The following is a 72,089-nucleotide window of genomic DNA, read 5'->3' as shown; positions in this document are numbered from 1 at the left end:
TCATTGGATAAAAATAAAAGAGACGGCTAGCTAAAAAAGAAAGTGAAAATGAGTCTAAAACAGAAGCAAAACGATCTTAACCAGAAAATGTAAAAAAGGAAAATGAAGACAAAATTTGAATAGGCTTAATGCAAGATTAAAATTTATTTTCAATTGTATGAAAAGTCAGCTTAAATTAATAAAAGTGGACTGCAGTAAAGTTTATTTAACTCTGCGTGGCGTGAGAAAAGTGCAGTGTAGAGAACGAGTTGCAGTCAAGTATTTTTTGAACCACTGCTTGCCTCTACCGCCTGTCTCAAAAGTGAGGATTTCATACAATACTGAATATAAAGATGTTGTTTTATTGCAGATCATAATCATTGAATAGGTATTTGTTACTTGGTAATCACAGGTGGTGAATTAGAATGCTTAAAAATATGTTTTCCATTGCAATATCCTGTTTAGCCGTTTTTTCTGTTGGAGGAAACCAAACAATTCCTATTTATTAATTACATAAGAAAAATAGTTATAACATATTAGAGAATTGAATTGGGAGTTAAGTTTCCGAACTCGTTGAGCTTGTATGTTGAGGTATGGCTCTGTTTATATTGATAAATCTGAAGATATTAAAAGGGGAGGCAAAAAGTAGCCAGGGGTCGCTGTATTAATATCTCTAGATACTATGCCTAGAAATACCTAAAAGTATTTTGATATCCTAAAATAATGTCCTCATTGTAATGTAATACAATTCAAATCTGATGTAATATTTCCTAGTACATGTAGTGAACATTTAAAGTTACAACCAAGAATAATCTTTGAAGAGAAGAGTTCTGTATAAAGGAGACGAAATTTTTCTACTCTTGTTTTCTATTGGACAAGACATGTATTTAACCTTCTCTAACAGTAGTACTGGGATGCTGAAACTGGAGCCAACCACTTACCCATCTGGCATAATTTTATAACTGCCTGAATAAACAAGTAACTGGGAAAGGAACAGCACAAAATGTTACAGGAAGCCTACATAAGAAATACGACAGCGTTTCGTAGTGATCAGGGCACATAATGGCCCAAAATAAGAAAGTCAGAACGTCTTGTGGGTGTTGAATAAGTAAACAGCTCTTTAAGTATAAATAATAGCAAAGAGGTGAAATCTCTGTTAATAGGTAATGTTTAAATGCTATGATAATGAAATGTTTGTCATAGAGAAGGCATTTTTAATGAATGTGACAAATTTTTTCATTGGAATCATCTGCCAATCATTCTTTGAGCATTAGAGGTATATGCACATAGAGAGCCTAACACCCAATTTACAGATACCCACAGATCTATCAGATCAAATATTAGGTATCCCTTATCTATGATAGATAATGCTGTACTATAATTATCAATTATCATTGTATAATCTATGGAATGGAAACACCTATTTCCATTCCATCTGGTAGCTAAGAAGCTGAACAATTAGATAATTTAAACGATGAATAGCACATAACTCCCAAATATTAAAAAAAAAACAATGGAATATCGAGACTCTTCTTGTGTCAGCAGTCCTGGTAAAGGTTGCAGTCAACCACAAAAATAGAGATCAGACTTGAACCGTATGTACTTTATAAAAATACACTGTTACAGTAGTAGCTAGAGTAACTTTAGTGATCAGTTTGTCGTTTGCTCTGATTTCAAAATATGACTGGCAGTACCGAGCGGCTTCACTGAAAATGTAAACATTAGGTGCGCATGTCTGAAAATACTTCAAATAGCATGAAACGTTAAAAATTTCAAATTTCTGATTTTGGAATGGGCCGGAAGATGAAAATAGATGTACAAATGCAAATAAGATGACATAATGTTTTGTTGTCATCTGGCTTGCTACCACAGCCATGTACATGCACTATTATGATGATAGTCTAAAAATATATTCGACAATTAACTAGTTAGATGATAAAGAGAAGACAACTGAATAATAGAAAGCAATGAAATTCTGAAACTAAGACAAAAGCTAATATGTTTTTCTTTTATCTTATCAGGCTTTAGGAGTCTGAAAATCTGCCACCAAGTTTAAAATTAGTGATGAGTGAAGACTGAGACAGCGAAACCGCAATTACTAAAGAACCCTTAAATACCGTTTGACAAGACGTATTTTGGCATCCAGTTTAACTTGAGGTTTCAGCAGAATCGCTTAGGTATTGTAACTTGCATCTATTAAAGAACATAGCTTGGTCAGTTATAAATGTGTGTACAATGTCAACAGCTTGGAAAAAGCTTTAGCTTTTTGGGATGTCATACTAAAAAATAATGATTGGCAAAGGGGTGACTGAGATGAAAACTAGTGTTTGAGTGTAATGAGTGAGTCGGAAACTCACAAATTGATTCCTTAGTGGCAGACATGCAAGGTCTAATCCAAGAGTTTTGTGATGAGTTCATCATGGTAGAGAGGAAGTATTTGAGTGAGATGTACCTTCTGTACCTTCCAGAATGTAATTCTGAAAGAGTGTCCATCTATAAATCTCAAAGTTTGTCGTCAGTTCAGTTATAATGATTAAAATGTTGAAATGAAAAATGTGCATCGCAAATAATTTGATTTCCAAACCTCTCTGTCAGCAGACCAGGATTCTAATTCCCTACACCACGATAGCCAAGTTTGCGATGACTGGTAGCATTTTCATTACATCGGTTAAAACAATCAAGTTTGAAGATATCGGAGTCATTAATTAGGTGGTTAATAATAGTTATATACACATAAGGTGACTATTATTAAGTCATCTGCAAACACAGCAATTGTCATAGTAAAGATAAGCTTACCTTTATTGGCTTACCCGGTAAGTTAATCAAATTCATTCCGTAATCATTTTATTACAGGTGAATTACTGCAGGACATTTGGCTTGTATATACAAATGTGAGAGTCCATTATCCGGTTATATACAGTAGATAAAAGTTTACCGGCCACAATTTGCTTCACAGAAGGGGATCTTGGTGCACTTCCTGTTCTAGAAGCCCTGAGCTCACCCATTACACTAAATCTCAGCTGACCCTGGCAAACAATACTAGTAAAGGTATTCATTACAGCGGTTATAATGTGAATAACGACACTGCGTCACACGTTGGGTTCTCGACCTCACAAGGTAAACGCATGTCAACGTAGGAGTAATAAAAGCAGAGTATGAACAGTTCCAGGTAATATAGTGTAAAGGTAATGTAGTAAGTAAAATAATGTAGGAAATGTAATGCCGGTGGTTATGTAAAGGACATTCATCTAGTACTACATATATATATTCATATATATATGTATATATATATAAATATATATATATATGTATATATATATATATAAATATATATATATATATAGTATATGTATGTGGTTTACACTGTAGAAAAAGGTGCTCAATAATCGAGTCAATTAGAGCTGTGTATGATTTTCAAGATCCTGGAGAGTGAGTTTCCACCAAAACACAAACTACACAATTTTCAAGATCCTGGAGAGTGAATTTCCACAAGAACACAAACTACACAAAATCTTCAACAAAAACTCTGTAAAACTAAGTTATAGCTGCACTTCAAACATCAACCACATAATTAGCGGGCACAATAAACAAGCACTATCGCAACCACCCAACATCGATAGGAAATGCACTTGCAAAAATCGGGAAAATTGCCCTTTAAATGGAGAATGCCTATCAAACTGCATAGTATATCAGGCAACGGTAGAGTGTGGAGAACGCAATGCGCAAAAGACACAAACATATGTAGGCCTCACTGAAACAACTTTTAAAACAAGATTAGCCAACCACAAAACATCTTTTAAATATCCTACTAAAAGGCTACAAACAGAATTGAGTAAATACATATGGGACTTAAAAGACAGGAACATTCATTGTAATATAACCTGGAAGATCATCAAAAGAGCGGCGTCATACAACACATCAACAAAATCTTGCCAATTATGTCTATGGGAAAAGTACTGCATCATATTCGAACCGAAGTTAGCCAGCCTTAACACTAGAAGTGAGCTGATATCCACATGCCGGCACGCTATAAAACACCTAATTAGCTCAATAACATAATTTGACAACATATTTGCAGTATACTATATATATATATCACACAATAGTATTAAGCCCTCAGCTTTATAAAGTAATTTTATAGCTTGTACATTATGCATTTTAGTCATTTTAGCTGAAGATTGCAACGCGATTGCATAAAACTAATAGTAGTAATGATTTTAACCTGTAGTTTTTAATAAACTTCATACACAGCTCTAATTGACTCGATTATTGAGCACTTTATTTTACAGTGTAAACTAAATATGCTATATATATACGAGTTTAATAGAATTTTAATAAAATAAATCTTTTGGCCATTTTTAAAAGAAGATTAACAACTGAACAACTGAATAAATAAATCAAATTTTTACTAAAAATGTCAAAACTATTATGACTAAAGATGAGAGTGAAATGAAAAAGTGAAAGGGGACGGACTGTGTGAAATATTTTAGTATTTCATTGAATCTTTAAAATTTTACTGTTTGTTGGCTACAATTAGTCTGTTTCTGCTTACAGGTACAAAATTTGTGACACACTTCAATCGATCCATCTATATTACCATTAGATGTTTTGACATGCATACATTGCTAATAATGTATTTCTTCAGAGCTTCGGCCAAGATACATCATTTATGTTTTCATGTTATGATACAAATCTCAAGATTAACTAATTTAGTAAGTTAAAATACCATTGTATATGATATAACAATTGGAGTTCAGTTCAATATGATAATTCAAAATATTCCTTAATATTAAAGTTTTTATCAGTTTTTTGGGTTTTTGTATTAGTTCAGTTTGATTAATCATCATGAGTTTCTGTTTAGTTCACAGTGACAATAAGGTAACATTTTTATGATTTATTATTGCTTCTAAACTATTAAAATTGTAATTTAGCCTTCGAATTGAAATGCTTTGCTCGCACCTTATTGCAGAAGAAAAATCATAAGAAACCTGTTATAAAATAGCCATCTTTTTTACAGGCAGTGGAAAGAAGAAAGAGAGAAGGGGTATTACAAAAATCATACTATCGTATTGACTGTTCTAACTGTACACATCTTTTAAAAGGTGAAGGTAGGCAAATACTGAGGCCTACTGTAGCCCTTTATATAGCAAAAATCGACTGCTGTAAAATATTATGTAAAGACCTTTTAACCTCTCCATTGAACTTGCTACAAACATGTGGATTACCAACCTTAATGATCGCATTTGCCCAAACACATATTTGCGCTAATTCAGCGGAGAGGTTAAAAGTTCATTGCATAATCTTAGACTGCAGCTGCTATATATTGAATTTTGGTAAATAAAGATCTGCAATGAACTTCCATTTCTGCCCGACAGCGATTTTTTTTTTTTTCAAAGTCATATAATAGTGGATGTTTTGAGTTGTAAACCTTCCTGTTACTAGGTTATTTGAGGTATAATTTCTGTTGAGTGTAATCGAAGAGTAATTTTGATGTTTTGAAGCTTGTAATATGGTCTTATTTCTTGCTTCTTCCCACCACCACTCGCAATGCAAGCATTACTAGTGATATGAACCTGCTTGTAATTTCTTTTCTCTCATGATGCTCAGTACCACCTTTGCTCATGAAGTGATGGGCACTGTTTTGTGAAGCTAGAAAAAGCTATGATTTATATTATGAAAATTTTGAATATGCAAAATTGCACACAAGCAAAACGTTTGCACTACTTCAATAATTTCATATACAGATCTTTACGCAAAACTTCAACACTCCAAACTAAGTTGTTATTGGAAACAGCTTTCCTTAATTACTAATACAGTGGGTTCCCACACTCTTACTCACTCGCTAAGAGCGGTAATGGTGGAAAAATCCAATCATAGTAATGGTAATGAGAGATTGGAGGCACTTACGTTGACACTGTTGTGTTGATTATTGATAGTATTGGATTATTCTACCAAGTAATGATACAACTGTTAGGGAGTAGCTCAAATTTTTTTATTGAACGCAGACATACTGCTAGATTGTTAGTAGGCCTACTAACTTCTCAGATTAGGGCTATCCCCGATAAACGACTGTTTAACAAATGTTTTGTTGATTACCGTAATCAAGACCCTACAAAAGACCTTCTTAGATGAGATAATTTAAGACTATACTCTGAGAAAGGGAATCCCTAACATATACGAAGAGGGTTTTCCCAAAACCTTATGTTTATTTAAGAAAAAGAAAAATATATAATAAGTTGCATTATAGACTAAACTTATAAAAATATAAAAGTAATTTATAGAGACTTAGAATATAGTCACCCCCTTTGTTCTTCAAAAGTTGACTTTTCCACTTAATCTGCTGACACATCTGTCTGCCATGATGAAGCTGTATTGAAAGAGTGAGGTATATGGGTAAATATATCTCCTTATATATGAATTATATGTTTCAACTCTTCAGTTTTGATTTTTTAAATTTTGGGGGTTCCTGGCTACCTCCTGTTGTATTCCGTCAGTGGAGATTTCCACATGTGTAATCTCCAATTATAATGTTAGGTCTGGTATAGATTGGTGTCAGATATGGAGCTAGCTATTGCATGACGCAAGTTATCATAGCCTGTGTTAAGATTGTAATCTTTTGGTGATTATCAGAGATTTCTTTATGCCAAGTTCTCATTGTCTTGGTAGTACAATGGTAGGTTGAAACTGGAAATACGTTTGTAATGGTCATCATCTCATCTACTGAATTTGCAGATGCTACATCCATGAGAATATGTTATATAACTTGCAATGGTGCTGTGACTTGTTATTCTCTTTATGTCTATTTAAAAATAGCTGATATCAGATATAACATCCTTCCCGGCTTTAAGAACATTGTCCTCAATGTAGTAAGTTCTGAGGTGGTTGACGCGTAGCTGTCGTGGCGTGAGAACAAGAGGGTTTCTGAAGAAAGAATAGTTTAAAAAAATATAATAGGTTAAAAGAGTTTTAAAATAATAATAGTGAAAACACAAAAGTTAGCTAAATGTCTTGGTAATACAGTACATTAAGTTGTCGTGAGGCATTCGTCCTATATATACATATTGTTCTGTCGGTGTTTCTAGAATAATGTTAATCTCCTCCCGTTGGTAAGGGATGTATTCTCATACTGTAGATACTTGGTGAGGTGAAGTGAAGTGATCTTATTCGCCTCATAACAGAAAAGAATAAAATTTAGCCATAAGAGTAATAAGCAGCGACAAACATAAAACTCTGAAATCCTAATAAAAAAATTGTTAGTTTGCCGTGCAGTTTAGCCAAGAGTCAATTATTGTTTCAGAGTCAATTGTTACTGTATTGCAGTTTGTGTTGTACCTCATTTGGTAAAGTAAATAGGTCCTCTCATTTGTCGGTATGCATGGGTAGTTGACAGCGGGCTGTGGTTGTTGGTTTAATGGTTAACAAACAAACAAAAACTAAATCTTGAAATAGAAACCTCAAAAATTATAAACATCAATTTGCATGTCTTGACAGAAATTTTAAAAAACTTGACAGTATTTATTAAATGAATGATTTAATCTGCAAGTTTAGTTTTCTGGTACTACCTAATAGTTTATTTAAAACACACACATAAATATTTTGGCTAGCCTATCTTCAACTTTAAAAAAATTTGGAAAGTCACAAGTAAAATATAAAAAAAGTTATAATAAAGTGATAATTTTTTTGCTATGTGCCGAGTGACTTACAACAAAGGAACTATCCTAAAAACTTGAAAACCGAATTTTTATTACATTAGACTGAGGCATGTCATTAGCTTTCAATGTGGCAGAGCGTTTTTTTAAAGAGGAAATCAATAGTAAAATTGCCAGTTACAATCAACTAGTCACTTCTAATAATAAATATACGGCACATTACCTGTAAAAGAATACAAGTTTCTGAACAAGAGGTTACTGTAAGATGAAAGTCAATAATCTGTCGGAGCGTAGCATTTTACTTTTTTTTAATATAATTATCATTAATTCATAAGTAGCTCTTCACTTTTTTTTGACATTTTTACCAATCTTTAGAGAAAGTAATAAAAAGAATTTTTAAATTTGTGTCGATTTCCATTGTTTGTTCTTCTGTTTGGATTTTTTTTACTTTTATTAACTAATCTCCACATTTGTCAAATGTTTTTTTATAATTAAGAAACCATTGGGAGTCTGGGATTATCTGCAGGAACTCCATAACATGAATTTATCAAATAATAGGCCCAAAGGTAATGCAGTTCAAGTTATATTCAAAGCGAGAAAGGGGTTAGAGGAGTGACTGAGATGGGAAAGGAGGGGATTGTATCTCTCAGTAATGTGTATCAGTTAGGTCTAAAGAAGAATGAATGTAAATGAATCTAGAAAGTTTTGAATGTATTGCAGTAAAAGACAAGTTTAGGGTTAATAGGGAAAGGCTTAATAAAAGAATAGGCATTATCAAAGGTTAGGTAGGTTAGGTATGCAAAATACACAGCAATTTTTGTTATGAAGAAAGGTATGTGCAAATGAATTGTGATAGTATTGAGTGAAAAGTGATTAACAAAGATTCAGCTTAATAGTGAAGTATTGTTGAGGGTCAGATGAGTCTGTAAGACAAGTTAATGGAAGTAGATATGTATGGAAGTTTAAGTCAAGTCTGTTCATAAGTGGTGTTAGATTAAAAAGTCTAGTAAATTAGTGTAAAACAGGTGAAGTCACTTCAGTGATTAAGTAAGTTGTCATCAGTCATAAGTAGTGTTAGGTTGGTAACTAGTTAGTAAAGCACATGCAGAATTCTATAGTATCCTTCCGTTTCTGGTTGGGGTACATTAGCAGTAAGTCATAGTCACCAGTCAGTTATCCAGCGATAGTAATAGGTACAAGAAGTACTATTGAGATGTTATTTCCTTCTTTTTAGGATTGGAAAACGTTATAAGGTAATATTTTTTCATTTCAATTGAACTATATGTGATTGTCAGTCAAAAATTTTGATAATATTTTTAGAGTTGTCATCTCGGTATCTTCTAACAAAACTGAGAAGGCAAGTCTTAATATTGGAAAAAAATTATCAAAAGATTGCACTCATGTTTGTTTGTTTGTTTGTTTGTAAACTTTTGTTAGGGTTAGGTCAAAAGGTTAGGTTTTTGTAGCCGTGGTAAGTTATTTTAACTGAGGTTTTAAATGATCGTGTTTGAAAGTTTAAATTGAGAAGAAAAGCTATGTGAAGAAAAGCAAATGATGGAAAGCAAGTAGTAGAATCATTAAATATTTAAGGTTTTAAACATATTTACTGTAATGAAAAAAAGAAAGTTCTTTTTTTCAACAATTATAACTGTATAGAGCATATATGTATACACACAATCAATCGACGCACGCATATAGCCTACTAGTTAAGGAGTAAAAGCTACTAGCTTGTTTTGCGTTATACTGACTCATTCTGATTTATTCGTTCAAAACTGTCATTCCTGGTTAATCACTGTTTCATAGCCACATGCTTACAGCAAATAGAAAGTAATTATTAGACTGGGTTCAGATTATGTTTAAGCCTGATTACTAGCTTTAGTTCAAAGCCACTGTGCTCATCAAGCAGTGCATACACTGAAATCTTCACAAATCATCAATCACTTCAGTCAATCACCTACATACACTGCTCCGCATACTTTCACAGATGGATAAACATTCTTTCTCATACACACATATCACACTCGTTTTCTTAAGCATAAATGTAATTATTATAACATTATTTTGTTCATTACAAATTTTTCATCATTGTGTTTGTATTAGTAGTTAGTACATTTTCTTTTTAGTCAAGAGAGTATATTTTTAAAATACCAGTGAGATGGCGCTCTTGATCTATATTACTTTCTAAAAACTCATTTTAAACTATTTTAAATGTTTTATTATACTGAAATAGTAGTTGAAAGTTTAGTAACTTATTAATGGGTTTAAATTATCTATGGAAAAATAGTGTTTTTTTAAATCTATTTTGGTTTTAATATGTGATTGTAAAAGCTTTAAAGAATGGTACAGAAGTATGTGCACTGCACTGAGTTTAACTGAAAAATTTATGGTTACGATTTCATTGTTTTTAAAGAAGTAATTGATTGTTTTTTTAATTTTGAAAACGTACCAATCTGCAACTTAAATTTTCCATTCAAAAATTATCTTTATTTTAAAGCTTTTCTCTGAGAGTCCTTCATCAACATTATCTTTTCTGTTTGAAAGTTTCCTTATAGTTAATAATGTCCATGGGTTTATATTATTGTACATCAAAGTATACCGGTTTTTTTAGCAAAGTTCTTTTGAAAATGATAAAAAAATGGTTTTGGAATCTGAACATTTAATAAACAAGTAAAGTTTTGGTTGTTTTTAAAAAAAACTAAAGTAACTGTTTTTTATCAAAAGTCAATAAGTATTTGAATTTTATTAATGGAAAAAGTGTAACTTTTATCATTTGCTGTCACTTGGAAGCGAAACATTGAGACGATTAATAGTCAAAACAGTTATATAATTACAAAAGTTACCCAAAGCTGGCTTTTTTTTAAGAAAGTATTATTTGTGATTAAGTTAAAACAGTCTCATGCAAAAAAACTTTCTGGGCAAATGACTTTTTAACCAAACAAAAGTGTTCTACTTCACAAGTTAAATTTAATATAAAACCGAAAGTTAGTAACAAAGTTATTATAATTTACAATACTCAATTGGAAACAGACTTTGTTGAGAAAATTCTTTTTAATCTCAACTGAGTAACAAATATTTATTTGTGGTTTTACTCTGTTATAACTTAAAGCTCAATATTTTAGTTTCAGCTATACGGGCAGTATGTAAGTTATTTATTAATAACTGAGATCAAGCCACACAGCTGTGGCATGGCAGATTAGCTATCCGGATTAGCTGAACTGTCATGACAAGCTGAGCATGACCTGAAGCTAACGCAAATGTTCAGAAGAATTAATGTTTTCACCTTACTTATTTTCAACATATTTGACTCACCAATATGCAATTTAATTAGGAAATTTGTTTTCCAATGATTTTGTAGTAAGAGTGTCTGGTACATTATCAAGCAGGTAAAGTGAATCCTTAATTTTTGTTAATTCTCTAATTTTTAAGTAATAAAGTTGTTGCTATTTAACAAAAAGAACATCAGATGGCTGTTCAATTGAAAAATTTTGTAAATATTTTTATTTTAAACTCAAAAATGAAACATATTATTTTATGGTTTTAAATAGAAAATTGTCGAGTTTTAAGTTTTAGAGTTAAGAAAATGTGATTTAAACTAACAAAGTGTTTACTAATCGGAAGTATTTGGAGCAATTAAGTTTTACTTTTAATCAAAAGCTGCTTTTGCAAAAATTTAACATAGCTATTTGCTAAAATTTAAAGTGATTATAGACAAAACTTTTTGTTTTATCAATTAAGCTAAAAAATTTATTTAAAGGTTTATTTTAAATTTGAACTACAGTATTTTGTAAATGTTGCATTTTTTGAAGCCTTGTACTATAAAAAAAAGTTTACAAACTCTACTTTAGATCAATGTGAATTTTAGACCCGATTTAGCTGAGTCTTGCCAAGTATGATAGCGTCTGGTTCTGTCGACAGTGACAAGAGGAACACATCATTTTGAGGCAGACGTTCACTGTTTTCTTTCTTACATACTAATGATTGCACATTATTAAGTCATTCAAAAGAGGTGTCTAGTAGGAAAATATTTCTGTGTCTAACAAAAATATGTTTACAAAGATGTGGCATTGCATGCATTTTTTACCCTTATCTAGTACATATGGAATGAAATGCAAAGTTTTATCAGCTTTGTGGTTTCCAGTGGGCCATGCTGGGTACCAGAGCTAATTAATGTTCCTGCTGATATATGAAATTACGCCGTAATGCATTTCTCTGACCAGCATGCGTGTAAAAGTTGATATGATTTTGAGTCTCAGAATGGCATAGTCATTTAGAAATCATGAGCTAAATGAATGCAACCAAGTAAGGTACTCAACTTTTGTAGGAACCGAGTTCCGTGTAGCTTTGTATGAGGATGCTCTCAATATCGAAATGAATTAATCTTAGAAATGGCCACTTTGTTTTTAATATTTTCTGGGCTATATGCTAGCCAATAATACATTAGTTAACAGGTAAGAAGGAAAGGCGAGCAAATTTCTTAAGCCATAAGGTTGCTCCCAAAGTTTTGAGAGAAAGTCAGCAGGTGAGGGTTTTGTTTCTCGATCCTATTATGGGTAAGGTTGGTAATTAATGGTATTATACTGATAATTAGAGGTGTAGACAATGAGTGGTATATGATACTGTAGAAATTACCATAAAAGTTAATATATAATAATACGGGTTTAGATGCATATAGGTAAGTTATACGTGTTCATGAGAATAAGATGTTGGTACTTGCAACAAGACATAGAAGTAAAGGAGTTTTTTTTTAATTAAAATACTTTGGGATTATTTGTTAAGCATTCGGATATATATTTCGAGAATACCTAAGTGAAGTTAATCGGACATTGGACTATTGTTGTGTGCAGTTCATTGTGTACTGGCTATTTTTCCAAGATTGTAAAAGAACTTATGGGTTGTTTGTGTAGGTAATGTACAGTTTATCACGGGTCCATCATTCTGCATTGTCTCAGAGTAATCAATTTTATATATTGCTACAAAAATAGGTATTTACACTTACATGTATTTATTTTTTTTAAATAGCAAGCCTTTTATATACACATATATATAGGAGTTTCTCATAAATAGGAAACTGTCATCAAGCCTCAGCTAGCATAGCATGATAAAATCCACCCACAACTGACAATTAGGTATTATCAGTCTGCCCAGTAAGCAAGATAGACAGCCTTTATTATGATAAACTTTCTATGGCATTCAAGTGGTTGCTAGCGTACACTGTAATAATGGTAGACATTTCACCAAGTTTAATTTCAATGAGATTCTATTAAATTGCAAAAGAAGGCTTATAAATTTCTTTTATTTAGTTTTAGTTGCAAAACTTAATTAGTTTTAATTAACCCAATTAACGAAATTTGCTAGAATGAAAAGCTATACTTTAGAACTTCCTTTTTTTAACATATTTTTCTTTCACATGTTTAAGCTGCAGGACTGAACATATTAATAGGTTTTGGAGTAACCAATTGGTAAACAAATGGTACTTATTAACAGATCAAAATAATACTGTGATTAGTGTTATTACTATACCTCTTACAGTAGTATATCATTAGGAGCGCTAGGTAGTAATACTAATATAGTATTTTCTACATTTAGTGTCAAGGGCGAGTGTACATATGTATCAATATGTGAAATATATATTCTTAACATAATTAGTTTGTTTTGTTAAAAAACCATTTTTTACAAGTATAATTAGTAATTAGATTAAGAATAGGCCATGGCGTGGTAGACATTTCATCGACTGTCGTAAGGAATTTACTAAGTCTGCTGATTACTCAAGCAAATAGATTTTTTATTCAATCAACTGTTAGTAAGAATCTAATCTATACGTTTTTATGCTATAATAGCAAATGTACAAGAGATTATCATTTTGTGAGCGATAGGTATTATGTGTGGTCCTCAACCAACTACAAAAAAATGAAAATAATTCTTTTTTTGTTATTCATTATTTCTGGAATTGTGCACAAGAATATTTTCATGTAGACCTAAAATGGTTTAGAATATTAGTTACAGGTTTGGCAGTCACTTAACCTATACTAGATTTTTGTTGTTGTGGTTTTGCTTTGTTCACTGTCAGTTTCTTATTAATGAGCTCAATATTTAATCCCGTTAGGATAAAAAGTAATTATGTGCAAATAAATTGTTTAATAATAATATAGTATATTTAAATGTATATAGAAGTTCAAGTCAATTTGGTACTCAAATGAGAAGTCATCTAATCTACTACCTGGGCAATATAGGTCGTGAGTACGGTATAGGGTTGTAACTGTACTTTTTTACAAAAGCCTAATACTAATTAAAGCTACCGGTGCACTTTTGTGTGTGTGGGGCACGCCTAGAGAACTCGATCGCTCTTAACTACTTTCCAGCTAGCTATATTCTGCCATTAAAGAAATTCAACATTTTTCTGTCTCAATTTAATGGCGGGAGAAATGGGCAGGAATAAATTTCAATAATCAATTAGTTTCAATAATAATGACACATGTCCTTCCTTGTCTTTACAAAAAAATTTTCCACAGATTCAAATTATCTATCAACAATCCATAAACGCTTTGCTAAAAAATTTGGTGAGATTTGTTCAAAAACCCTGTGTGTTGATTATTGATAGTATTGGATTATCCTATCAATCATTCTTACAACTATTAGGAAGTAGCTCGACTTTATTATCGAATGCAGATGCAGTGCTAAGTTGTTAGTACTAACTCTCAGATAGGCCTAATTCTGATTACCCTAGGACACTTATGTATTCACCTCATCTAACTTTCGCGTTTTCGTGGAGTCATCCTCTCGCGAAAATTTCATGTGTGAAACTAAACTATCATAATGAATGAGCGGAGACGCGAAATTAAATAGCTTTATTCATTGATAGTCCAAGAGACAAATGGCAGCAAGTGATCAAATCGCATTATCGACCTCGCTCACGCCATTCTACCTGCGGTTCACAATTACAAACTAGTTCCAAATTTAATTTTTTTTCTTATCGGTGAACTGAACCTGATGAATCTAATTATGTTTGTTCCACTGCATTTATTTTCACATCACTATATTTTCGCACTCATCAGAGCTGCGAAATTAAGTTGCAGCGAAATTTTACTCTGTATGCTACTCACGAAACTAAATACTAGCAAATTATAAGTGCCCTAGGGTAATGACTGTTTAATCAAGCTGTCTTGTTGATCAAGATTTTTATAATTGACCTTCCTAGATGTGAGAATCTAAGACTATACTCGGAAAAAAGGAATCCCTAAGGTATGTGAAAGGAATTTTTTCCCAAACCTTAAGTTTATTATACAAACAAGAAAATATATAATAAGTTACCCTTCAGGCTAAATTATAAGAGTATTGTGGAGGACTGAGATTGTATACCGATTATTTACACTTACTCGTATTATATTCTTATTAGCACTTGCCTGACTGTATCGAATTGCCTGAACTTCCTTTCCTATTATGTAATATTATATTTATTCTATGTGTGCAATCTTATTATAACCAGGGCATATCTTTGTGATGTAAGTAGACTGGTGGGCGGAGTTTAGACCGCTATATAAGCCAGTGCACAAGTTGCACTGGCGTGCTTGATACCACTGGACTTTGTGTATACATGTTCATAGCTATCGAAATATAACTATTAAACTCACAGAACTGCTTATATTAACGCTTGCCTAGTTGGCTCAACAGTTGCAGAAGCAGGCTCATTCTAAGCATTAGACGGAACTGCCAGGGTGCCTCTATAAGGCTAGGAATTGATCCACAGTTTTATCTAGATTTGATCAGGTATGCCATGGCATAAGAAATCAAGTCCTATAGCAAACTGCTAGTGGGTCGAGACTAGCATGATATAAGGACCTAGAGGGCAGGATTGATTTCAGAGTAAGCCTGATGACCAGGTACTTATCATGAACTGACTTGACTATCTTCGGGCGCGTCAAGCAGGCCTCAGACAAGGCATACCAGGAAGTCAGGTTACGTCTCTACTTGTTACTGAAGTAAAGCTGACTCAGCTACTGGAGTGAGTTCCTTTACATTAGTGGCAGTAGTGGGATGAACTGAACTCACAACAAGGCAACTAACAGGGACTAGAGAAGACGCAAGTATGGCCAGACGTACTCGCAGCGTGGGACGACCTAGAGCTTTCCAAGCAGAGAGACTAGGAGGTCTAGAGCGACTGAAAGGCGTTTTGGAAAGGATACTTACCAACCAGAGAAACCAAAGACCACCTGCATACAGAGAAACATTCAGAGCCCCAGAGTACGACGGGAGCAGCAATGTAGAGGCCTTCATCAGACAATTCAACGATGTAGCCGTTGCAAATGACTGGGGGCAGGATCCGCGCTGCTACACATCTGAGAAAGACTGCGAGCGCAGGCTAAGGAATGTGGGCATGGGCAGACCATACACGCAGTGTTTAACAACCTCCGAGCCAGGTTTGGAATGACGCATAAAGAAGCTAGGACCAAACTACATGGCCTGAGGAAAGACCAACACGCCACGCTGTTTGAGCACACCACTCAAATAGAGAAACTGACCAACATGGCATTCGAAGAGTTGTCGGACCGCATGAAAGAAAAGATGGCCGTAGACACTTTCTGTGGGTGGCTGGGTAATGTATACCTACAGAGACATCTGCTCGTGGTACCTACCTCTACGCTAGAGGCAGCTGTGAGAGCAGGGAACGAATTTCTGCAGATATGACCCAATATAGCTCCTCACCAAATCCAACCCTTTAGATCGGACGTCAGGGCAGTTCAGCCGGATGAGACGGGTCAGGCAGAAGGAGAGCAGGCCTTTGGAGAGCCGGCCGTGGTGGCCAGGACCACACCGGATACTATTGAGATGCTGTTGACCACGATAACAGATCTAACCAAAGAGGTGGCCAAACTGAAGCTACACATCAATCAGCCACACCGCATTCCAGGAAATGGGACCAAGGGAAAGGAAGTGGCTAGATGCTGGGAATGAAACCAAGAAGGCCACCGGAAGAGAAGCTGTCCACAGAGGCGAACAAATCATGGAGCACCTCAAAGGCAGAACTAGGGAAACGCCTACTGCCCGCAGCAGTAGGTCTACCCACTGGCTGCAATAGGGCACCAGGATTCAAAAAACGCAAAAGACCTAGAAAGACAGGCCGAAGGAAGCCAGAGGCTTCCTCTGAAGGTTGGCAGCAGGTTGGCAGAAGGTTGGCAGCATCTGTTTAGATCGGCTGCCCCGGCCCAGAGTACCCCGGTAGAGACGATTACTGTCTACAACCTCTACTAAATTCTATGGGATCTGGACGAGAGGGAAGAGGAATGTGAGGTGAGCTCCCGGGACTCACCACAGGTGGCCAAACAGGCACAGCGGCAGTACCTCCACCAGATCCAGAAGCAGGCCGGAGGACGAAGGGTCTCTAGACATGCCGGAATTCTGGAGAAACCATCCAGAAGACAAGAGAGACCACCAGCTGAACAAAATAAAACAAAGAGGCCATGAAAGAAGGGAGGTTCAACCAGAGCCGATCACCCTGACAGGTCTGGACAGCAAAGATCAAGACAGAGAGCAGATTCAGTAGCAGCTGAAGCTCTCGAGAGACCGGGGCAATACAGATTGCAAAGGGAAAGCATTCGGCACTGGTTGAGCACCTCTAGAAACTTGGACAAGTTAGGTCAGAGAAAGATGGTCCAGCAGGCGCTGATCTTTTCAAGAGATTTTGGCAGAGAAGATCGAAAATGAGAGCTGACTCGGCGAAAGCTGAGGCTCTTAAGAGATCTGTACCAACCGGATCGGGATTGAAAGAGGATCCAGCAATGGCTGAGCATCTCTAGAGACCAGGATATTACAGATCCAGAGGTAAGGAGGGCTTAAACAGAGCTGACCCTCCCAGGGGATCTGCGTCAGAGAAGGCCCAGGCTAACTCATGCGTAGGCCCAGGCCAACGCATGAGTCCGGTGTCGGGTCCGACAGGCCGGTACGGAGAGAACACGATACCAGCTACTCTTGAGGAAAGCCTGGCAAACCAGCTTGAGGAGAGCCCACCACCGGACAGGCCTCGGGGACGTCCAGGGAAAAGAAACCAGGAAGGGGCGTATAACGCCGCCACAGAAGAGGAAGGGTTACCAAGGATTGGGCCTTCGAAAAACCACATATGTCGAGTTACTTTCTACCAGGAAAGGTGGAAAGGCAGAACTTGCTGTTTCTCATAGACACCGGCTGTAACACTAACCTGCTATCCAAGAAGGTGTTCGACAGGATGCCGAGGAGGGTAAAGATGCAGCTCGAAGAGAATGACCAGTATGGGCTCATGGTAGATGGTAGCAAACTCCAGTTTTATGGACTGATAAGACTATCAGGAAAGATTAGAGACGTACCTATTAAAGAAAGCTTCATTGTGAGCCAGATCAGCAAAGATGCTATTCTGGGAATGCCTTTTCTGATATCCCACAACTGTAATATTGAATTTGGCCGACCAGTCATCTCCCTAGAAGATAGGAAGCATACTTGTATGGACAAGCATGGTAGACTGATGGTGTCCAAAGTTTACACTTGGAAGAAGGTCACTATCCCCCTTTATCAGAAGTAAGAGTGGCAGGAAGGATCTCCGCAAGGAATTATGTACCGGTGGGTATGACAGAAGGCTCTGACTCACGCATACCCATAGCCTTTAGCCTGAATCAACCCGGAGAAAGGGGTGACATCGCCATACGATGCCTGAATCCAGAAAATCAACCTGTAGAGTTGAGTGTCGGGCACGTCATCAGCTCGTATATGGCTGTCGAGGAAGGGGATGTGCAGACAGAACTCTGGTCCGGGCCGGAACGCGAGAGCCTCAACGAGCCAGGAGTTGGGTGTGTGGCTATGCAAACGAGGGAAACCGTCCCGGAACACCTGGTCGAGTTGTAAAATCAGGCCATTCCGAAATGCCTGCATGACAGAGAGAGGCAGAGCTTGGCGTGTCTGTTAACCCGATATCCGGATGTGTTCAGCAAATACGATGGCGACGTGGGAAGGACAGACCCAGTAGAACACAGCATACCTCAGATAGAAGGCCTCAGGCTGGTCAGACAACCTCCTCACAGGCTGGGTCTCCTCAAAGAGTCGAAGGCAGATAAGCAGGTGCAAGAACTGCTGGAGAAGGGACTGATCAAGGCTCCAATGGAGCGTGGAGTTCTCTGGTTCTCATGGTAAGAAAGAAGAATGGCGGATGGAGATTCTGCATCGACTATCGACAGCTGAATGCCATCACCCAACAAGATGCATACCCCATTCCAAGGATTGACGAGAGCCTAGACGCCCTGGTGGGAGTCGGTTCTTTAGTACGCTAGATCTAACCAGTGGGTACTGGCAAATACCGTTAGATCAAGAAGCCCAGGAAATATCTGCTTTCGCCACGAGTAGCGGATCATGGAAGTGGAGAGTACTGCCCTTTGGGCTGACGTCAGCCTCTGCCACTTTCCAGAGACTGATGGAGTCTGTACTTCAGGGGCGCTATTGGAAAACCCTCCTGCTGCACTTAGGCGTCATAATAGTCATAGCTCCCAACTTCAAGACCAATCCGGCCCGCTTAGAGGAGGAATTTCAGAGACTAATCGCCGCCCAGCTGAAATTGAAACCCTCTAAATGCGAGCTCCTTCAGGAGAGAGTACAGTACCTTGGTCATGTGGTGAGCCCAGAAAGAGTGTCCACGGACCCAAAGAAAGTAAAGGCAGTTGCTGAATGGCAGTTTCCTCAGAATGTAAAAGATCTGCAGGCTTTCCTGGGGACTATGGGGTATTACAGGCAATACCTGAAAAATCATGTCACCGACGCTAAACCACTCACGCTCCTGACCAGGAACGAAAAGCCATGGAGGTGGAGAGACAGAACAGCAGGCATTCGAGACCCTCCGACAAGGCCTGATCTCGGCACCCGTGTTGGGATATCCTGACCCAAAGAATAAGTATATTCTGGATACCAACGCCAGCACCGTGAGAGTGGGGGCTGTCCTGTCTCAGAACCAGAAAGGTGGAGAGACTGTGGTGACCTACTACAGCAAGACACTCAGCCCAGCGGAGAAAAACTATTGCGTGAGGCGTAGGGAGCTCCTAGCAGTGGTAAAGGCCGTCAAACACTTTCGCCCTTACTTGTACGAACAGCAGTTCATGCTTCGCACGAACCACGCTTCCCTGAGGTGGTTGTGCAGGAGAATGGAGCCTTCAGCACAAGTGGCTCGATGGCTAGAAATTTTGTCAGAGTTTACTTACCAACTAGAGCATCGGCCAGGGGTCAAGCGTGGGAATGCCGACGGCCTAAGTAGACAGGTCTGCTCGAACGACTGTCGACAATGTGCTTGGATAGAAGAACGAGATGGAGGCCCTAGCAAACAAGCGTTGCGGGCAGTGGAATCGGACACAGTAGTGACCATTAAGTTACCGGGGAATCAAAACTTCCGTCAGTTAATACAGAGTCAAGTACAAGGAATGCAAGCAGTGGCTAGGATGTACTGGGCAATACAAAACGATCAAGAACTGTCAAAAGAGGAGTTAACCCTGGAGTGTAATGAGCTCAGGATATTACATAGAAGACGAAAGGCTATGAGGTTGTTGGCAAACGGTGTGCTAGAGGTCAGGCTATCAGCAAACGGCCATCCCAGATGGTGTACCCTATGCCCCAGAGCAGACCGGAACCGGGTGATCTGGGAGACGCATAAACTGGCCTATGCGGGAGTACACAAGAACGTAAAGAGGCTGCTGTTAAACTGGTACTGGCCGGGACTAAATGCGGATGTGAGACGACTCGTTCAGGCGTGTGAGATCTGCCAAGTGGCGAAGGCTGGCGGAAACCATGCAGCAAAGAGCAAGCACCGGCTATACGCCAGGCGACCCTGGCAAAAACTGGCGGTTGACCTGGTGGGGCCCATGCCGGAGACCGAAAGAAAAAACAAATGGATACTGGTGATCAGCGACCATTTCTCTAAGTGGCAAGATGCCTTAACCATTCTAGACGCGACCGCCCCGGTTGTGGCCATAGCCCTGGATGAGAGAATCTTCTGCTACTTTGGCCTACCAGAAGAACTACACTCCGATCAAGGGGCCCAATTTGGGTCCAAAGTCATGAGCGAACTATGTGGCCTGTGGAATATAGAAATGACACGGACAGCGCCATATCACCCCCAAGGAAATGGCATCATAGAAAGGAACAACCGGAGCCTAAGAGATTCCTTGAGAGCCCTACTCCTGCGCCAAGGACTTACAGAGTGGGACTTGCTACTACCCCAGATAATGAGGGCCTTTCGAGGCAACCCCCCCCCCACTCAGCCACAGATGAGACAGCGAATTACATGATGATGGGCAGAGAGTTGAGGTTGCCGGATCAACTTTTGAAACCCATCGCAGCCGCTAGTCAGGCAGTACAACCCTACGTACTGGGTCTAGCCAGCAGGCTGAAAGAGACCTACGAAATCCTCCGAGAACAACAAATGAAGATTTGGGTGGGATGAGGTGTTTGAGGTGGGAGACTTGGTGTTACTGGTCAATAGAGACGCAGGCGAGAGGAAAATCCTAAGTTACAACCCAAATACGTGGGACTCTATACAGTCACCAAGTGTTACACTAACAACACTTATCAAGTAGAAAAACAGGGTCAGGTATCAGTACAAAATGAAGAACGACTGAAACCCTACTATGCGTGCCCAGAAGCCGATGGGAGGGCCCCGGCCACCAAGGAACCTTCCAGGAGACCAAACATGAAGGGTGCCACTGGACGGAGAGAAAGGAGGCCAGAGGAGCTGGTGGAAATGCTGCCCACCTTAGAGTTCACCAGGAGAAAGCTCCCTCCACCACCACCCCTACAACAAAGAGAGATATGCCTTCCCCCAATGAAATGGACACTGACACGTTCAGGAGACGACTCCTGGAGGTCCTGGCCAAGGAAAGAGGGCCTACCATAGGAGGTAACGGTCCTCCGGAAAGGACAAGGGACGCAACAGATCAACCCAGTGTTACCAGCACGGAGCTGGAGGAATCGAATTTTGAGCCATGTTCAGAGCCCCCGGTAGAGCCCCCTGGGCTGGACTCAATGGAAGAGGAGGCGAAAAGCACACCAGCAGGCGAGACCCTGACAACCGGAGCGGCGAAGCAAAGAGACATATCCCAGACTGATACCTTTAGACTAGCTAAGGCTGGGGGAGAGGTACAGGTAGACCCAGGACCAAGGGAGGCAGGAAGAGATGTTAGAGGAAGGCGGGACGAAAGACCCAGCCGAACGGTGGGACCACCCATAAGATACGGCCAGGCGGTATGCCATCAGATTGACCCCGAGGACGAAGAGTCAGAGATAATAGAAAAACAGGTCGAATTCGTAGAATTATACCAGTCCACCAAAGTCATGGTGGGAGAACTGGAAAAATTGCTCGGGAGAGGAGACCTGAGGACTAACCAAGAGTTGATGTTACAGTACCAGATCCTAAAAGAATCAGTCTGGAAGTAAGAAGGGATGCTGGCCATTAATCAACACGTAAAAGAACAACCGAGATCTACGGAACTTGACTGAAACGTTTCGGAACAAGGGGCGGAGGCTGAAACAGCCGTAAAAATTCAAAAGACAGAAAAACAGTCCGGCAACGAGTATTTTCGACCGAGGACTCCGAACAGCGGATTTTTTCAAAAACAAAGGCGCTATGGAACTGGAAAGTGGCCATCATTTTGATCTGGCGATACTTCCAACCAGTCCATACGCAGTACGCTAACAGACAACAAGCTCGCTCTACCTTTAAAAAATTATATTAAAAAACTCAACATGGATCAGGAACAAAACGACAAGGGAGCCATTGAAGACGTTGAGTTACGATTATTATTAGCAGAACTGGATGATATTTTAGAGGAGAAAGAGATACCATCAGAAAGAAAAGAATTTGATTAAGAAAAACTATTCAAGGGTGTCAAAACAAAAAAAGGCGTACTACCCATTGCTTACAAAGGAGAGAGACTGGGAGAGCAGGTAGTAACGAACACTAGGATAATACAATTGGTAGAAAACAGGGCACTCCGGAACAAGGTCCATCCAAACAAAGGCAGGCCTAATTTCGTGGGACAGCAATCTCGGGTCTAGAGTAGAGGTGAGCCACCCAAGGGTAGCCCTCCGCTAGAGACCAGAAGGAAACAGCAACCGCAAAATTCACTAACGGAGGATAGAGACAAACCAAGGCCAATGAGGGCCTGCTCAGTAAACATCCAGCCAATCCCCATCAGCAAAGATCGGGAGAAAAAAGAGACAGTCGAGGGGATATCGAAGGACATATGGTACTCCCCCGCCTCCTACGAAAAGATGGAGGCTGCCGAAGACCGCCAGAGAGGAGAATGCCGGCTCTGCGGCTTTCAAAACAAAGAATGTCATGTAGTCAGGAGGCACGTAGGGCAACATTATTGGCGCTTCTGGTGTAAGTGCCAAAAGAGCTCTTTCTTGTTCTTTAGCATCTATAAACACCAGAAGAAGGCAAGAGATCACCAACTTCACCCCGGTACCGTACACCAGGTGGATAAGGAGTGGTATTCTGATTTCTGCGCATACATGCACTGGGAGAAATGCCCCTCATTTGGGGCCTGCCTTCTCGTGAAGGACGGAAGCGGATGGGTAAGAGGCAGGAGGGCCAGACAGAAACAGACACGGACCAATCCACCAGAAAGGAAGGTGTGCGCTGACCAAGGAGACAGCCAGGGTGAAAAGAGTGGCCGCTTCGGCCTCCGCATCCACATAAACCGCTGCGGATCACCCGAAGGAGGAGAGATGGTCAACAAGCCCCTCTCACCCAGGTATACAATTCTGAAGTTGAGTTGGAAGGTATGCCGGGAGCAAACTATACCCACCAGCCCGGGGGTGGACTCCCCACCTAAGGGAGTTTTTTGAGGAAAACCGAGATGCAAAAGGAGTAGATGGTGCCACCTTGGAAGCTCATGTCAGTGTCGACGACACAGCAGGTGTCTATGCGGAAACCAGTCCAGAAGTCCATAACCCTGCCGGCAGAGAGGCAGAGTCTTGTGAAAGAATCAATGATGACCCACGACGTAGACAAGAGGATTATACCTGCCGGGCAGAACGGGAGGAGGAGCGCTGCCAGCATTACAGCCGGCTAGCCGACGAGTGCCAAAAGGAGGCTCAGCGACTGAGAGCCCGCGCTCGACAATACAGATAGACACTCTTCATTAATTGTTTTTCCTCGAGCCAAACAATTGGGGGGGAGAGTGTGGAAGACTGAGATTGTATACCGATTATTCACACTTATTATATTCTTATTAGCACTTGCCTGACTGTATCGAAATGTCTGAACTTTCTTTTCTATTATATAATCTTATATTTATCCTATGTGTGCAATCTTATTATAACCAGTGAATTTTTGTGATGTAAGTAGACTGGTGGGCGGAGTTTAGACCACTATATAAGCCAGTGCACGAGTTGCACTGGCGTGCTTGATACCACTGGACTTTGTGTATACATGTTTTTAGCTATCGAAATATAACTATTAAAATCACAGAACTGCTATATTAACGCTTGCCTGGTTGGCTCAACAGTTGCAGAAGCAGGCTCATTCTAAGCATCAGACGGATCTGCCAGGGTGGCTCTATAGAGCTAGGGATTGATCCACAGTTTTATCTAGATTTGATCAGGTATGCCATGGCATAAGAAATCAAGTCTTAGAGCGAACTGCTAGTGGGTCTAGACTAGCCTGATATAGAGACCTAGAGGGCAAGATTGGTTTCAGAGTAAGCCTGACGACCAGGTACTTATCGTGAACTGACTTGACCACCCTCAGGCGCATCAAGCAGGCCTCAGATAAGGCATACCAGGAATTCAGGTTACGTCCCCACTTGTTAGTGAAGTAAAGCTGACTCAGCTACCGGAGTCAGATCCTTTACAGTATAAAGTAATGTCTGAAAGTTAGAATATAGTCACCTCTTTTGCTCTCCGAAAGTTGACTCTTCCAATTAATCTGCTGACACATCTGTTTGCCATGATGAAGCTGTATTGAAAGAGTGAAGTATATAGGTGAATATGTGTCTTTATATATGGGTTGAGAGTTAGCCTTGGTGTCCAAGAGTGGAACAATATGTTTCAACTCTTCAGTTCAGAGTTTTGTATTTTTTGGGGATTCCTGGCTACGTCCTGTTGTATTTTATCAGCGGAGATTACACCATGTGTCATCCCCAATCATAATATTAGGTCCTGTCAGATATCAGTTTTGGAAGAATACCAGGAGAACCTATTTTGCCAAGGAAACCAGCAACTACTATGACCTATGAAGACAACAATACACGCAGAAAGGAAATTTCATCACCTATTCATTTTAGCACAACAAACAGACCACGCCAGGATGTCAGATGCTAACTGGACCGGGAAACCACAAATCACTGTATCTCACCATAATATATACATTTATGTATATGTTTATTCAGATTCAACACAGCACATCAAAATATTGCATTAACATTGGAAGGAGAGACGTGAGAGCTGAGCAGCCATCCATTCCTATAAAGAGCGTGTACAGAGTAGAAGAGAGCCTCCATGCGTACATCCCTGAGCTACAACAAATGAAAAGAATGAGTATGTCACATAAACAATAACTGCATGGCTTGAGCACTTTAATCTTTGTATTTTATTCTTTTACTTTATGTTAGTTTTAAATCTTATGTTTTATGCTAATTTTTGTTTCATTATACATTGGCAATGTCAAAGCAGTCCTCTGAAACTATCAAACTCATGAAAAACAGTCATTTCAACTATGTCTCCATGGCATTTCATTTAATCATGGAATTTCCCAAGGAGCTGGCTTCTAGCAGCAGGCAGAGCTTCAAAAAAATAAGCTTTAATAATTTTCACAGTTAAAATAAATTTTTTTTAAATATAAAATTTATAGTAATAAAAAGAATAGAGCAAAATACATACTCCAGAATTTTTCTAGATTTTTAAAGCTAAAAACAAAAGAGATAGAGACACTTTTATAAATTCTACATTCAGAAAATTGGCTAAGTTTTTCAAACATCATGGGCTTTCCAGAAAGATGAGCTCAGACGCTCCACCACAGCTGATCTGTTGCGATATGCACAGTCAGCAATTGCACAAAGTTTGCAAAATGCTGACTAGAAACCAATTAAAAGTTGTTATTCTCAGACAGCTTGTATATAAGGAGCCTCTGAAAGTGATTAAGGCAGAGAGCGGGCCAGGGAGGCCAAGTGGGTGAAATTGTATAACCCCTTTTACTACTGTTTTACCTCGAGGAGATAAAGCCATTTGGCTGAAAACTACGATAATACTTGAACGTTTCTGAGGACACCCTTTTATCGCTCATTTTGGCGAGATATACATTTATTATATGACGAACTATTTGAACGATTTTCTTCATTCGTTTTATGCCCAAGTGAGGCTTGTTATTGATAAATATACTTTATATCGAAGCCTGAGATAGGCCAATCTATTATTGATACGACAACGATATTTGAGTTTGCAACCATCATTTGAAATTGACGCCCGAGAGGCTGATATACTGATAAAACAACAGTGGCTAACACTCATTCTACAGAGTAACATACATTGGTGCCCAAGTGAGGCAAGACAACTACTGAGCTGGCAGATAAGTATAAAATATTCAGGAGAAGACAACTTGTGTCAGAATTGCAAATACGGTAACAGATCATACACAAATTCGCAAGATTGACTTGACAGTTGATTGATATAGAGAACATTTTTTTGCCTGGCAGGAAGAGTCACTTTGCCAGTTCGAAAAATTAGTTTGTTGCGTGAGAAAATCAGTCAGGAGTGCTACCTTACACAACATTATATAGAACCACCCAAAAACACGATTGCATTTATAAGTTACATTTTATTAAATCATTTTATTAACATTTTATTGAAATTTTCATTTAGTTTAAATAATTATATACATATTTATAAAATATTATTAAATTTTCTCCAGTGACAAAGCTGCAGCTTTGCACCACACTACGAGTAATTTGGAAATACATTATATCAACAACGAAAATATATTTATATAATTTAAATATATTATATTATTGAAATATATTATTTAATTTATTCTTTTTAATTTTTCTCATGTGACAGTCCGGTATAGGTTGGTGTCAGATACGGAGCTTGCTATTGCATGACGCAATATATCATAGTCTGTATTAAGATAGTAATCTTTTGGCGATTTTCTGAGATTTCTTTTTTGAAACATGTGCATCCAGACCAATCAAAGAGTGATCTTTCCAAATCTGAAATCATTTTAGCCAATAAAAGTCTCCAACTATCAGAAAAACGTCCTTTAATCCATTGCTATGCTAAACAGGAAGTACTAAAAATGGCGTCCAATAAACGTAATTGACTCGTTTTTGCCGATTTTAAAAATAATTCTGACATTTTTGAGACTTCTAATGAGTACTTTGGTATTCCCACTGATGCCAAAAGCAGTGAAAGTGAAGAGAAGGATGATGATAATTTCTTAACAAGTCTTTTTATAATTATTATAATATTTAATTACAAGAATAATTATTCGATTTTATATGATTACTATAAGATTTAACTACAAGAATTAGGCTACTATATAAATTTACAAGATTGGAGTATATAGTGTCCCATGGTGTGCAATATGTTACTGTTAATATTTGTTTAAGGTTTTGTTGGTAATACTACGTTGTGCCCGAAATTGCGATGCGGCCAAGCCGTTTTTAATATCTGCGAAATTAAGAATAAGTAGGCTAATACATTTTCTAATAGATATACAGCTATTTCTATGACAGCCAGCTAAAATCTGTTTAGATTTTTAAATTTAGCACAATCTTTTGTATATAAATACAGAAATCTAGATAAATATCAAATTTTCTTGATATTGGTTGTTGCTATGACGTTTTGAAATGTAAACAAAATTGTGCTTTGGTTTTTGCTTCTCAAACTTTAACACCAGTTTTCTCAGAACTATGTTTTCGCAATGATGGCAAACGTGCATTTGGTTTACTGACCATAAAATCTGCTGTAATTAAGCTAGAATCAAAATTTTTTTTGCAAAAAACGTGTGAATTTTTTCCTGCTGCTAGTTTAAATGACTCCAAATCTCACACCTCCGAGTTAACCATGGTTTTCTGAGATCATAACCCATATGATATATTTAACCTTTCTCTTTCTGTATTAATATTATTACCTTTTATTAGCAGTTTTCTTGTATTGAACGTTTATTGATCATAGAGTAATGTAGATTTAATACCACACAATATTTCAATGGCAGGATCATATGAGCAAAAAGAGAAGATAACTCTTGGCTCATATGTTGGCTTTTGCATATGCCACTATTTGACCTGAACTCATAATCAACATACAGTAATAGTCTCACAGGCGTTGTAAAGTACCTTTTAAAATGCTAAAATGTTTAAGTTATTTAACAAAAGGATCTTGTGAACACCAGCAACTGTGTGTTTCACTTATTTAAAACATGTTTCTGTCATAGCCATACTATCACCAAACAAACGCAAATTAGATGCTCTCCTGCTTGAACCTCATGAAAATTACGTTAATATCAAACATTTTCTCATTATATTTCCTGCTCACTTGAATCACACTAATTTTCAGCATTGGTTTACATGAAATTTAATAATGAAACAACAATAATAACAAAAACAATGATCTTGCAGAAAAAAGTAAAAGACAGTCACAAAAATAAAGTCATAATATAGTATTCGTTGCAGATGTTGCCTATTATATGTTGAATAGTTTATGGGAGACATGGGAGACATGTCATCAGAGTCAACTGGATGTCAACAGACATCTAGTCATGGAAGACAGGCTAGCGCTGGATGAAACTCTGACAAACCCTGGAGTGTGACTTCACCAATAGAAAGACTGATATTTGATCTCTGACACAAATGTCATAAATCCTAGTGCCCTGTACAACCCAAGTAAGTAACCAACCTTTGAATGCTGTTGTTTGATTAAGCACTCAAGCTTTTGATTGCTGATATTGGTAATAGGCATATAAGAAGGGATAAGAATCAGATGTGACATCAAACATCCAAATACGTTCTTATCCTTATTCTTAGATAATAAAACAAATACTAGAATTATCTTCAGACTTATTGATCTAAAAGCTAACAATACATTTGCTAAGATTTTCAGGAGAAGAGATATTTGTGGTACGAAATCAGCTATAATTTTGAACTGTCCTAGTGTTTGTGAAAAATGAAAAGAACATTTTGCTATAATTCTGTTATAATATGACTATAAAATACCACCTCAAGAATCTACATGGTTTTCATTACACTCTATCAGATGAATATATAATATTAGTAGCCCACCTTTAGTTTCTGAGATTCTATAGTCATGCAGCTATCATATGGTTGTTGAGAGTAATATAATTGATATAGACTTATTTATCTTTTCTTTTTATTACATCAAGTGAATATATAAAAGGATGACATATAGTTATTCACTTTTTTCTTCTATTAGAACAGGTAAAAATATAATTAGTTTTAGCTCTCTGGCTACAACAAGGTAAAGTTATCTGGTTTAATAACATTATATCTCATTCCTTCTAGAAGTTTCTACAGTGAACTTCAAGAGATCGTTGTTATGAGCAGCTGTTTGTGTCAATAAAAAATATATACTTAAAAATATAAAATAAAATAAAATACTTAAAATACTATAAAATACTTAAAAATATTAAATGATGTCAATGTTATTATAAAACATTTCCTGTTACTCTGATTTCTATTAGCTCCTTTTGCATAAAAATTAAAATCACTTTTCTTATAATCCTCAAGTGAAAATTTCATTTTAATTTGAGAAGATACTTCAAAAGACCTAAAGATTTACTGCAAATCAATGTAAAAAAAGTGTTACGATAAACGATTTAAACATTTCCTGTTTAGCTAGCAATTGACTTTTTTGATGCATGCATATTTTAGTGGTTATAGAATTTTAGTATTAAAATTATCATAAAATAAATATTTTTGGTTTAAATACTCCAATCACAAAATATAACTTGACCATTTATTTAATGCTATTGTATAATGAAATGTGTGAAAATTTAGTTCTGAAGTTTTCTTGAATTGCATATGATTGGTTTAAAAAGCTAATCCAAATATTGATAATAAAAACAGCTTGTGCAAATGATATTTTTATCCCTTTGCACACAACACTCATTGTTATGGTTGGCAAGCTATCAGTGGTGTCATGAGAACAAACTTTTCTCAGTGGCAGGTTTTACTTGTACCATCATACACACTTTGTATACAAGAACAATGCTCATGTTTACTTTATCAATATTTTATTTGTTTCCTTTAGTAATAAATGATCTCTTCATATTATCTTAGCAATTACTAAAGACATAGCTTCATGTGTTTAAAAATAGTTCTATTTTCACTGATCAACTGTGCTTGAGCTGCTACTTATGAAGCAAATACATGCTGCAACCTCGCTTATTAGCAGTTTTTTTATTAAACTGGTATTTATCATATAGTCATTCATAGATGTAATTTTATACTGATGCAGTATAAATATATAAAGCACTCATTTAGTTCTGTCATGTCTATTTTTTATGTTTAAAGCATATTACTCATTATTGATCTGCTCTCTTTGTTGGCAGCTTTTTCTATTCAACTGGTATGAATTATAGAGCAGTATGTGAAGATAACTTAGTAATACTTTAACTTAACATGAGTAATACAGATTTCCAGCCTGATTTTAGTAGAAGTTTACTAATAAAACATAGACAGTAATGCATCTTGATGACCATGAAGAGGAAGATGAGAGGCAGTCAGACAAACCAAAGTCATGATATATTATTCTTTGAAAATGATGACTATTATGTGGCTGAGAGCTTATATATAATCCGCTGAAATCAACAATGTCTCTAGTCATGTGAGACTGACCGGCGCCTGGTAAATCTGTGACAAACTACAACAAACATAACCTCCCAATATAAAGACTGACATTTGATCTCTGGCTCAGAGGATAAAACTCTAAAGGCCCGGCCACACGTAACGAATTATTCGTTCAATCTGACCGAATCCACGAATTTCACAGAATTCACAGATTTATTCTGCCGAATATCATAGATTCGTCTGAGCTGTGCATGCACACCGAATTCGTTACCGAAACGCGTTTAATTGGCTAACCAATTTTTTTAGCGAGCACGATTCTAGTAGCTTTGACAAGTGATATAGTCCAAGACACGTACGACGACACACAATAAAAGTATCACCGCGATATGACTTGATACATACGATGCAACGGCCTATATGCGCTATTGTTGGTTCTTTCTCGTTGGTTCACCATGGCGTGGCAGGAACTTCTCATTAACGAAGTACAAATTAGAAGGGTACTATGGGACAAAAGCATGGGAAATTTTAAAGATGAAAAAACGGTGAAGTTTAACAATTGGCTAGACGTAGCCAAAGTGATGTCTGAGAAAACTGGCCGGACATGGGATGGTATGTGTAAATAAACTTGTTTCACTTGTTGTTCGCTGCTGTTTGATTTTACGGCTTTTTATTATACTACTGAGATATAGCAAGCTTATCTTTTGTAGGTAATTGCATTTCCAATGCCAAATTTACCTTTAAAAAGTTGTCAACATACGAAATTGCGGAAATAAATTCTTTATGAATGTGACAAAAAATTGCTGAATTAAATATGGCAATATTCATCCACCACGCTACCAAAGCGCTACCATCTGTAAATAACAAGGATCATACCACTCTTTTACTAGGACGTGTAATAGTTTATTGTATTTCTATGTTTTTTAGCTGAGACGTGCAGAAAAAAATGGTCGAATCTTAGAGACACCTTCAACATACACATGAGAGATTATCGGAAGAGGACCGCCAGTGGTTCCAGAGCTACACCAGAACCATCTTGGATATGGTGGAAATGTATGAATTTTTACAAAGATGGTGTCAGCACATTTGTGTGAGTACAGTTCAAATATATAATAATTTACATTACTAATGAATTAGTACCATCCATTAATTTTTAGATATATCTAAAGCCTTAATAAAAGCATAACCTAGTTCAGTTCATATTCATTGAAGAAATGATAATAAAATAATTTTCAACATGCATTTATGACAGTCCATGTTTCACATTATTTCTGTTATTACAGATCTTCTTCTAACATGCCAGCAACTTCAACGGAGGCAACTGCTACAATTACGTTGTCTGATTCAGTACCTCTTGATGAGCCGGACAGCTTGGTTGATGCGCCTGTGGTAACTGATGATGATGCTTCATTGTCAGTTACCAAAGGCGCATCAACCAAGCTGTCTGGCTTATCAAGAACTACTGAATCTGACAAGTACATTGTCAGATCCAATGTGACTGATGATGCATCATCGTCAGTTACCGAAGTGCCATGTCCTACAGAGCCACCATTGAATATTTCTAAAGGTATGCAACCTACCAAACTGAAATGACGGAGTTCTAAATGTAAACTGAGAAGGTTATTATTGTTGAGCTGCTGTTTTTGGTGCCTAATAATCAATGTTTATTTTACATTTGTAATGCTATATTTTTCAGCTAAGAAAAAAAGAAAACTGACAGAAGATATCGATGCGGCCATCAAGACTCTAGATGATAAATTAAATAGACAGGAGAATCACGATGAACATTTTTATTATGCAATGTCTGTAGCCGCTAGGATGAGGCAACTGACGCCATATCAGCAGGCTAGAGCTCGACAAATCATTGAGGAGGACCTTATCAAAGTTCAATTTAATTATTCAGTTCCACCTCTGCTCAATCACCTCGGATCTCCATCATGCACTCCTTTGCCGACATTATCTTCGTCGCCATTAGCTTCGCCACCTCTCACCAATTCTCGTGTGTTCACCTCACTGCATCAGAGCCAGGGACCCACCTCGACTCCTGACTCTGATGTACAGACATACACAGAATTGCTCTCATCTCCAAACCCCGAGTAACAAATTTTATTTTGAATATTGTTTTGGCAACATTATATTTAGATTGTTTATATATTTGGACGTGATCAATAATAATGATGGGAGAATTAGTTATTTGATGCCAACTACAAATTTGCTCTCATTATAAAATTTTTGGAATTAATTAATGTAGTATTCTCTTGGCTTTCAGATAATATAAAATTTACGGCTTTCAAAATAGTAGTGGAACCACTAGTTTGAAAGCAGTAAATTTTATAGTATCTGAAAGCCAAGAAAATATTGCATCGATTAATTAAAAGAATTTTATATAATGGGAGCAAATGTGCATGTGTAGTTAGCATCAAATAACTCTACATCCCCCATCATTATTGATGAACACACCCATTTATAAAGTATTACACATAGTACATAATGTTGAATGTTATAACTAAATTAAATTTGATGTCTAATATAATTTAAAAATACAGTCGTATTCATATGAATATTTTACCTTCTATTAATAGCGTCTAGCTGCCATTCTACCCTTCCGGTACCATTGAAATACTGCACCAAAAAATCTCTAATTGCCATAGCATCAGAATTGATGCTTCGGCTACTCCTGGAACGAGTGGCAACATGGTCTTGGACGTTTGTTCGCCAGAATCCATCGCAGATTTCACCATCTTCACCTGGTACGTCCGCAAAACCTGGAGGCACATAGTTTGCATCCTCCATTGTTCGGAGGTAATTGTGAAGGACGCAAACGGCTTGCACAATCTGGACGGCTTTGGCTTGAGATGCTGCAATCATTCGGAAGAGTATCCTCCATCGCTGTGATAGTATACCTAACAACATGCCAATGCAACAATTAGTTTTGTGTATCACAATCGGTTGGGTTTGTCGCCAATCAGAGCCAATGGATTTCTTGCAGCTCAAAACTAGTGACTGCATTGTACAACTGAGAAACTGGTGAATTTTATACTTCCGATGAAAATGACTCACCAAATGCATTTTCAATAACTCTTCGAGCTCGTGACAGCCTATAATTGAAAACTCTTTTCTCTTGGGTGTCCAATGAACGTCCAGGAAATGGTCGCATGAGGTATGGTCTCAAGGGAAAAGCTTCATCAGCCACTAACACATATGGCATGTCTGCACCATAGCCACCGATTGGTTCTGGAGCTGGTATATTTATGTTACCTGAATATAGAAGTTGGGAATCACAGTACTAGTTTGCAAGCATGTACTATTCTCCTTTACATGCAGTTTAGATATAATATAATTGTATAAATATAGTCATATGAAATTAGATTAACGTAACGCTGTACACTTGATAACTACTTTTTATAACTAATAATTTTTTTTCTTACCATTTTCCAAACCTCGCGCGAAAGCCATTGAGTCCCACACTCCTCCATCGCTTCGACTCCCAGGCTGCCCTATGTCAACAATGACAAACTTATAATCGGCATCACATATCGCCATCAAAATAATGCTCTCCCTTTGTTTATAATTGAAGAATGTAGAGCCTGCATTTTTTGGTTTTTGAAGCGTTATATGTTTGCCATCCAGACTTCCTATACAGTGTGGAAAGTTCCACTTGTCAAATCTGGAAAAGAAATTACAAATTATTCGCGGCTATTTGCACATATGTCTACTTCACTTGCGATGCTAAATATGCTTTAGAAAATTAATGTACTAAAAAATTCTCAAACTATTTCTATTCGAGATGGATTGCAAAACTAACAAATTGTGAGTGAGTAAAGCGATTCATCCAATGTAAACTTTATTTTTGAAAAAAGAAGACATAAGTATTACTTGAACTTTTGGTTAGTATAACCCACCATTTATAAAATATATTACATGAAATTACAACAGTACAATACCAAAGATGTACATGTATATTCCACTTCGTAAAAAAGTAAAATAGTTATGAACAGATTTTTTTTCTGATAGTAGTATAGAAACATACCCATGAGCGATCATTTTCCATTCTTCTACACTCGACGGAGCTTTCAGGTATATAGGCCTCAGAACATTCCAGAGTGCCTTTACAGTGTCGTATATAATTTGTGATGTAGTCGATCTACCCAATCTGTAGTGGGCAGCTATAGATGTATGACTGGCACCTTCCGCAAGATGGTGTAGAGTCACAGCCAGCTTTAACTCTGGCTCAATAGCTAGCCTCATAACGGTGTCTGCTTTTGTTATTTGAGGCTTTATCAACGATAGTAAATGGTCAAAATTAGCGGGTGTCATTCTGAAGTATTTTTTAAATCTCGCCTTGTCATTTCTTAACTCTTGTATCAAGTGCTGAAATATCCCATGACAATGTCTTTTTTTATTTATCGGGTGTATCCAGTATTTTCTTTTAGATGTTTTAGACGCTATAAGCTGTTTCTTTTTCAATAATAACAATTTCTTTTTATGCAGCAAAAGCTCTGTCGCAGAAACGGGAGTATCCATCTCTAGCGCATCTAGGCAGTTGCATCGTATGTATTAAGTCATATCGCGGTAATACTTTTATTGTGGGTCGTCGTACGTGTCTTGGACTATACCACTTGTCAAAGCTACTAGAATCGTGCTCGCTAAAAAAATTGGTTAGCCAATTAAACGCGTTTCGGTAACGAATTCGGTGTGCATGCACAGCTCAGACGAATCTATGATATTCGGCAGAATAAATCTGTGAATTCTGTGAAATTCGTGGATTCGGTCAGATTGAACGAATAATTCGTTACGTGTGGCCGGGCCTTAAGCGCTCATGCTCACCGTCTGTACAACCCATCTACTGTACCCAATCTATGAGTAATCTAATCTGTTTGATGAAACAATAGAATTGTTTATATCTGGTAACAAAAGTAGGCATCTGAGAAGGGATAAGAAACAGATGTGACATCAATACATCCAAGTATTTAGTCGTAGATAATAAAAGAAACATACTAGAAATTCCACTGTCATACAGCCCATGACCAAAGTGATATTGGAAAAAAGAAAGGGTACTGATGGTTGAGAAATGCAATATTAGCAGTAAAATGGCACTGCTGTGCAATAGGATAACGGCAATGGTAGCTGTAATGTACTGGGTGTGGGTGTTATTATATACAACAAACAGCGATAATGAAAGGAAAAGATTATATGTTTATATCTCTCCCCCTGCAATAGGAGAAATGCAATATTAGAAGTAAAATGCACTGATATTATTAGAATAACCAATATTATTAATATAGTAATACAGTAATAATAGAAAACCGATGAACATTTTGTTTACATTTCAAAATGTCATAGCTAACAATATCAAGAAGAATATCCAAACTTATAATTAAATATCGCAATCTCATAAGAATCGTTAGAAAGAATATCATCGTCATTTCCTTTACTGAAATGAAACGATTTCAGTACTCCTACGGTAATTACAGAAACCTTCGACAATGCTATAAACTGATGAAATGTGCACGTTTTTTTTCGTCAAATGCGCACGACTTAATCGTTCTATTCCCTGCCGCTCGGCGTTTCAATTTCGGGTCTTAACTTTGAAAAAGTGAGGCTTAGCAAGTTTTAATAACGATTTTCGTCCAAACAAATCTGTCTATTTGTGTATAAGCCAATCAGATGGGTAAGTTTTAAGAGAATTTCGATAATTTACAAAGACTTGGTAACATATTTAAATAGGCCTATATGTGTTTTTTATCGTTATTATACTTAAACTAATCTACAAAACGATGGTTAAATTTGTTGATGAAATTTTGATGCAAGGGTTCATCTCATTGTTGATGAATAATTTTCGTAAGTTGTGTGCACATGCATTTATCATAAAACAAACTACAGGTATCTGTAGGGTATCCTTACCAATATTACAAGATATTATGAATAGTTGGCAAATATTGAAATGGATGTCAGTAATCTCAACATTATTGACTTCATTTTAGCAAAAATAAAATGTTTGCTAACATGTTTGCTATCAATAATCAATAAACAATAAATATATAAATAAATAATCAATAAACAATAATCAGTAATCAATGTTTAGCAAACATTGATTACTGAAAGTGTTGGTTGCTTGAGTACTTATATTATCTGTGAGTAAAATATATTTTAGTATCCAACGTCAAAAATCATGTTTTAAAAATTTGATTTCAAAAAGGAAAATTATATTTGCAAACAAAAAGTTAGCAAGTGAAATGAATAAATGTAAATAAAGGTAATAAGCATCATATTTTCTATTTGATTAAATATTTAAGGTAACACAATAAAGCTCACTTCTCTGGCTCAATCTGACCAATCAAATGGGGTAGAGGACATAAAACAAGATCAAATCTACAAGGGATCTTTTAGTCAATTGAAAATCTCCCACAGGGTTTCTAAGTTAACTAATGTTAATCATTGCGAGTTTTTGCATTGTTTCCTTGATAATTTGAGTAAGTGAATCTTTAATACCTACATGTACATATAATTGTAGGTGAAAACTTGTTATCAGTTTTTTTTCAGTAGATGATGTAAAGGACTTTTTAAGTTTTACTCTAAACCTACCATTTGTCTAATGTAAAGGAATCTTCTAAAAAAATATACATACCTCTACCTTTGTAAACACTCTACTTAGTAACAATATAGTATATAATTGTCAAGCTCTGTATAGACAGAGAAATTCATAGAGCCATTATCTTATTTAATTATAGTCCTACCTTTAGTGATAGCATATTGTCAGTCATTTAATATTGAGCTTTGAGCACACTGAACAAACTTAGTGACTTGCATTATTCATTTGTCGAATAATGCAAATTGTTTGACAATTGGTTGTCAAATATTAAATACCATTTTTTATAGTCTTTCCTTTAGTGATAGCATAATGTGAGCCATTTAATTTTGAGCTTTGAGCACACTGAGCAAACTTAGTTACTTGCATTATTCATTTGCCGAATAATGCAAATTGTTTGACAATTGGTTGTCAAATATTAAATACCATTCTTGTATCTGTTGCGTGTACCGCTGTTATTTAATGCTAACAAATCAAACTAGGTTTGTGAAATTAACTCTTTTTATCCATCAGCATACATTAAAGGTCACCAGTTACAACTGGAATAAGTCTGATAAAATGGATCACATGTTGACTACAACGTCTACCGATACTTTATTACTTAACATGCACATCTCTTGACATATCGGTCTTTATGTATACAGTCCACTTCAATGGCTGGCTTATCACTGCAACATTTAGCATGCTGACTGTTGCAATGAGCTTATGAGAATATTGTATTTCATCTCAGTAAGTTGTGTCAATACTTCTATTTTGTCATGACAACAGGAAGGAGCGGTTTTTAACTCAATTCAAGGAGGCTTGACAGCAGTCAGATCTATGAATTTCATAAAAACGTCCAATTTGAATCTGGAAGATTTTTTCATGAAATAAATTTTAAGTTTTGCTTGTCTGATAAAACATCAGGCTTTGCATTGCTGAGTATATGGCAGTATTACTTATAACAAAAGGTGCGCTCCTCAACATAACCTCAGATCATCAACAAATTCCTCATTTATTGATCTAAAGGCTATTGGTTTATTGGTCTATGGAACTATAGGCTGTTGTAATACCTAGGATACTAACCATGTTCATCAATTCAAAATCATTGTTGCCTTATATAGCAATCAATGCACATTTTCGGCATTAATTTACAATGATTTGTTTATTTTTTCTAAATATTAAAGTCTATTCTGCAAAGTACCCTTAATAATTAATATTTTACATGTCTGCAATGAAACAGAACAAGAAAATATTTTTAATATGTGAAAGCAGTACTACCTGTCTGTCGTCTATCTGTACGCAGGAGTCAAAGTTAGGATAAAAAAAAACTTTCGATGATACTTCAACTCATTACACTCAGATTGGTAGCCTGATGCTGAACCACTAACACCCATTGACAGCCATTGTATTTATTAACAAGTGCGTGCAGCTATCTTATTCTCTGTTTTTTCAACACATCTGACGATCGATCAAAATGAACTAGAATCTCGCGAAAGTTGTATATATAATATATATAACTATATGCAGTTGGTTGTTACTCTCGGAAGTGTGGCGAGATAGTTGAATTTAAAAAGTGGCCCCTACTTTAAACTTTTTTGAAAACAATTTTTTCCGCAGTATGAAACAAAAACTTCACATGATTTCTTAACGTTATCTGGAATATACATTATAGAAGGTATACACTATAGGAGCGTCTACTTTAGTTGTGCAGTTAGTTATTATTCATGCTTTGATAGCACACCTGACTGACGATATTTCATAGAACGCTGTACTACCGGGGTCTTTACTATAACAAAAATCTAATCCCCTAACTGGGTCAGGCTCACAAACAAACGCGGGCGACGGGTAGAAAACTATAAATTGCAAGAAAGTTCGTGGGGCCGTACCGGGTTCTCAAATCTTGGAGCAATCACACATATCTGGCGGAGAGGCAGGGCCAGTTATCGATAATAATCGAGGCAAGACTGAAGCCCTATCATGCCTGCCCAGAAAAGTTAGGACAGGCCCCAGCCACCTTGGAGCGGAAAAGGAGCACCAAAATGAAGGGGCCAGATCTGACAAGCCGGAAAAAAAATTTGGTGGGGGCTCCAGGAGAGCCCCTGCCAATGTTACAACCTACCGACTGAGAGAAACTGCTCATGGAAGCCGCAAGAAACCATGAGCAGAGGACAACTCTTGCAGAAAGACCGGCAAAACCCGTGACATCTCCAGCCAAAACCGATAAAGTACCGACTGAAATATCCCTTTCGGAAACGGTCCGGCACAACTCTAGGCCGGCCTGAGCCACTAGGAGGCCAAATCGGTACGAAGATAGGATATGCTATTCAGTAGAGTGACCAGAAACTGGTCCGGAGGTCGGAAAGGGATGCAGTAAAGCGGCTCTCACAGCCACTACCAAAGCTTTCCTATTAAAGCATTCGCTCACACCGGACGCTATCAGTTTACTGGAAAATATGGACAACGCCTGCAAGACATCTTTACAAGAATTATAGACGTCGGTCACAAGAAGCTCGGAAAAAGCTGAGGAAGTACTGAGTGGACCAAAGCCGACGAATATTGTAGCCTTTAAGGGAAGTAGAGGAGAAGGGGATACCAAGAACAAAGCCAACATACGCCACTCTACGTAGGCCATTCTGAAGATAAACGACGAGGGTGGGGAGGCACTACTAAAAAAAAATGACTGAAGGAATGGACGAGGTCTGCCGAGTGGCTTCTATGAGCACTGGGAGGAAACGAATAGAGCCACTATCACCGAACCTGTCTCCACTTTTCCCTGCCAAAGCACTCCGCGCCAGCACTCCCATCAGAGAGGCACAACGAACAGAGAGCCACCTTTTGAAGAAGCCAATCGTCAGGACAGTAAAATACTTATCTGCCTGCTCATCGGCACGAGTGGAGGAACAAGCCCCGGGAGGGAGATACCTGATCTGCCAATTTGTAACTAGCCACCGGCGTATTAAGTTCCACGTACTACAACACCACGCCGTGTTCATTTGCCCCTGTGACTGGTAGCGCGTTTCTCAGGACCACGTGCTACAACATCACGCCACTAACCAGGTGGGGGAGTTTGACCCTATAGTATACCTAGTGGACAAAGAGATTTGGGAGCAATTCTGAAAGGAGCAAGAGCAAGGGCCTTTGCGAATGGTTGCCTGTACTCCTACCAATCCTTCATTTTTTCGTGACGTCATTTTATCGTTTTCAGCCATATTTAAGACATTTTTTTTGTTAGAAACACGAAGCTTTTGCAATGATAATTTGAAAATGATGTTTTTGTTTGCAAATTTTTATTATAGTATTAAAACAACACTTAAAAGTACTAAAAAATCAAAGAAAAACGATCGTTTTCTACCAAAATGGCGGCTTTTTCGTGAACGAGCGCATGTGCAAACGACTTGATGGCATCAAAAAAAACGATGGATAAGGGGAAGACACGGCACAGCCTGCAAAGAAAGTACAACACTCCACGCCAAGACGCCACCCACCAGCCAGGACAGGCTTTGCTCTACTTGCAGTAAGCCAAGTATCCCCAGACTAGCCAAGTATTTGCACTTTGGCTGAAGTGGTGGGACGTGTGCCTGCTAGCAAGGCACGGTGGCCAATTCAACATAGTCAAGCATGGCTGGTGGTGCAAGACGCCAAGGACTGGAAGAAGGCAGCCGAGGCCATGCAGACCCTGCTGCAGAAAGAAAGACTAGAAGATCAGGATCGACAACTCCTCCGCAAGGAAATAAAGCGGCTCCACTACAGCACCCGCCAACACGAGGCTCTGGCCCAGTTGGCTTTCTGCCAGGACGTTAACTGGAGATCGTAGTCGCCAATTGGGGGGAAGTGTGTAATGTACTGTGAAAGCCCAGCCAAGCCAAACCGAGCCAAGCCAAGCCGAACCTAGCTGAGCCGAGCCAAGCCAAACCTAGCTAAGCTGACCCAAGTCAATTCAAGCTGAGCCGAGCCGAGCCAAGTCGAGCTAAGCCAAGTCGAGTCAAGCCAAGCCAAGCCGAGAAGTGCCACGCCGAGTCAAGCCGAGTCAAGCCGAGTCACGCGAGCCACACCGAGCCAGGACGAGCCAAGCTGAGTCTAGCCAAGTGAAACGAGAAGCGGGACCTCCTACTATATAAGAGCACGCGCTCAGATGAGAAAGCAGAGCTGTCCTGTTCATTTCATGTTGTTTGCTATTTATTGTAACTCTTTAGGACAAAGCCAACAAATATATGTATAAAATCTTTGCACTGGGTCTCGTACTTGTGGAGCAGTAAAGGTAGCGCATAAAACCTTTACAGTACTGCCAGGGTTACTAGTTTTTACTATAATAAGGTATTCGAACTGGCTCACTTTCTGCAAGTATTTGAAGAGGTCGAAATAACATAAATAACTATCTTGTCCAAACATTACAACATTCAAAATGAATAATTTTGCCAGGAGACTACGAGAATAGTATATTCTGCCTCTACCATTTGCATCAATTTTTCTATATTATCATGGGAACAGAAAGTAGCAGCTTTTAAGCCAATAAATTAGGTGTGGCAGCATCCAGGTCTTGGTATTTTACATATTGTAAGCGTACACATTTCATGTGTGTTCTAATTGAATTAAATTGTTTTTCTCATGAAACAACTTTTAGGTTTTGCTTGATTGATAAATAACCAGGTTTTGTATTGCTGAGCATAGAACAATTGCTAGTGACTTGTAACTGAGGGTACTTTCTATGACATGGCGTCAGATTATCAACAATTACTCATGGTTTATTGAACTAAAGGCAATTTTAATACCCAAGCGACTAGTCATGTTTGTCACTTCTATATCATTGCTGCCTCACATAGCGGAGTTAAAATTTCAAATAACGCATTTTAGTGACAATCTCTGGATGAGAGAATAAGTATATTTCATTAAAATATAAAATACAATTAGAGTTTATTAAAGTATGGATAACAATATCCTGTCATATCTCTGTTGATGCGCATCTAATGGCACACCTGCATGTCCTTATATAATATAGGTGCTATCCCTCCAGCTTGAAAATTAGCTTGTCATTTCTCCACTGGTGGCATTTGATAGGTTTGGGGTGAAGTGTCCTTCCAGCTCAAATGGGCTTGTCCTACGTAGTTTGGTTGACATATTCAGTGTCTGGCTGGGTGGAGGGCTTATCAGGTTTCACCCCACTATTAACTGTCCCGGCGTGACATTGATTGCCTGTCAAATTCATATCACATTGAGCCTGCAGGTAAATGACAAATTGTTTTAGCCTACTCTGCCTCACAGTCAAATCTCAATAAAAAGACACTTTTCATCATTATTTACACTGTATATACAAACATAAGTTATTTTTACTGATGGATTGGAGGATATTACAGCCAAACATCTATCAATCTGCTAAAGTCAGTCTGAAATTCAAACTATGGCTATTTTGGTTGAATGTCATACAATTATAACTCAAGCAGCATCAAGATATCTTTACTTAAGTGACCAGAAGTGAACGATAATTGGTCTTTAATAATTATATAAAATCAGACCTTCAGAGTGATGCCACAGCTAGTATAATATATTATATTAACAAGTAATTTATAGGTAATACTAGAGTTGTGTGAGAGGGTCTAGCGGATATGATGCATTGTCAGTTACAAAAGTAACTAACTTCTCTCCCTTCACTACTATACTAACAATGGGCTAATAAGATTATAACATAAAGAAGCCACCTCCTGCCTGCTGCTCTGTTTGCATCTGTAGAGGTGAGAGTTTCTGCTGGGTATCTCTCTGTTGAGCAGAAAATGTCTGGTCATTTTCCTCTTGCAGTGTGTTTGTCTGTTGTCTCGTGTCATCCAATGCTAACACTGAGTAAAAAAAAAAACTTTCAATAGTACACAGAACAGTAGAGACACAGGCAGATGTAAGAGTGCAAAGGCACAAGTATGCAAAGGCAGAAAGGTGTAGAGGCAGAACAGGGCAAAGGCAAAGGTGTGTAAAGGCAAAGGGGTGTAGAGGCAGAGGGGTGTAAAGGTAGAGAAATGTAAAGGTAGAAGGGTGTGTAGGCATAGGGGTGTAGAGGTAAAAAGGGGTAGAGGCAGAGGGGTGTAAAGGTAGAGGGGTGTACATCCAGAGAGGTTTAGAGGCAGAAATGTGCAGAGGCAGAGGGGTGTTGATGCAGAAGGGTGTAGAGGCAGAGGAGTTTAAAAGCAAAGTTGTGTGAAGGCAGAGGAATGTGGAGGCGGAGGGGTGTAAAGGTTAAGGGGTGTGAAAGTAGAGGGGTGTAGAGGCAAGGATGTGTTGAGGCAGACATGCACAGAAGCAGGAGCCTGAAAGCGGCGGAAGGCTGGCCTGGCTGATATGGGCAGCGGAGCTCAGACTCGAGCTTGGAAACGCAAGCTTTAAGAATCGGCATGATCAGACGGGCCATTTGGCTAGCGAGTATTCTTGAAGGCTGGTTGACAGGGACAGGCAGACTGATTCAAGGTGAGCACGATCAAGTCAAATACTTGGAGCCAAAAACATGCAGCCGTAGCTGGTGCAGTAATGGAAATATGCGATCATTTTCTACTCAATGGCAAAAGAGTGTGATCACTTGTCGACACGCATGAATGGGCAGTCTTGCTTGCAGGCAGGATGATTGACTCTATTTGGCGACTGGAACATATGACCAATGCATGCTGGGTGGCATAAGCAAGCAATCGTCGTCAACTCGGCGGCAAAATGAATGATTATCATTGACTCAGCGTTAGTGGGAAGGGGGACTGACTGGCCGGCATACAATCACAGATAAGCAGGAGTGAGCTAGAATGGCAAGGCAGACACAACCTGTCCTGTGTGCAAGCAGCGTGGCTGGCAATCAGGCACAGACAGGCAAGCAGGCTGCTAAGTTTGCTGCTTTTCTTAACAAGGCTTTAAAAATATATTAAGAGGAGAGGTGCTGTGCAATACAAGTAACCAAATAGCAGCAATACTTGTAGCAATACCTAGCCAAAAGCTACCTATTTGCTCGAGGTTCTCGAGAAGTGAAGCATACTGCAAGCGTGCATCCGTGCTCTATTGCAGACGGGTTGCTCGACGACGATTTAATTGACAAGAGTTCGGTATACCATTAGTAATTCGAGAAATTTGAAAGTGTGCTTGTTTCTTTGGCTGAATAGTGACTAGCCGCTTGAGGTGTTAGAGGAGACATAGTGCGCTGTAATTGCCATCAGAAATTGCTCGATGAGTGAAGATTTGAGACAGTCGAGATGCCGTATGACTGACAAGTCGCTAGAGGGTTTTCTCTTTCAAAAGACACTTGCTCAGCCTAGAGGTGACGGCATAGAAAGTGGTGAACAGTGGCATCGTGTCGAAGTTAGCGCTCGAGGCCTGCAGCCAGGTACTGTACTATTGAAGACGACTGTTGCGTTTTATGCCCAAGCCATTTTTAATGACGGAGGAACACATCGCAGCGTGAAGGGCTTGATGCTAGCTGTCCTATTGACCTAACTCAATATCAGCAAAAAAACTGTTTAAAATAATTGTACAATTTTGTAGTTAGTGCCTGTCAAGCAAAACAATATACGACTTGAAGTGTGGCTTGAATAAAATACAAGCTCATTTCACATCCACCAGTTTTACTGGAATTAAGGTTAGACGAATTTCGTAAATTAATTATTAATGTTGTTTGGTAAAGAATTCTCTAACCAGCCTCAACGTAAACAGGTAGGCAGATGGGTAAACTTAGGTGAGCGTGATCAATCCGAATACTCAGTGTGCACTATTCAGCGGCAAAAGTGTGTAATTATCATTGGTTTCGTGTGAGGAGTCAAGCATGCTGGCTGGCAATGTTGCATACATACAGGCACGGGCAGGCTCTGCAAGCACAAGCACGATTGAGTCAAATACTCAGCTGGGGAATTACACAATCATCCTTTATTTGAAGGCAAAAGTTCACGATCGCCGTAGACTTGGCATAAGTGGGCAGATGGGCTGGCGGACTTGAAAGCCGGTGGGGCAGACAGGCTGTCCAGCTTTCGGCTTTTCTTAAGCCTGGTTCCCATATACGCCGCAAGCGCCGGTGACAGCATCGTAGGGGTATCAGCGGTGAAATGTAAACCTGCACGCCGAGTACCGCATTTGTTGCTGGGAATCAATGCAAGAGTTCAGCACTCTTCAACTTTCGCGAAGAGCCAAATGCAAAATCTTCCCGGAATGCTTTGTACAGGTAATGGTCAGCATTCTCGAAACAACATGGTGAGGGAACATTTTCATGCGATTATTAGCTTTATGTGAACAGTTGCCACCGAGCCTAGCGTTGCCAGTGCTTTTTGGCACAAAATTACCGCCGGGGTCTCGCAGTTGAGATGGAAACCGGGCTTTAGTAAGCGAGGCGCCACGCGCTACTAGTATTGGCCAGTTTACTCTGCTAGCTAAACACTGCCAGTTTGCTCGATTGGCGTACTCGGGCACTCCGGCTGATTACGTGCAGAAGATTTGATTGACGAAGGTTCAATGGTGAAACCTTTTCAAATACGAACGATTGAGAGCAAGCCTAAATCCTTGGCTGAATAGCGACATGTCGCTAGATGCATTGGAGAAGCACCAAATGCACTTTATGCGGAAGCCGTCTGCGATTGCTCCAGAAAATGAAAAATCTTTTCACTGCCATTCATGTACAAGTTTAGCTATTGCCCAGCTGCCAGCCATTTTAGCGAAAACTGCCAATTTTGCTTCATGATAAGTGTACAATATTTTTAACTTTACACTCTATCCAGAACAAGTTTGTTGCACATTTTATTTTGCCAACATGTTAAAAAATAGTTCCTTGCAGAAAATTCAATCTATCGATACTTTGTGCAATGCTAAAGCTATGTGAAGCTACGATCGCTACAAAGCTAAAACCATCCTCTACAATGTTCCCCCCTACAAAACTATTACTTTCACCACTGTCAGAGTCAGTGCTGCTACTTCAGTTACCTGCGTAAGCACGAAAATCTGAATCTGAATTGGCCATAATGTTATTAACATAAGTTATTGTCTGTTTTTAACTAGAAGGTAGTTACGAAAGCCATAATAACACTGAATAGTTTGAACGCCAGAAAGAAGAAAATGTTCATTTTCAAGTTGGAAATTCCCAAAAAAAATTCAAATTGCTTTGTTAATTTAGACTAAATTTATAGCGAAATCTTAGAACAACACTGTCATTACCATGAAAGTCTTAAAGATCATTGGTTATGTTATCAACTAATAATAAAATTAAATTACTACTCAATTGCTGGAAAAGTCACAAAGGTGCCTCTATGGCAGCCGACCACAGAAGACCCATAAGTGCATCTACGGCAGTGAATGGGTTAAAAATCTAGAAAATTTTGTATTTATTGCAAGCAAATCCAAACATGGTACAATAATATTTCATCTGTGGTATGAATAAAAAAACCTCACTTTTTATCTAGAGGGGTCATTTGAAGATAGAATAAGTGCATCTGGTAAAAACCAATTATGCTCTTAATCTTTAAGAATTTTTTTAGCAAATATAAAATTAAACTAAAACTCAATATCATACTAGCTGTTCCTAATAGCATCTGCCATAGGAAATGAAACCACACATTGTGTTATAGTTTATAACAATGGCAAATAGGTAATTTTAATTTTTATATCAAAGATTAGTATTGCTATATAATTGAAACATGGATATTGAAGCATGAGGCGGCTACATCATATACTCTAGCCTGTCATTCAGTTTACTACTAAACATGAAAAAGAATATAGTCATGTTATATTAAAAACTTAAACGAGTTAACAATTAAAGTGCTGTGAATAATCTACAGCAATGTAAAATATGGTGGTAATACTTTTTATTTTTCCTAAGAAACTGTTGCATAGATGATTAGCTATCTATAAATAGGAGTGTAATGCTTCACCTCCAACCTCAGTTTCAAGGGATGACTCACAAGTCTACCGCTACATGCGGTAATCATAGTAGCATTACTATTGTGTTTTGTTAAAAATTACTTTGATGATCTACATTTCATTGTGTTAATAAAGTACTAGTTGTAGCTAGCAAGGAGCAAAATATCTTGCAGTTAATTCTTCAGATCTCAGAAATTTCAAACTACTAAAATATTAATGCAAGGAATAGTGTGGAACCCAAGAGCCAAGCTACTGAATCTGCCACAAAGATTCGATATTGAACGAGCTGCTAATGTCACTTCAATCATACCAGTTTTGTATACCATTTTCAATTTAAATACTTAGACTATAAACTGTTCAGCTTGAGACTGGAGACAAGCAGCACTCTGTCTACGCAAGACTCAGTGAGTTTACAGAAAAATAAAGATGAAATTCCACAGGCTATGTCCCAGGGTCTAACAATAAATGTATACAATAAATGAATTACTGGCCTTTAGTTTAGATTTTTAGTAGAAAGTTGTTGAAACTGGAGAAGAGTTTAGCAGTAAAACAGTTCAAGTGAGTATCTTGTATCACACTGTATAACAATCCTACCTTTTTCTACTGACTGCTTCTCCCACCTCTTCAACAGCTCTGATGACTCTTTCTCCCCCACAGACTCAGCGAACTCTAGTGGTGTCATGTTGTGTTTATTTTTTATAGTGAGTAGTGAAGAGACAGTCGGTAGAGACACGGATTCTAACATGACCTTCAGAGCAGTTGTATGTCCATTGTATGCTGCACAGTGTAGTGGAGTGTTTAGGTAGTTATTCTGCATGTTTAACAGAGACTCTTTCTGTAGTGGAGAGAAGTCGTAGAGGAGGGACTCTATACACTTGATATTTCCACGTACTGCAGCCACTCCCATAGCTGTGTTACCATCTTCGTCCTTCACAGCTACAAACTCGTACTTTCTCTTATCACTTACTGTATTCAGCAGTAAGTCTACACACTCACTGTATCTCCTCAAAACTGCAATGTGTAGAACTGTCCACCCATTGTGCCACTTCATCCAGAGCAACTCGTCCGCTGTTCTACTGATTGGTGAGAGAAACAGGCGACAGATTTCTGTGTGGCCTTCATCTATAGCTACCATCACAGCTGTGGATGAGTCATTCCTGATAGTCAGCAGTAGTTTTAATAACTGAGTAGGTTTGGTTTTTGTCACAGCTGTCCTCAATTCACAAATCTCTATCTGTTTATATTTAACGTAACTCTTCAGTAGATCTTCCATATTTAACTATAACATACGTACTGCACTCTATTAGCTGTTGCGTACAGTAAATTATGCGGAAAAATTGTGCACAAAATGTGACTCAACGGCTGACTTAGATAGCTGCAAAGCATAACATAGTGGCTGCAGGTGAACCCTGGATATTTACAACGGATAAAAAAAGGCCAGGGATGTCATACTCTAGTAAAGCTGAGAAACATGAAATGTCTACATTAGTGAGTGTTTGCTGGTCTGATTATGACTGAGAAATAAGACCAGAGCCTCCTGACCTTAACTTAACCTTGCTGCATGACAGACTTTAGGAGTCCATTCAGAGTAGAGACTGATAGTCTCAGGAGGTCATAGTCCTGTTATAATCATACCGACTCAGTGTCTCTTCTCAATTACTCTATTATTTTTAGTAAGTAGGATATCAACAGATGCTAATATAATATTTAACCCTTTTGCGGGCAAAGCGACATTTTTGTCGCTTTTTGATACTCCTTCAAATAGACGGAGCAACATTTTTGTCGCCATAGTAACATATTTCCTTTATTGCAAACTTTGGTTAGCTAAATGCCGTTTTTTGTTTACTTTTTGATCGATAGCAAGCTACGATATATTGGCTTCGGTTAGCCTCTAAAAAAATATTCTATTTGCAGAAAACTATCGTTTTAGCAGTAATAAATTAATAAAAATGGCGAAAAAATTTAGAAAACCGTTCGAAATAAGTTTTAATTATTTTTCTTGGTGCAGTTTTAGCCGTTATTTACTGAAAGCTTCGACAGTTTTAATTTAGTTTATGGTCATGACGACTTCTAAGAGAACTCTGCGAGATTATTCTAATACAGCAAATACTAGTACCGGAGTTACTAAAAGAATCACAGCTGACCGTGACTTTTTAGATACTGTGACTTTTTAGATTTAGTAGCCAGAGATGACAATGAATCAGGTTCAAATTGTGATTGTAATTATTTTACATCTGGAAGTGATATTGATGTTATACGTTTTTATTCATTTTTTATTTTATAGATATATATATCTGGGCATATACATGTATACATATGCTTTTTTATACATAGACATATGCACACAATAACATACAAAAGAGTGTATAAACCTTTTAAAAGAAATTGATTTTTGGAAAATTGATTTGCCCAAGGGGGTCTGATATAGTCCTGAAAATTCGCCCGCAAAAGGGTTAAGTTGTACTTACCTGTTGCTATTCTGCTTGTCACATGCTCTGACTACCACAGGCCTCTTTATAGCTGGCAGCTGGTTATAATAATTTCATCCATCTTTTGATTGGCTGGGCTAAATAAGAGCTATTCAAGCGGTGATTCATGATGAATTTATCAGATATCTATTGAAGAAACAGGAGCTAATTGTTACAGCAGCCTTATGATTAGCTGGTTCTACAGCTTTTTAATTGACTGGTTTCACTTGCTGTTAATTGTTTAAGGTAAAGTTTTTCTGCTTAAATAGACTAAAAAGAGACACTTAGAAAGTCAGTGAAGATTATTATTAGCCAGTTTGATAATAAACTTCAACTTAATGATTTTAAGTTCATACAGTGAAAAACAAAAAAAAATTTATTATTACTAGTAGCATAATAGTTTTAGGCACTATAAGTCATCATATTGCGGCCATTGGCAGCAATGTGACAAATAGCAAATTTTAATAAGATAGACTTTCATAGAATTTGGGTCTTTATAATTAAATACAATTCAAGAAAAATACCCCTTATTGATTACCATATAGGTACTAAATACAACGCTGTATATTTCATTTTATTAATAATTAATCAAAAATTGTTATCATTTAATGAAAATATTTAGAGCCCCTAGTAAATATGTTAAATATCCCAGCATATCAAAATCTTACTCTGAGCTAGCAACAAGAGTGCATAGCTTATAGACATTTCCTAGCCAATGTCACTCATAGTAAGTTAGCTAGAGGCAATTGCCAGAGCTGCCAACCCAAGAGTGGGGCAATGCGTGAGATTTGGTTTTGGGGCAATTGATGTATCAATGATAGTATACTATATATAAAATTATGGAAATTGGGGCAAAAATCTCACGCATTTTCATTTTTTCTTTGGGGTGATTGCGTGAGTCTCACGCCCAATGCGTGAGAGTTGGCAGGTATGGCAAGTGCTATCCTTCATTTGTCGTGACGTCATTTTATAGTTGGCAGCCATTAGTAGAGCAGGAACATGAACTTATCTTTCAGCCTTTTCCTTCAGAGGGTGGGCTATTCATACAGAGATGTTTTATAGTCAGAAATTTATGCTGAATTCAATTATAATGTTTCTACACCTATGTGTTTGCACATTTCTGAGCTAGAGAGCATTTTGAAAAGGGAGGGAAAGCTCCAAGTTTGCTTGGAAAACCTTACATATCAGACAACGAAAACTAGTTTATAATCTTAAAAATTAATATATGCTTTTATTTGAGATTTGGTGAGTCAACTCTCAGCATTTTTAAACCCCTGCCAAGGATGCAGCAAGACTGCTTGTTTCACCGTCTTGATCAGTCTGTGAAAAAAAACTCTAGTTAGATTGACCAAACTTCAATACGCGACAGCCAAACATTATTCAAGCAGACGGCTGATATTGGAAGAAAAGAGCACTTCATGTGAAATTGTTCAAAAATTGCTAAGCATTGAGAACTTTGATGAGAGTTCAGACTTGTTATGTCATTATGCCTCTAATAAAAAGTATTGTAACAAACTTGTTATAGAAAGAGCTGAGAAAAGACATGAGAAGAAACAGAAAGAATGTGATACATCAGAAGAATTGAGACTTCTTATAACTGAGAAGAGACTTCTTATAAGAGCTGAGAAGATTTACAACTTTACAAATTTATGATGATTACTCCATGATGATGGTACTTTGGTGGGAGTAAAAGAAAACATTTTCATTTTTGTCTGCACTTTTTGAGAGCAGCAAAACTAACGCTTTGCAGTTTACATGACGTGTTATAGCCTACAATTAGGACATAAATGTATAGATAAATTACATGTATGATCTTTCCTTGGTTTTTTGCATATGACCACACAAACAACGCTAGATATGGCACGCTGTACTATATGCTGAGATGGCTAATCTGAAAGTTTCACATAGCAAGGTGTATGAGGCTCTTATGAAGAAGGGGTATTTTACTTATCTATCACGACATCACCGTTCATTCAGCCCTATTGCTCGTGATCAATCTATTGAGCAAACAGCTAGAATAGACTCAAAGTTTCACGGTGGAATCATAGGGTTTACCAGGAAGTCATCGGCCTCTCAGCGCTGGACTCTATCTCACCCCGAACAAAGAGCTGTACATACAGACATGAAGAAGATGCTAGTGCTTGGTGATTCGGATACAGCAAGTTATGAAATGCGTGAAAAGGCATGGAAAGCTGATGAGGAAATAAGGGAAGCCATGAAAGACTCATAACAGCAAGAATAAATCTCTTTGCGTTTTAAACTACCAAGCTAGTACATATGACAAGTTGTGCAAAAGCTTCCATTGAAGTGAATCAGGATCTTGAAATAGCTAATGTGATAGGAGAGAAACAGCTTTCAGAATTTGTCCAGAAGAGGTAAAGCACACAAGAAATTGATTTCAATGCATCCATCAAGTCAAACAAGCTCCAAACCTTCACCACATTACCATCAGCTAAAAAGAAATAAAAAAAAAGTCCTAGAGTGTTCGCACAGACTGTTTAAGAATTTGTTAGTGATCAGCCAACAGCATAACTTGGATTTGAGAAGTGTTATCATTTTCTTTTGGCACATCAGCTGGTCCCTGGCTAACTCTGGTGGCTCTATATATTGAAGACTGCTAAATTGACCCTGGTGGCTGCTGTTGAGAAAGATGCTGATGATCAACCATCAATCTATGTTAACCAGGATCAGCTACCAGTCTTTGACGCTATTGTGGTTGTTGCTATGGCCGAACTCTAGACCCTGAAAGCTGCTCCAACTTTTGGCATGGTTGCAAGTCAGCTTTTGCAACGGATAGTTAGTATTGCAAGCGTGTATCACACATGTCGTGTAGATTTTGTTTGTGACACATACCCTGATATCAGCATTAATGGAGGTGAGAGAAATCGTAGAAGTGTGAAAGGAAGGCAGAAGGTTGTTGTGTTTAGTCCGAACTAATCAGTGCCAAAATGGTCTGAATTTTCAGCCGATGGTTCAAATAAGACTGCCCCAGTGAAATCTTTGAAGGATACATGAAGCAAGTCAACTGTGAAACAGAAACTAGATCTTGTAACAGCTTTTTCTATATAATGCCACATGATCAGCTATGACCTTGATGGATCAATTGCTGTAAGCCAAATAGATAGTTTGGCATCAGACCACGAGGAGGCAGATATGCGCATGTTATCACATATCGCAAAGATAATGGAAGACAAACCCAGCTCAAAAGTTCTAGTCAAGTGCCAGGACACATGTTTTCCTTAGCTGTCTATGTCTAGTAGAAGAGCTGCCATCATAGAAACTCATTTACTGCTGTGATAAGGAGCAGTTGAGATATGTAACCATAGGCTGTCTGTCTACCCTCCTCACACCTTAACGATAGAAAACACCGCTCAGTCCACATGCTCTAAGTGAATGCGACAGTGTAAACACATTCTATTCCAAAGGGAAGATAACTTTTTTCAAGCTGCTAAAGAACAATCCTGAATTCTGTAACATACTGAAATCATTAGGAACAGATTTTGAAGTTGATGATGCAATAAGATAATCTATTGAGACATTCATATGCAGATTATATGGTGAAGAGACAGATTCCATCAATGAAGCACTGTATAAGTTCTTCTGCTCTCCGTCTCGCACATCACAATCAAACCTACCACTAACACTAGATGAGTTGAATCTCCAAATATCTAGGGCTGCCTATCAGGCCGCAATATGGAGAAGAGTCAAGCAAATCATCATCAATGCCCCATCCCCCAGCAACAAGGATGGTTTATGAAAGGTGGAGAGCTTAAAGCTAGATGGATGACACAACAACCAGCACCTCCTGATGTGCTCATAACATGTTTTGTCGATGCAAAACTGGGTGCCAGTCTCATCGCTGTCAGTGCAACAATATAGATCTCAAATGTACGGACAGTGGCTGTAGCAATAGATATAAAGATGGAGATGAAAGTAGTGATGCAGAAGACACAGATGACTGTGAATTAGAAGGTTAGTATTTGAGTAGTATTGTAACCAAAGGTGTGCTTCATGTTTGATTAGAATACACATATATGTATGCCATTCCATATGAAAGACTGACTAATTGCGATTTCACTTGCATATTGAAGTATAAGGTTCAACATTATAAGCATTATTGATGAATAAATGTATACTAAAATATTATATACACATGGTCTAAGTCTTTAAAAATACTTTTCATTTTGTTTTGCAGATCTGTAATTATATAGGAGTTGCGGAACAACAAGGACAAACTTTAACGCTGCCACAATATCAACCAACCAAACTGAGAACACATAATATTATATAACACAATTATAATATTATTCTAATATATGAATATAAAATATTTTAGTGTTACCAGAATTGATTCCAACTTAGGTTATTGCTAATTATTTAGTATTTATATGCCATTTTCATTATCACATTGTTGGTAGAAGCACATAAAACACTACAGGCAGTTATTTAATTAAAATAATATATTAATTATATTGCTCAAAAATGAACAATTTGACAGGCATAGAAACCAGCTATTTGAAATCAGCTTAAAATTTTGATCTAGATGCCACTCTTATCACATAGCCCACCTTCAAAAGGAATAAATCACTTTTTTGACAGCTTTTTAATGCCCTCCTGCTCTACTACATTTTTATAGACAATTTTATTGTTAAAAACACAAAGCTTTTGCAATGAATTTATGAAAACGATGTTTTTGTTTGCAATGTCTTTATTGTAGTATCAAAACAACACCAAAAAGTACTATTAAATAAAAAAAACGATCGTTTTCTACAAATATGGCGGCATTTTTGTGAACGAGCGCATGTGCAAACGACTTGATGACATAAAAATGATGGATTCAAGGTGTACTACTTAATGCTACTGTTTCTCAGATAAATCCCTGAATACCAAGAACTCATTTTAAGGACAGCTGATAAACAGTGCTAAGTTCAAAGACGCTTGAAGGCTTGTCGGACTTTTCGAAGAACTATGGCGTTTATGAAAAATAAGGACTTGTCTGCCCATTGCAAAAGGTGTTTAAAGTTGTTTATTAAATATACTTGCTTAAACAAATAAAATTAGATATTCTAAACTTACTAAAATTATAATAAAACAAATTTTTTGTTAAACAAAAGTCTAGGAGCCCAACTTATTCCTATACGCTTAAAAAGGATAATATATTCTTCTGCTATCGCCAGAACAACCATTTTCTGAAATTCTGATAGCACTAAGTTAGTGGTAAAATTATGATGCTAACATTCCTCTGGAAGCTTATCAATTGAACTTCATAATTTTGAAAATATGCTTTATTTCTCATATTATGCAAAATAGGGTTTAAAGACAATATAGTATTTTAATCATTCTTCAAATTTGAGAAAAATTGTCTTTTGAGTCATTTTTTAATCGTTTAGTTCTATGGTTGGTCCACACTAAATCATCATATGTTGGTGTTGAACCCACGATACTATGGTGATCGTCAGTAATAACGATGTTTAACCTATCCGTATGTACATCGGCAAAATGTTTTCGGCGTAGTATTCTGATTGGTCAAAGCAGTTGCCGAACTGATAAACTATTAGGCCCCAGTGACTACCATAAAAAAAATTGAACGAATCGCTACAGCCCGATCAACACTGTTGAAGTGGTGGTCATTGAATAAGCTGCTTTGAATACTCAGCAGAATTTCAAAAAAAATTGACAGTTGCAATCTTGTCCGACGTATTCAGGTTGCCTCCGAAATACCCTCATTTTTGCCCCATGATTGCCTCAGATTTGCCTCACGGCTACACCTACGTATTAATTAATGTCAAGATCGCTTTCTGTTTGCTAGGGAAAGGTTGCAGTCAAGGTGGTCAGTTCAATGGTTGCAGTCAAGGTGGTCAGTTCAATGGTTGCAGTCAAGGTGGTCAGTTCAATGGTTGCAGTCAAGGTGGTCAGTTCATTTTCTTAACATAAACTTGTCGTCATCAAACATTGGCAGCTGCTATCTTGATTGTTTTGTCTTGCTAGTCTTGTCTTGTTCATTTTTATTACGGGTGGTTGCTTGGTGAAAGTCTCTTATGAGAAGATTTTATTCCGTTTTGCATAGATTAAACTATGCTACACTCATCATGTTTACAGTCTGTGGCGCTTGTTATAGAGCAGGGCTGGGCAAAGTGTTGCTCTTTGCTGCTCTTTGCAAATTTTGTTGCGGCTCTTTCAACTCTGTGAAAATTCAAATTCTTTTGACGTATATAAAAATATCCTTATTATATACTGTACAAAACTACATGCATTTTGACATATTAGGCTTATGTAAAAGTGCACTATTACTGCGTTATATACATAGCCAACACATGCATCATTAGTCAATATTCCTGACATAATGCACTTGTAGCTTTCCTGATGTAATAACGTCCATTGCTGACCTAATGAGGACAAAAATAGAATGCTCCAGAAAGGTTCATCAGGAAGTCATTTCATCACGATTTCATAATGCTGGCTTATATAAGATGCTGTGCCTTAGTTGAACATGTCATTTGCTCAATTAATCCAGTGGGGATAGCAATGGCATCTTCAACAAAACAAACCATTTCCAGATTACAATAGGAGCCTCACAAAGTAAACAAAATAAAAACGAATCTACAAGAGAATTCCAAGATGAGCCGACCCTGACATATGCATTCATTTTTAGGTATGGCAAACCGCAATGTCTATTGTGCCAGGGAACGATCTCCGCTAGCAAGAAGACGAACATCAAATGACATCATGAGACGAAGCACAGAGAGTTTACTGCAACACTTCTACTGGGATCTTTAGCTAGACATCAAAAGCTAAATAAACTTCAAAAATCACTAACTTCTTCAGAAAGTATGCTAGTTTCTTTCACAGCTGCTGATAAACGTGCTACAAAAGGTTCTCTACGAGTCTCAAAGATTCTAGCAAAGCAATGCTTCTCTATTCTCATGCTGAGATTGTAAAAGAATGCATGGTTGAGACTAAGGAAACACTTTTTCCAGATAAGCGTGGTGTGATTGGTAAAGTCAAGGCAATACCACTTTCTAGGAAAACTTCTACTAGTAGAATTGAAAGCATTAATAATCATCTCAGAATGACTTTGCTAACCCATATAGACCAGGCGATTACTTTTCAATCGCTATTGATGATTCTACTGATATAATGGATGTAGCTCAATTAGCAGTCTTTGTAAGGTACGTAGGCTACTGCGTGTACACTAACAACTGGTAATCATTTTTACCATGCATTTGCAAGCTGAAGTCATACAAGTGCATTTTAAGACAGTGAAGAGAGAACACAACTCCAAGTAGAAAATGTTGCACTTATTTTATGATATTTGTATTAAATTTACTAACCCTCACATTTTTACTACATGCTTCTTTATAAAGCATCAGTATGTTTCTTTATAAAGCATAGTATTATGCTTCAGTCCTATATCCTGTGTTGGTGATTATTTGATGGTGAAGAAATGAAGGAGGAGCTTCTTACTTCAGTTGGATTAGAAGGAGAAACCAACGGCCAGGCTACATATGATACCCTCGTTAAGGGACTTAATAATATGAAGATACCTCTCCACAAATGCATATCTGTAACCACAGATGGGCACCAGCCATGGTTGGAAGAGATCAAGGGCTTATAGCTAGATTGAAAAAGGATATGCCATCAATGCTAGCATTTCATTTCATCATCCACCAAACTGCTTTATGCGGAAAACTGAATGATTACTTTCAACAACTAATGTGTAAGGCTATGAAAATCATCAACCTCCTCAGAGTTCAATCAGCTCTCAGACACAAAACCTTAAGAAAGTTTCTCAAAGAAAGCGATGCCACTTGTGAAGATTTACTAGCATACAGTAACATTAGATGGCTAAGTAAGGAAAATGCTCTGTCGAGATTGTGGAGTATTCGTTAGGAGATAACCTCATTTCTAAATACATGCACAAGCCTGAATGCAAAACAGCTTCAAGAGATGATGAGCTCATCTAAAGATATGAGTGACCTTGCCTTCTATGTTGACATCTGTGGCCATTTGAAGGAATTGAACCTCAAACTTCAAGGGAAGAACAAGACTATCATTAATACACTACCAGCTGTTCAAGCCTTCTTCCATAAGTTGCAAGTAAATTTGCAAGGTGATATGCTTCATTTTCCTACTCTAAAAGCATTTTTAGATGACGATGAAAAAATGGCCTCTTGTACAGCTGAGTACACTCACTTTATAGAAAAGCTGCAACAAGAGTTTAACCATCGATTTAGTCAGTTTCAACCTTTGAAACACATCATACAGCTAATAAAAGCACCTCAGAAAGCAAAACCTAATGGAGAGTGGGTTTACTCAGTTGCAATTGAAAAGTTTTAATGTCTCATCTCTTCAACTGGAGTTGTGTAACCTCAAAGGTACAGATATATAGATTAAATTCAGGAGGGCTTCTACTTGGAAGCTTTAACAAAGGCTGAATGTCCACAGCTTGCTCAATTAGGAAGATGGTTGCACGCTGTGTTTGCTACCACATATATACAGGTATGTGAATCAGCATTTTCATACATGAATAATATCGACAGCAAGTTCAGATCAACTTTGACACAAGATCACTTGCATCAGCTCCTAAGAATAGCATGCTGCGGCAGAGAGCCAGATTACCAAGAGAAAATGAGCAGCCATAAACAATTCGATGAATCTCACTAAACTTTAAGTAATACAAAGCTCTTTAGGCTCACTTCAACCTCATTCAATGTTATTGTAAAAGTATTCTAATAAAAAAATTTAATTACAATACCACTACCAAACTTGTACTATCAGTATGAAATGGTATACTGATACACATATTATGCGGCTCCCGAAAATCTTGCAACTTTGAAATTTGGCTCTTTGAGGCAAAACTTTGCCCACCCCTGTTATAGAGTATAGTGTAACATGGCTCTAGCAAATAATTTTATATTATTCAATTTTTAGTATCACAAACATATAAAAAGTTTATTTTTATTATTTTACTGGTTACAAATATTTAATACGTCTAATGAAAAATGTAGCTAAATTATGGGCCGGTCATTGGCAAATGTACTCTTGGGTTATGTTGTAAAATGAACAAGTTCAAGCTAAAAACTCGTCTATAATTTCTATGCAAGCAGACTATCTTTCCTGTCACATGAAACTATGCTATGGTTTCTCATTCCTTTCCTGTCACATGTTTATTTGCTAGTCACGTGACAGGAATGTTACTTCTTTCGTGTCACATGACTTGTTGCTATGGTATTATCATTCCTTTCCTGTCCCATGTCTTCTTTCTACGACTCACACCTCTTCAATTAGTAGTTCTTGTGTTTGTTTTGCTCCTCGTCCTGTTAAATTAAGAAACCTGTTTGTGCCTGTCAAGAAGCTCATTCTCTAAAGATTATGGTAATAAGCAGTACCATGTGACTGCCTGTTTATACATGTAACAAATTGTAAAAACCATGTAAAAAACATCAAATATAAATTGACCTACATTAGCTTTAGACCTTAAATTGGCTACAATATTTTATTGTTCAGGTAATCATATTTTGGCACGTTTTTTGCACCGAGCTCAAGGACATGTCATGCTGCGAGTAACTAACTTTACAGGTGTGACCAGTAACAAATGTTATAACAAATGTTATCGCTAGTAAAGCGCTTTGTCTGTTAACTCAAAGATTCTCATCGTTAGGGAATTTACTGAATTATTAGATCGCGCCCAGTGAATCGATGCATTTTATTGACAAACAATAAAATTTTAACAAAGCTTCTAGTTTCAGCAAAGATGACTTAGAGTTTTTCGAGCGTCAGGTGAAAAGAGCCTATTCATTCCATCATCCACGTGAGGCTGAGTTTGATACATTTAATACAACTCTTTTAGGAATTGTTTATAGACCCACAAGATGTCATCTCTTGCAACTAGTCTGTTTCCAAAAAGAAAAAGTAATGCTGAAGATCATTTGCTAAAGCTAAAGTTTTCATTGCTCACCGTGAGGTTTACCGACTCAGCTAAGTTCAAGGTTTGTAAATAGAAGTAAGAAATCCGTAAAGTTTTGTCGTATTATCCTATATCAAATGCCTGCGCAAATGTGAATGTTGCTGTGTGATACTAAAAGCAGGTGTTTTAAAAACCAGCTTGCACAACACTGACAATACTACACCAGTTATCTAGTTTAATAATTAAAAATTGCTTTCTCTTGACTAAAAGTTCAACAGCTTCAATTTAAAACTGCTGCACTTTATTTGCAATATGAGCTTCTTATTACTCTATAGCTACACATACAGGGGAGTCAACATTTGTCATATTATAGTGCTATAATGTACATGATAACATTAGATAAAATATTAGATAGCTTTCAGCTCTTCTATAGTTGTTTGATTTATAACTGCTACTGCAATCACAGTTTGCCACTGTAATCCCTTTACCAGACATCAAAGTAGATTACTTGTTTGTCACCAATCAAAAGCTTCCTGTAGTTCTACTCAATATAATAATATCCAATCTTTGAATAACTCTCATCAAGTACTTGCCATACTCTTGGTTTTTACCAGCTGTTGAGATTATGGGATAATAATGCAATAGATCTTTTTCCTCACATAAATTTCCCCCATTCTTATATTGGAGTTGTCTTCTTTAAAAGGGTAAACTTTGTTAGCAATGAATTGAAGAATATGATATAACAGCTTGTAACCATTAGTCTAGTATTCAGATGCTCTTAATGCTGCAACAGACCGTATAGCTTTTGGTTGCGGAAAATATGCACAAATAATATTGAACGCTAGATTTTGCATTGTTAGAATATTCAGCAAAATATTTGCAAAAATGCCCTGGCCTAGCTGCACATATCAACTGAAAGAAAATCAACAACTTAGCCATCAAAGAAAACACATCAAGCTCGCAAGTTCTTCTAGTATAGATAGTTCGTCAACGGGTGCGCTGCACTGGGTTACCAACTAAGAAATAACCGCTATGTGGTATCTGGTACTATCGTTCAGACATCCAACATTGTTAGCACTTGCTAATTCAGCCTGTTATGTGATTATTGTCTCTTGATGTACCACATACCAATTGAAAGAAAAGTCGAAAAATTAACTTCTGGCCGAAATGCACCAATTCACTATTTCTTTCAGTAATAGTTTACCTTGTTTATATGTGGTTAATGAGGTAAACTTAGCCATTAGCTGTAGAAAACTTGAAACTACTGCGACTGTAAGAAGGACACAAAAATGTAAAAATTAATTCTTGTGGTTTTTTATTCATAAAAAACTGCAATTTATCGGAGCTAGTCTAGATGGCAGTTGTTCCCGCGATTGCTGTGAGACTAGACTTGTGGAAAAAAATGTTCAGCTAGAGACGTTGATTGCCTCCCTTACCTGCACATAGTTAATGGAGCTGCAAGGCTAAACACAAAAGTGCGTATTATGGCCAGGTTCAGGGACAAATGATGGTGACAGACAAAAAAAATCATACTTTTTGTTTTTAAAGAAGATGGCTCAAGTATGTTTGAAACCATAGATTTTGATGAAAAGTTTTGTTTGGATATGCTTGCGAATATTCAGCTGTTTTTTGAACATTACATGGCACCTCAGATGATCATTAGCTCAGCAAAAAAACGAAAACATTCTGATTAGAAACTTTGTGCTATGTGAATAGCCATTGGACTATTGAAGACAGTTGGAACATTAAACACAGTAACTATTTATATTCTAGGTATAAATTGTATATATTAGTATATTTTCATCTAATGCATATACAATGGGTACTGCATGGTTTCGTATACCATACATGTCTGACACATGTTTCAAATACAAAATGCTTGAAAGAAAACTATTTCCCAAGATACTTCTAATATATATATATATATATATATATATATTTATTTATATAGCAGCAACTTCATTCCAAGACTTAACAATGGGGCCGGTCATGTTAGTGATTTTACAACACACAGTTACAATGTCATTACACATTGGAAGAAGATTTATGGGTATAGTTTGAGCAAGGATTCGAAGTTGTTTCACCTTTCTTATCACTCGCTCTACATGTATGCGTACATTTGCAATCTTTTTTGTTTTTGCAACATTATCAGATGACATCTGTGATTTTCCTCGTGCACCAGGTGGCATCACCAACTCCGCTCCACGCATCATCAGCAACTCCTTAATGGTAAACCCTCTATCAGCCATGACCTGATCTCCTGGCACAAGGTATTGTAAAAATGAGCTACTCGCTACCACATGCCGGCCACTTGCTCTCCCACCCCAAAGTTCTGAAATGTACATGATTGATCCTTGTGGAGCAATAGCAATCAGCAGTTTTATAGTATTGTGGTGCTTGTAACTACTCCATGTGGCCAGCTGGCACCGCAAATCTGATGGAGTTTGTATGAACATTTCTGTGCCGCGTACTACACAACGTAAATGTTTGAAATGACCGTATTCATTAGGTAGAGTCATGTCAATCTCTTGCCTACTGTAGAAAACTATTAGAGGCCTGAGAATTGCTGCCAATAGACCTACCATGCTGCCAAATGTGCGAGTAACTTCCTTTGGTGAGATTTCAAACCTAAAAGTATAAAGAGGAGTAACTTCCTTTGGTGAGATTTCAAACCTAAAAGTATAAAGAGGCGGAGCTAGGTATATACTAAATATATATTGAAACAGTTAGGTTAGAATAGTTTTGGCAGCTCCACTGTGGCCATTTAGCTATAATGAAACAGGTTATTGTTGACATTGGCAAATCACACCCACCCTCTCTCTTCCCGTACACCAAAGGAAACTGCCAGAGATATATCTACCTGTCAGCTAGGTCCTTAGGTAGGAGGCCCAGTCGTAGTTTCATTAATGTGAGCAGAATGTCATCAGCAATACACAACTTTGTTTGGTGACAGCGCATGGAAGTAAAAGTAGTAAAGCCTTTATACTTTGCCCTCAACAGTGCAGCTACAGCATTCCTAGATGAAGTGTTTGAACCTTTTTTTCTCGCTTTTGCAGCATATTCACATAAGCTATGAAAAAGTTCCAATTTTGGAATCCCAGTATCGAAAACACTGTCCTTACCAGATTTCAGAATTTGTTTATATTTGGGCTGGGAGTAAAGTTTTAGCTGATTCATCTTTCTTCTTAAAGCAAGTGTTTGATTAAAGTATCGCCCTTGCAGAGATTTCACCTTTTTACTCAAACGTCTTGAGATGAAAGGTGTCGTAAATTCAGGTTCAGCTGGTGCTATTTCAATTGGCGAGTCTTGTCTATCACAATGGGAAGCGCTTCCAGTTACTTCTAGCCAGTCTTCACCAGAGGCATCCGACTTATTGCCATCATCAATTATAGGAAAATGTTTATCTGTAGCCACTAATGCATTTGGGACTCTGCCTTGCGGTGGAATACTGCACGGAGAATAGCCCATGTGTAACGTAGGTAATGGATTCATTATTGTTGGGGCACCATCAATGAAATGTTTACTGCAGATAACAGAATATTTTGAAGGAGACCAGACTTTTTTAGAAGATGTCTTTCAATTGACTAAGGATTTCCATTGTGCTCATCTTTTACAGTCGACAGGAAATTTAAAATGAGTAAATGGTAAAGGGCACCTGTAGCAAATTTCTTTATGCCGTGGTATGTTAAGTTATAATTTTCCAAAGAGACTTGAAATTATAAGTTCACTGCTGTTTATTTGCATGATGCTAAACACCGTGAAATCTGAAATGCATACATATACCGTGATAATAATGCGCAATGATACAATATGGTATAGTGTGCCATAATATAATGCATGAGTAAAAGCACAAGAAATAACTCAGCAAGTACAAAAAATAGCACAATAAACAGCAAATATGTGATAGCAGAATTAAACAACTGTTGTATATAATATTGTGTAATTTACCTTTGCTTCTTTTTTAGATAAAATGTAACATATGTAGTAGGTAATATTATTGACTAAAATTGGTAATAAACAGATAAATTGTTGCCTTTCATTATGGGCTCTAAAAAACCTACTAACTAGGGCTGACAGAACACGCAGGACCGGCCAAAAGGTCAAAGCTGGACACGAACTCTATTGGTCAACAGGTGATGACACTACTCCCGTGTCCAATCACACCTAGACAGCACAACAACTGCCAGCAAGAAAGCCCGCGAACGCAGCAAAAAACAGCTATTCCTAATACCTAAAGACAATTAGCCGCTGCTTCTGTCAAATCAATTATTTTACTGTAGATAATGGCTATTATAAGGCGTACGATAACAAGTGTGCTAACCATAGTTTATTATCAACAAGTACAATTCTTACACTCCCATCTAAATTTAGGATAAATTTACAGAAGATTAAAAGAAGACAAAACACATATGAAGTTATTTGACTAAATGGAAGCTAAATAATATATTTGCACATGCACTACAAGCAAGCTAGCTCAATTACAAAAGGCTATAAGCATTAATCATGTCGGTTCTCAGCGCTCATTAGTTTAATAAGTTTCTGTACTGGTCTATCTAGTGTTATCCTCGGCCGATTTGGTTTTCCAGCGTTGTTCAGGTCTTTCGTTCCGAGCATTACTGTGGTTTTCCTGACTAGTCCATCTGGTCCTTGATGTGTAGCGATTACACTTCCTGTTTTCCATTGGTTTCGCGGTTCATTGTTGTCCACAATAATGACAATGTCTCCCACCTTTATGTTCTGTTTGGGATTTTCCCACTTTGACCGACCTTCAATTTTGGTAAGGTATTGAGCCTTCCACATGGTCCAAAATTTTTCAGCTAGTTGCTGAGATTTCCTGTACGTTAGCCTGCCATAAATCTCCGCACTGTCAAATTCTCCAGGGGGAGGTGGAAAGTGTTGAGATTTCATGGTTAGCAAATGGTTAGCTGTAATGATGGCATCCGTGTCGCTCAATGAATCTGTGGAGATGGGTCTGCTGTTGACGGTTGCCATGATTTCATAAAAGGCTGTTCTCAGGCTCTCTGTTGTCATGCGCTTGCTGTATTTTAATGACATTCCTTGCAAAATTGATCTTATGGTTCTTATCTGTCTTTCCCATACCCCGCCTTGGTGGCTAGCTGTAGGAGTATTTGTTTCAAACTTTATTTTCTTGGTCATCAGGTAATCTTTTAGCTCCTTGCTTCTCATGTTGAGTAAGTCCTGCTCCATCTGGTTTCGTCCTCCAACAAAATTGGTGTCTGCATCACTGAAGACAGTAGTGACCGGTCCTCGGACTGCTTGAAATCGTCTTAAGGCCTGTAGGAAGCTATCCGTAGACAAGTCGTCGATGAGCTCAATATGAATGGCTCGAGTGTAGAGACATGTAAAGATCACACCCCATCTCTTTAGCTCTGTTCTTCTGTCCTTGACGAAAAAGTGTCCAAATGTATCAATTCCTACGTGCGTAAATGGTGGACTAGGCTCAGTTCTCTCCTTAGGCAGAAGACCCATTTGTTGTTTTTCAGGTCTAGCACGGTTAATTCTGCATCTCACGCAGCGGTGAACAATGCCCTTGCCGAGTGTAGACACCCCAGTTATCCAATATCCTGCTTGGCGCAAGGCGATGATTGCCGAGTTGTGCCCTTGATGATGTGTTATCTGATGATAGTGAGTTACCAAAAGCTTAGTTAGCCGAGACTTGGATAGTATTATGGGATTTCTCTCTCTGTAGCTCAGCGGCGATGTTGTTCTGCTGGACATACGCAGCATGTTATTCTCATCTAGGTAAGGAACTAGCTTGCGAATTTTACTGTTTTTCTGTAATGTCTCTTTCTTCTCCAGCTGGCTGATCTCTTTATTAAATGCTTGCTTTTGATCTAGTTTGATGATGTGGCTTTCTGCTTGGCAGAGATCTTCCGCGGTTGTCGCAGGTCTTTTGAAGCTTTTGTTTTGTAACATAGCCTTAGCATTTGTAATAGCTCTCACCAGTCTGGTCCATGAGCTAAACTTTTTGATGATTTCATCTAAGGTGTCATTAGTTGCCGACTGCGTGGAAAGAACTTGTTTGGGTTTCTTAACCTCCACACTGTTCTGTACAAACTCACAGTAGTCTGCTTTGTTAGCCAAATGTGCGCTAAGATCTAGCTTGCGCAAGAATGCAGGCCCAGTAAACCAGTTGGATTTCTTCAAGGCTGAGAGAGTGCAACCACGTGAGGCTAGGTCTGCTGGATTCACTGATCCAGGCACATGATGCCACTGTGTTACAGAAGAACATCGACGAATCTCTGCTACCCTGTTTGCAACGAACATGTGGAATTTTGCCTCGTTGCTGTTGATAAATCCTAATGTTGCCGTAGAGTCTGTCCAAAAGTATTGGGTGTCAACTGCCATGTCTAGCTCACTTTCCAACTGACATTTCAATCTCACAGCTTCCACGGCAGCCTGTAATTCTAGCCTAGGTATAGTCATAGATTTGAGTGGAGCCACCCTTGATTTTGCCATGATAAGAGCCGTGTGTACTTGGTCGTTACTATCGACAAGGCGAAGGTAGGAGCAAGCGCCATATCCTTCTAATGATGCATCACAGAAGTGATGCAGCTCAGTGTACTTCCAATTCTTGAAGTTTGAAGCATGTCCTGGTGTAAGACATCTTGGAATGGATATATCTTGAAGTTCATCTAGCTGACTTTTCCACCTGTTCCAATCATTAGCGATGTCTTTGGGAACATCGTCGTCCCATTTCTCACTCTCCTTGCAGGCTCGCTGCATGATCATTTTTCCTTGTAAAAGAAAAGGAGCAAGTAGACCAAGTGGGTCATATATCTGTGACACCACAGATAAAATTCCTCTTCTTGTATTAGGTTTTTTTGTTAGGTTATTGCTGAAGGTGAAGCAATCGTCATCAGTACGCCACTCCAATCCAAGAGTTCTCTCAGCAGGCAGTTTATCCTTGTACAAGTCTAACCCTTGTGTCTCAGAAGCTCTTTCTGTAATAGGTATAGACTTTAAGACGTCTCTATTGTTGCTAGCAAATTTGTGTAATCGGAGGTTGGCATCAGCACATATCTTTGTTGCGTCTCCTATAAGCTTGATTGCCTCAGGAACGCTAGCCACACTAGCAAGGCCATCATCCACGTAGAAGTTTTCGGTGATAAAGGCACTAGCTTCTGGGTTTTTCGAACTGTTTTGTGTTGCTAGTTTGCGCAATGCAAATGTTGCTACTCCAGGTGAAGACGTCGCACCAAAAAGATGCACAGTCATTCTGTACTCCTTGACTTCAGACAGGTTTGAGTCAACCCACAGAAACCTCAAATAGTCTCTGTGTTCTGTTGTCACTTTGAAGTTAAGAAACATTTTTTGAATGTCACACGAGAGAGCTATAGGCTTTGTCCTGAATCTCAAAAGTATTCCAACCAGACTATTTATGTGGTCTGGTCCAGGAAGGAGTTTTTCATTTAGACATTTGTTTTGAAAGTGCACACTTGCATCAAAAACAACTCGTATTTTTCCCTTTCTTGGATGGTAGACACTGAAGTGTGGTAGATACCAGACTTGACCTGTTTCTGCGGTACTTTCTGCAACTGGTTCGGCATGCCCATTATCAATCATCTCTTGCATGAAGTTGAAATATTCCTTTTTCAGTATGGAATCCCTCTTAAATCTCTGGATGAGCTGATTCAGTCTGCGTTGGGCTTGACTTCTATTGTTAGGCATGAATGGTACATCTTTGAAAGGTAGTGGAAGGGTTATTGACCCACCCGCATCTCGTGTAATTCCTTCCTCTAGTATTTTTACAAACTTGATGTCGTTTTGGGATGCCTTCCTTCTGTCATCAAGGTCATCAAACTCACCCTTTTGTGCAAGATGAGTTGTAAGCAAAGTGTTTTTATGCCTAGAGTTACCACCACACAATTTCCATCCAAGGACTGTTTTTACCGCGAAAGGTTCATCATGTTTTCCGATGATTGTTTCGTGTGGTGCTAACAGGTGAGAAAAATCTCTCCCTATCAGCAAACCAATAGGTGCATCAAGAGTTGGAGGTAGTAAGTTGGCAATTTCCTTGAGATGATGCATGTTGTTTGCGATTCTAGACGTTGGGATTTGTGCAAGGTTGCATGGTATGGTTTCTTGTTCATAAGCCTGAACAGAGTGTATCTGACTTTCTGACGCTGGTTCAAAACATCGCAATGTGATTCTGTACTTGTTGATGAGCCCAGTTTTATCTCCATTGAGTGTTGTCACAGTAACTTTCTCAGATGTGCTGGGGGGCCTAATTTGGTTAGCTATGTCTTTGGTTATGTATGTGCTGTCTGATCCACTATCAAGCAGTGCATATACCAGAACCTCATCTGCAGAGTCATTTGCTGATATATAGACAGGCACCACCATATTCAAGAGTTCAGCTGTTATATTTCTCTTGGCAGCATGAACGATTTGCTGTTTTGTCTCCCTTTGTGTTGGCTCACTTGATGCTTCTGGCTTGTTTTCAGTTTTATTTCTCTCAGTCCTAGCTGTGTTGGAGTGAGAATTCGGTTTGCCATTTTCCCAATCTTGGGCTGTCTTGTGTAGACATTGAGGGTGGTCACCTTTGCATTTTCTGCATTTTACTTTCTCTCTACATTGAGAGGTCATGTGACCTGATTTGGTGCAGCTGTAGCAAAGCCTTTTTTGGTTGAAAAAGGCAAGTGTGTCAATGTATGACATGGCTACTAGTTTAGAGCATATAGCCGTATCATGATTATCTTTTTCACAGTAGGCGCAGTGTCTTTTTGGCCCTTTGCTAGTGGACGTGGAGAAAGAATGCAGTGTTTTTCTTCGGCTTCTATTTTGAGGCTCCTCTTTTGAAGGCTTATCTTGAGCCAGGAGAGGTTCACACTGAATTTCTGCCTGGTCATTGACCAGGTAGAAAAACTCAGAAAAGACTGCATTTCTATCTTCATCTCTCTTGATCTGTCTAGCTTGGTTTACCCATTTAGTTTTCAGCCAGCGTGGCAGTCTTGCTGCTATTTTGTCAATTTCTTGACTGTCGTTGAGAATTTTTAACTCTGGTACAGATGACATAGCGCCCTTTATCTGTGACAAGAAATCAGCAAACTTCTGTAGTTCTTTGCCATCCATTGAGTTGATTTTAGGCCAATTTTCTAGTTTCTCTCTCATAGCACGGGAAACACTGCTATTTCTGCCATATCTTCTACGTAGTTGTCTTCGGGCATCAAGGTATGCTTCTTCTGAGTTCAAGGTGAAGTAGCCAGATATGCAATCTTTTGCATCTTTATCCACAAACTTCTTTAGGTAGCGGAGAGGAGCTTTGCCTGTTAAACCTTCTGCCTCCACATAACCGTCAAAGTCGATCTCCCAGTCATTGAACTCTAAAGGGTCACCAGCGAAGACACTGGGTTCTAAAGAAGTGCACTTTGTGCTCTTCATGGTGGTAACTAGACACTTTGTTAACTGCTGAATCGCTCCTAAGTCTTCCACTGAGCTTCTACGTGTGTATATGGAAAGGTTGCCCTCATTTCCATCATCTGCTTTTACTTCATTCTGTTGTATGGGTCTGTCTTTTTGCCGTTTCAATGTCAACCCATCTGTGAGAGATGTAACAATTGCAGCCATGTCTGGCTGTGATGGGGTTTGCGCTGTATGTTGGGCTGCATCTTCTATCATGCGTGGCTTGTTGAGTTTCTGTTGCAGTCTGGCACATCTGGCTGCCATACGAGTTTCGAGCTCTTCCATCTCTTCCTCGAGTTTCTTTTTGGCTTCCTCGAACACTCTTTCTGCTTCTATCAGCTCTTCTTCTTGTTTGAGCTCAGTTTCTTTACGTTGATTATAATAGTCATGAACGAGTCGCACATCAGTCATGAATTCATTAAAGAAAGCTTGTGTTGTTTCACTAACTTTATTTTCAACTAAGGTTTCAATCTCGTCAAATATACCAGAAACAGTATGAGTGCAATTCTCCACTAAAGACATAAAAGTGCTAACATCTTCATTTGAAAGTGTGTCAGCCTTCTCTAAAAAACCTTTGTTCTGCTCTAATTGTTTATCAATAGTTTTAACAAGCTGTTGTGTTAACTGCAATGTTTTGTTCTCTTTAGCTTTCAGCGCTAGCTTTTTATCTTGCATTGACTTTCTAAGCGCTGCTGTGTCAGATTCATTATTAATGGCTTGTGAGTTTTCATCAAGTGGCACGGCACTAACATCACTATTTGTTGCGCTATCGGTATGTAGCTCAGCTAATTTAGACTGGTCCTCGCTACTCCTACTTACTAAAGGTTCATCGTCTTTATTTGGCATTGCGAGTGGAAATTATAGCTGCAGCGCTATATAGATTAGCTTATATTGCTATAAAGGTGTCTGAACACACAATATAATTTTACTAACAAAATTGTGTATATTTTAAGTACCGTAATGAAGGATGTTGTGAGACAATGACAGAATAGTTAGAGGATGTAAGTACAGCTGCGCGCCACCGCCACAGACCGCTAAACCAACAGCACGAGTGCAGCCGAAGCGTAACGAGACACAAGGAAAGGCCCACCCCGCCAACCGAGCAAGAACGAAACCAGCAATCAACCAAATTGGCTATTTCGAGTGTTCTGTCAGCTCTAGTAAGCGTACAACAAGACAAAATGTATCCTATGACAAAATTATCTCATTAAATAACACTTACTTATAAATGAAAACAATGCTCTATACTATATTACTCTGAATAATGCAAGTGATGACTTATCAAGGTTGTTGCCATATAGGTAGGTCAATGACCTGTGTAAAGACTGCTTATTGATATAAGTACTGATGAGAAAAACCTGAATTACTAATTGCAACCAGGAACTGTAGTGAGCTATGAACAATGTTCAATATGACTGCTCAATTTTGAGCTGAGGCTAACTGAGATACAGCTATGGTTACTTAGCTGGTGAGATTTACAGGCTTTCTTTACCCTCTGAGCTCCTATAGAGTGATAACTCCAAATAGAGATACTACTATTGTTCTAGTAGCTTAGAATGTTACTGTGCCGTCTTAGTTCAGCGTCCTATATGAGGATCATAGTCTTCTCTTGTATGAAGATGTTAGTTCTTTTAACCTTTGTCAAGTCTTTGTTAGACAAAGATTTCACTGTAGCAAATTTCTTTATGCCGTGGTATGTTAAGTTATAATTTTCCAAAGAGACTTGAAATTATAAGTTCACTGCTGTTTATTTGCATGATGCTAAACACCGTGAAATCTGAAATGCATACATATACCGTGATAATAATGCGCAATGATACAATATGGTATAGTGTGCCATAATATAATGCATGAGTAAAAGCACAAGAAATAACTCAGCAAGTACAAAAAATAGCACAATAAACAGCAAATATGTGATAGCAGAATTAAACAACTGTTGTATATAATATTGTGTAATTTACCTTTGCTTCTTCTTTGGATAAAATGTAACATATGTAGTAGGTAATATTATTGACTAAAATTGGTAATAAACAGATAAATTGTAGCCTTCCATTATGGGCTCTAAAAAACCTACTAACTAGGGCTGACAGAACACGCAGGACCGGCCAAAAGGTCAAAGCTGGACACGAACTCTATTGGTCAACAGGTGATGACACTACTCCCGTGTCCAATCACACCTAGACAGCACAACAACTGCCAGCAAGAAAGCCCGCGAACGCAGCAAAAAACAGCTATTCCTAATACCTAAAGACAATTAGCCGCTGCTTCTGTCAAATCAATTATTTTACTGTAGATAATGGCTATTATAAGGCGTACGATAACAAGTGTGCTAACCATAGTTTATTATCAACAAGTACAATTCTTACAGCACCCACATGAACCTGTATAAAAGAAAAAGAAAAATATATGATAAACATAAAGTACAGAGTAAGCAAAATATGCACAATATGCAATAAGTACTGACTTATACAGCATATGCGAACCTAATATCAGAGAAGAATTTTTACTTACTGCACAACAAGCATCCCAAAACACTCAAAACTTATCAGTTTAATTTTAAATGTTTTTTCAAATAATTATATGTCAACCTATTTTATTTCCATGTTTCGGTGACCAAAAAGGTAAACTAACTCTAACTAACTAAAAATATGGACCGTTTTCATAACATCGTTAGTTAATATCATCACTGCAAATGATAAAGAGATAAATTATTACGAAGACTTGACAGTGAGCGAGATTTAAACTTTTACTGAAGATGAAACTATACAAATTATCTGTTATGCATAACCTTTGGCTAGGTCCCGCAGCATTAGGTATAAGAATTAACAAGGTTAAGTACATTTACCTATTCTAATTCATTTAAAAGAGCTTTTCGCCATAACAACTTGTCAAACAATGATGACATACGCTGCCAAAAGGTTTGAAGTAGTTATTTTTTATTATAGTTGTTTCGTTTAATACTCTAAATAAAAAATGTCAACCATATGCTATGTGTCGAAATTCCATGCTAGTCATGACAATGCTACATCGATGGAATGTAAAAAATACACATATATTAACTCTAAAGGCTGAACAGCTTAATGACAAAAAGGCTTAACATGCTAGAATGGCACCTTTACAGGGCACTGTCACACTCTCATATGCACTAACTAATCAACAAAAGATAAGGAATATTTCATAACTCTGGCACTATCTATTTATCGAAATTAAGTTTAAAATTAAGCTAAAAAGTTGACAATTAATAATATAGAAATATAAAAATATATACCATATTATGTAAACGATTTCTAGAGAATGTTGAAATTTTGATTACAAGTAGAATATTAAAAAATAGCCGGAAATACTACATACACACCTTGCAATGTTTGATGAACTCTACAGATTTATTTTTTGTGTTGCAATAGCTTCGTCGTGTTGTTTGTACATTTGTACACA

The 72,089-nt window shown here is 37.8% G+C and overlaps 4 protein-coding genes across 4 annotated transcripts; 1 reads left to right on the top strand and 3 right to left on the bottom strand.

The window, feature by feature from the left end:
• Positions 1 to 17,739: 17,739 nt before the first annotated feature.
• Positions 17,740 to 18,174, top strand: LOC137397960 (retroviral-like aspartic protease 1). Its single transcript, XM_068084056.1, has one exon. It carries the CDS (start codon positions 17,740 to 17,742, stop codon positions 18,172 to 18,174), a length of 435 nt encoding a protein of 144 aa, XP_067940157.1.
• Positions 18,175 to 32,992: 14,818 nt separating this feature from the next.
• Positions 32,993 to 34,744, bottom strand: LOC137397959 (uncharacterized). Its single transcript, XM_068084055.1, has 4 exons — positions 34,458 to 34,744; positions 33,856 to 34,094; positions 33,488 to 33,685; positions 32,993 to 33,330 (listed from the first exon to the last, which is right to left on the bottom strand). The coding sequence occupies exons 1-4, from the start codon at positions 34,742 to 34,744 to the stop codon at positions 32,993 to 32,995; spliced, it is 1,062 nt and encodes a 353-aa protein (XP_067940156.1).
• Positions 34,745 to 42,093: 7,349 nt separating this feature from the next.
• Positions 42,094 to 48,126, bottom strand: LOC137397958 (serine/threonine-protein phosphatase 6 regulatory ankyrin repeat subunit B-like). The gene is made up of 3 exons (XM_068084053.1): positions 47,448 to 48,126; positions 42,692 to 42,826; positions 42,094 to 42,188 (listed from the first exon to the last, which is right to left on the bottom strand). The coding sequence occupies exons 1-3, from the start codon at positions 48,124 to 48,126 to the stop codon at positions 42,094 to 42,096; spliced, it is 909 nt and encodes a 302-aa protein (XP_067940154.1).
• A 15,599-nt stretch (positions 48,127 to 63,725) lies between these two features.
• LOC137397957 (uncharacterized) lies at positions 63,726 to 69,500 on the bottom strand. Its single transcript, XM_068084052.1, has one exon. The coding sequence runs from the start codon at positions 69,498 to 69,500 to the stop codon at positions 63,726 to 63,728; it is 5,775 nt and encodes a 1,924-aa protein (XP_067940153.1).
• Between the last annotated feature and the right edge of the window lie 2,589 nt (positions 69,501 to 72,089).

The sequence above is a fragment of the Watersipora subatra genome, chromosome 6 (assembly GCF_963576615.1).
Source record: "Watersipora subatra chromosome 6, tzWatSuba1.1, whole genome shotgun sequence".
Lineage (NCBI taxonomy): Eukaryota > Metazoa > Bryozoa > Gymnolaemata > Cheilostomatida > Watersiporidae > Watersipora > Watersipora subatra.
Note: the sequence above shows the minus strand (reverse complement) of the source record. Positions and strands in the feature narration are given on the sequence as shown.

Coding starts and splice junctions, on each gene's coding strand:
- LOC137397959 (XM_068084055.1), bottom strand. CDS start 34,744: ATGACACCCGCTAATTTTGACCATTTACTATCGTTGATAAAGCCTCAA. Junction 34,095..34,457: donor TGGAAAATGATCGCTCATGG/GTATGTTTCTAT, acceptor TTTCTTTTCCAG/ATTTGACAAGTGGAACTTTC. Junction 33,686..33,855: donor CGCGCGAGGTTTGGAAAATG/GTAAGAAAAAAA, acceptor TTCTATATTCAG/GTAACATAAATATACCAGCT.
- LOC137397957 (XM_068084052.1), bottom strand. CDS start 69,500: ATGCCAAATAAAGACGATGAACCTTTAGTAAGTAGGAGTAGCGAGGAC.
- LOC137397958 (XM_068084053.1), bottom strand. CDS start 48,126: ATGGAAGATCTACTGAAGAGTTACGTTAAATATAAACAGATAGAGATT. Junction 42,827..47,447: donor GAAGCAGTCAGTAGAAAAAG/GTAGGATTGTTA, acceptor TTTTTTACTCAG/TGTTAGCATTGGATGACACG. Junction 42,189..42,691: donor AACAGAGCAGCAGGCAGGAG/GTGGCTTCTTTA, acceptor TGAATTTGACAG/GCAATCAATGTCACGCCGGG.
- LOC137397960 (XM_068084056.1), top strand. CDS start 17,740: ATGTCGAGTTACTTTCTACCAGGAAAGGTGGAAAGGCAGAACTTGCTG.